We start from the raw sequence: 69887 nt of genomic DNA on the forward strand, positions 1-69887 counted from the left end.
TTTTCTTTTCTTTTCTTTTCTTTTCTTTTCTTTTCTTTTCTTCTTTTCTTTTCTTTCCTTCCTTCCTTCCTTCCTTCCTTCCTTCCTTCCTTCCTTCCTTCCTTCCTTTCTTTCTTTCTTCCTTTTCTTAGAGTATCTTGGTTGTTACAATTTTAAGATAATATACCTAGGTCAATGTTAAGCTTGGCCACAATAAAATTAACTAACTCCATTAATCTTATTCCTGTATTGCTTACTTTGTTTGCAGCACTGCTTCCCTTATCCTTGGGGCCACATGAGATTTTGGTCACCAAGAATACATATTACTTTTCTCTAATGAAGAAAAATAAGGTGTCCTTGAAATCTTACCATCATATGTCTCACTAAAAATAGGCTGAATTTAAAATATTCTTCTCTTTCACTAGCACTTTGAAGAAAGGAAGTCTTTTTTCATTCTCAAACTGGATCCATAGACAAGTTAATTGAGATTCTCAGCCAAGTGATTTATGCAAACTCTGGCGTATGTTTGTACATGTATATTTTTTCAGGTTTGTTATTTTCCATATATTTACAAGGGAGTCCAAGAAGAAGAACAGCAACAACAAAAGGTTAAGGGCCATATGCATGGAGGAAAGAGTACTAAAATAAGACCTAAGGCAATCACGGTTTGTGCCATTTACTAGCTGTGCCAGCACATCACTTACTACCTCTTAGGGAGTCAATGATTTTCAAGCTCTTGTACCTTGAAAATTCTGTGATTCTAAGGCCAGAAGCTTTTCTCAAATGCTAGTTTTGTCAACAAATCTATAACAGCAATTCACAGATAGCCCTTCCTTGTTATCTTCATTATATGGTGCAATAATCCAATTACGCTATAGTCAGAATTGTGGCAAGCTGAGTGCGAAGCCATAAAATACTCTCAGTCTTAGACCTAAAGGACATTGAAGATCCAACACAGTGCACAGATTACAGCTCTTGATGCCACTATTTTTTATGACATTTAGACTGAGCTTTCAAGGTCAGAGTTAAGAGAGAGAACTTAATTTAGAAGGAAAGCTGCTGTGGACAGCAATACCAAGTTCACACAGAAAAACACTGGTTGCTTTCCTCTGGTTATTTTTATGCTCAGGTTAGAAGTTAAGGTAGTAAGAAATCACTCAAAGGGGATTTCTAACAACCCCACCTCCTTTGCAGCTTATTAAAGACAAAACAAAACCAAACAAAATAAAACAAATTTGGTGTAAGAGATTTGAATCTATAAAAAAGCAAATATTCTATAGGCAACAACATAATATGACTTGAATTACAAAAGAAGACTATCATTCAGAGTAGTGGTGTTAGAAATAAATTCCTTACAACTACCCCAGCAGCCACTTGCTCTGACAAATGAGTATCAAAATAAATGAGACTTAAAGACCCTACTTTAATCAGAATTTTCTTTTTAATCTTTTATGATTGCTTATGAAGTTTTGAATAAAAAAAGTTTCAGCACTAAACAAGTTAAATAATTAATTAATTAATTAATTAAATGGTTTGAAAATTATAACTATAAGACAAAATGAGGTTGGGAAGACCCTGGTGGAGTGGAGTTCTCCATTGAGAAAGTGCTATTGCTTTACTATACATAGTAACTACAGATATAAAAGTCAATTCAGAGAGGCGCCTGGGTGGCTCAGTTGGTTGAGCCTCTGACTTTGGCTCAGGTCATGACCTCATGGTTCAGGAGTTTGAGCCCTACCTCTGTCTGTCAGTACAGAGCCTGCAGCCTGCTTCTGATTCTGTGTCTCCCTCTCTTTCTCTGCCCCTCCCCCGCTCTCACTCAGCCTCTCAGTCTCTCTGTCTATCTCTTAAAAATAAACATTAAAAAAAAAAAAAAAAAGTCTATCCGGAGCATGATCCTCATTTTTCAAGACGGTGAAGGGAAGCGTACTCTTTAAAGGGAAGAGATGCTCTCTTAACCTTCAAATAACTTAATCTATTCATTAATGGACAATACAAAATATACTGACTTGTTAAATGCATTTGGCTAGGAAGCTAATCTCTGCTATGCTGTGCTCTATAGCTTTTATCAATTGAATTATATGCATACCAAAAATCAGTTGCATTTTTCCCAAGACGCATTACATCATTGTAATTATCATTGTAATTATGTGATTTAACTAAATATTGCATAAACAAATGAGTGAGTATATTATAGAGGACAGCTGTTTCTGTGAGTGCTTTTGAAATTCAATAATAATGAGTTTCTAAAAAGTTGCTGCTCAATTAAAGTGGGAAAGGCAACTCTAAAAGTCTGAAAAGTTTGGTAGAATAGAAGGATCTTGAGCTCACCTTGTCCAATGGACACAATGAGGCAATATCTACACCCACGCAACTAACTAAAAATTCCCTGAAAAACAACAGAAGAGATTTTCCACAGCTGGTCATAGAGAGATGGCAAAATCAAGGGTAGGAGGGCCAAAGGTGCAGTCAGGAACCAAATCTCCAGTGTGACTAAACACGAATGAGTACGGAGGAGTGAGGGGATTAAACCCCATACGACACACCCCCAGCCCTGGGGACCCACACTGAGAAGACAAGTCCTCATGACATCTGACTTTGAAAATCAGTGAGGCTTAACTCCAAGAATGATGGAGGATGATAGAAAACTAAGTCCCAGACCTTTAAGAACCAGCAAGCTCAATAACTAGGCAGAAGACACAGCACAGAAGCAGCAGTTTAAAAAGTGCCTGAGTTATACATGATGGGGCTTCAGTGACCAAGAATGTGTGCTGCAGGGGCAGGGATCTACAGGCGATTTCTCTGGGAATAAAACTGCTTGGGAGTGCCATTTTCCCAAGACTGCCCCCAGACTATATAGCTGGATGCTTGTAGGAGCCAGTGCTAACATTCTCCATCTACCTTGTCAGCACTGTACTCTGAAAACTGTAAGACACTGATGAGAGAAATTGAAGATGACACAAACAAATGGAAAGATACATCATGCTCAGGGATCAGAAGAATTAATATTATTACAATGTCCATACCACCCAAAGCAGTCTACAGATTTAATGTGATCCCTATCAAAATATCAACAGCATTTTCACAGAACTAGAACAAGGAATCCTAAAGTTTGTATGGAATCACAAAAGACTCCAAATAGCCAAAACAATCTTGAGAAAAAGGAACAAAGTTGGAAGTATCACAATCACAGATTTCAAGATATACAACACAGCTGTAGTAATCAAAACAGTGTGGTACTGGCACAAAAATAGACACATCAATGCAACAGGATACAGAGCCTAGAAATAAACCCAGATCTAGATGGTCAATTAATCTATGGCAAGGGAGGAAAGAATATACAATGGGAAAAAGACAGTCTTCAATAAATGGTATTGAGAACACAAAACAGCTATATGCAAAACAATGAAACTGGACCACTTTCTTACATCATACACAAACATAAACTCAAAATGGATTAAACACCTAAATGTGAGACCTGAAATTGTAAAACTCCTAAAATAAAACACAGACAGTAATCTTAGACATGGGCTTAGCAATATATTTATGAATATGTTTTCTTGGGCAAGGGAAACAAAAGCAAAAATAGACCATTGGAACTACACCAAAATAAAAAGCTTTGCATAACAAAAGAGACCAACAACAAAATGAAAAGGCAGCATACTGAATGAGAGAAGATATTTGCAAATGATATATCTGATAAGGAGTTAATATCTAAAATATATAAAGAACTTATATAACTCAATAGACAAAAATTAACAATCTGATTAAAAATGGGCAGGGGAACTAAATAGGCATTTTTCCAAAGGAGACATACAGATGATTGACAGGCACATGAAAAGATGCTCAATCTCACTAGTCATCAGGGGTATGCAAATCAAAACCATAATGAGATATTACTTGATAGCTGTAGAATGGCTAAAATAAAAAACACAAGAAATAATAAGTTTTGGCAAGAATATGGAGAAAAGGGAATCCTTGTGCACTGTTGGTAGGAACGTAAATTGGTACAACTACTGTGGAAAACACTTTGGAAGTTCCTCAAAAAATTAAAAAGAAATATCATATGATCTGGTAATTCCACTACTGGTATTTAACAAAGAAAATGAAAACACCAATTTGAAAAGATATATACACTCCTATGTTTACTGCAGCATTATTTACAATAGCCAAGACATGGAAGTAACCCAAATATCCATCAATAGATGAATGAATAAAGAAGATGTTGTATATATATGCAATGGAATATTATTCAGCCATAAAAAAGAATTAAATCTTGCCATTTGCAACAATTTGCATGGACCTAAAGTGTATCAGGCTAACTGAAATAAATCAGAGAACAATAAATATTATATTATTTCATTTATATGTGGAATCTAATAGAACAGTTTATTTTTTTTTTTCAAAAAAATTTGAATGTTTATTTGTGTGAGAGAGAGAGAGACAGAGAGAGAGAATGAGAGAGAGAGAGAGAGAGAGAGAGAGAGCATGAGTGGAGAAGGGGCAGAGAGAGAAGGAAACACTGAATCCGAAGTAGACTCCAGGCTGAGCTGTCAGCACAGAGCCCAATGTGGGGCTCAAACTCATGAACTGTAAGATCATGACTTGAGCCAAAGCTGGACACCCAACTGACTAAGCAACCTAGGCGCCCCCGAACAGGTTCTTATATATAGAGAACTAATGAGTGGTTTCCAGGGGTGAGACAGGTGGGAAGATTGCTGAAACAAGTGAAAGTGATTAAGAGGTACAAGTTTACAGTCATGAAATAAATAACTCATGGAGATGAAAAGTATAGCATGGGGTATATAGTCAATCATATTTTAATAATATTGTGTGGTGACTACACTTACCATGGTGAGCACTGAGTAATGTATAGAATTGTCCAAACACTATGTTGTACACCTGAAATTAATATAACATTGTATGTGAACTATCCTTTAACTTTAAAAATGGACTTTAAACTGACTTCAATTTTGGATATGTCCACCAACTCACACAGATAAATTGGCACAGGATGGAAGCCTCTGCAATCATTGTCTGATCATTAAGGTATGAAGACACAGGATCAACCTCTAGGAGCCCAGGTTAAACAATAAAAACAAAAATAAGAAAAACTGAGCAGATATACTGGTGGCCAAGGTGGAATAGAAAAGTAGATAAGATGACTTGGCCAGTTCATGTCAGTCAGCGTTTGTTCCTGACCACCCCATTTCTTTTAACAGCTCATGAACAGATACGCAGGTAGGGATGGATGCCATTCATGGGCCCAACAGTATTGGCTTCCTCTCATGAAAGCTGATCCTTGCACCACCACTGCTGAATGTCTGATCCACCAGAAATAGAGATCAACGCTGATCCCTTGTAATTGTATCATATCTCAAGAAGACCAACCAGTCAGTTGCTGGCAATTTGATTATAAATCAAACTCCTATTCTGAAGAGGCAAAGATTCATACTGACCAAATTTCACACTTATTCTGCATATGGATTTGCTTCCCCTGCTTAGTTTTTCAACAAGCACTATTTCTCAAGGGCTCTCAAAATCTTATCCACCAACAGATCCTATAAAACATTGCTGAGGCCCACCTTACAACAAAGGTGAACGATGGGTCCCACTGATTTTACCATAAGCCACACCCTCTAGAAGTTACCAAACTCTTGAAGGTATAGTGGAGGCAACGGTTTGGAGATAACATATTTTAATAATTAGAGTGTAATCTTCAGAATGAGGCATATAAATTTTAAAAGATGGCCATTATGTGGTGCTATGTTCCCAGCTGATGAAGACACAGGTTCAGAACTGCTGTGTTAAAACTTACCACAAACTTAGGAGCTTCAAACAACACACATTTATTATCTCACAGTTTCTGTGGCCAAGAGTCTGGGCACATCTCAGCTGGATCCTCTACTTAGAGTTTTATGGGGCTCCAGTCAAGGCATCTAGTTTGCATCTGCAGTTAGAGGCTTTACTGAGGAAGAATCTGTTTCCAAGCTCACTATATTCATTTCCTAAAGCCTCCATAACAAAATATAGAAACTAGGTGGCTTAAAACAACAGAAACTGTCTCATTATTCTGGATGCTAAAAGTCTGAAATCAAGGTGTCAGCAGAACCATCCTCCCTCTGAAACCTGTAAAAAGAAATATTTCCTTGCCTGTTCTACCTACTGATGTTTTCTGGCAATCTTTGGCCTTCCTTGATTTGTAGATCCATCACTCCAATTTCTACCTGTGTCCTCACATGACTACCTTCTCCCTGTGTGTTTTTCTTCTTACCTTGTAATCAGACATAATGAATTATGTCTACTATACTCCAGTATAACCTTACCTTAACTAATTACAACTGCAATCACCCCATTTCCAAATTACATCATATTCTGAAGTACTGGGGATTAGGACTTCAACATATCCTTTTGAGAGGACAATTCAACCAGTAACACTCACTCAGGTTGTTAGAATTCATTTCCTTGTGGTTGTAGGATTCAGGTCCCTAGCTTCTTGCTGACTGTCAGCCATCTCCCACAGTTCTAGAGGCTGCTCACAGTTTTCCTGACATTTGGGCTTTTCCAAAATGGCTGTTTATTTCATCAAGCCATCAAGAAGAATCTCTCTAGTATAATCCTGGAAGTGATACCTGTGCTAGGTTGCCTGGAACTTAAAGGTAGTCTTTTGTCTTGATGCCTTACCTCTCTACCCAAAGGTGGAGCTTGAAGGGTCTCAAGTCCCATGGACTTGTCTCTAACACTTTTTCACCACATACTAAGGCACAAGCTTGGTGCTGAGCCACCTATTTGGCTTCAAAAATTTGCTGTGTTCTCAGCTTCTCTTCCACCAAAGTTAATTGCATTATGTGAGAAATTTAAGAAGGCATTCAAGTTAATTTTTCCCCCAATTTTTATTTAAAGATCCTGGCAATAGTCCTTTCAACTATACTGATTTTCTGGTTAAGTTCTGTGGTCCCTTCTGCATTGTAAACATTTTTTATAAACCCCTTACTTAATTTAAAATCTTTAGGCCCTCTACCAGAATGAGTGATTAAAAACTTGGCATTTGTGTCCTTACTGCATTCTACTCTTCCAAAAACGTACTTGAAAACTGGTTACAAAGCATGCACCAAGATTGACACACCCTTGACTTTGAACTCACAGACAACTCTAAGAGAAATGTCTTGGGAATTCCCTAAAATTCTAAGGGTAGCAGACTATGTCACCTCAGCATATGGTTATAGAAGATCAGGACATGCCACCCCAAAATATGCCACTTTTGTATATTATTTTGAGCTGTAATCACTTGAAAAACAGCAGATGCAGGAAGAGGTTTCCCTTAAATTTCCCTTATCTGCCTAAAGACAGATCTTCAGATTCTCCAAAAGAAATGTAATTTTCATAAATTTCTTCCTTGGCTATTCCATCAACCAGAGAATATTGACCCTTATCAAGGAGAGGGGACTAGAAGTCAACACATCCCCCAAACTTTGTCACAAACCATCATACCTCCCATTGATTCTTCTAAGGGGCCATTCATCTTTCTCAAGTTCATTTATTCTCCCTTAAGAGGACCCTTTCCTTTCCCTGTGAAGATGGTATTTAAGCCTGATTACTAAGCCACCATGAGTTTGAATTACTCATTTTCCCTGGGCATCTCCCATGTATACATGAAGTAGACATGTTAATAAGCTTCTGTTTGTTTTTTCTCTTGTCAGTCTGTCTTTTATTACAGGGGTCTCAGCCAAGAACTCAGAAGGGAGGGAAAATTATTTTTCCTTCCCTGTAAACTTATGTTTTATTTTTCAATATTCATACTTAAAACATTTGCCTGATACATTTTTCATGGTTCAAAATTATTATCCCCAGACTTTTGCCTCTCCTTAAAAACTCAAAAACACTTTGGATTTTAGTACGTAGGATAACAAAGAACACAGAGTTTTCAAACTAATTTATGACTGGTGGTTTCAAGTGATCTTCCTAAGGCATAAAATGGTGGCCTTCTAACCACAACTGGTCTGGCTTATTTATCTCTCCGCCATATCACTCGTGGATATGCCTTTTATTTTTAACAAAAGCAATTTATCTTGCAAGAATTCTTAAGAATCCTTGCCAAACAACTTGTACTTCCAAAAACACTGTACAGGTGACATGTCCTATGGGAGGTTTTGGAAGAAAACCAAGGTAAATTTCCAGTATAGCATACTTCTGTTTCTCTGGTTAAAGAATTTATCTCAATTGTTACTATCCATACTGTGTACTTTACTTGAAGGGATTTTGTAAACTAAATTATAATGTGTGCTAAGTCCATTTTTCCTCATTGGCACATTCTGTTAACAGTTTAAACAATATAATGAAACATTCTTTCTTTCAGAATAATGGATACTTTGATTTAGATATAAATTTAGATTTATACATATGCCATGTTCAACTATCTTGATAGTAGTATCATCTGCTTCCCTGCTAATGTCATTCTAGCATTTTTGCTTCTACTAAGGAAAGAAGAGAACTGAAATCCATAATTGCAGGAATCAAATCAGCCAGGAAAACAGACACATATACATAGGCCTTTACTTTGTATTAGTTTCCATAAAGTGGTAGAAATGTGGAAGAGGTTTTTCTATTCTATTAAATTATATTCAAAATATATATAGTTTTAGTTTATTTTTATTATTTATATTTTAGTTAACATGCTGTGCAATATTAGTTTTAGGAGAATTCAGTGATTTATCACTTACATACAATACCCAGTGCTCATTACAGTAAGTGTCCTCCTTGGTGCCCATCCCCCATCTAGCCCATCCCCCCACCTCCCTCCCTCCATCAACCCTCTTTAATTTGATTTTTTTAACATTTATTTATTTTTGAGAGACAGAGCGTGAGCGGGAGAGGGGCAGAGAAAGAGGGAGACACAGAATCCAAAGCAGGCTCCAGGCTCTGACCTGTCAGCACAGAGCCCAACAGGGGGCTCGAACTCATGAACCATGAGATCATGACCTGAGCTGAAGTCGGATGCCCAACTGACTGAGCCACCCAGGAGCCCTGTCCCTCTTTAGTTTTAAATGCTTGGAGCATCTCATATGACCACTCACTGCCTGTTAGCAGTCACTTTCATCACAGACTCTCTCCCACAACTCCTCACTCATTTAACCTTTGCTTCTTCCCAGTAGATTTTTTACTTGGTTTGTGTTTTGTGTTTCTGTCTAGTTCTGTTATTGGATAGGGTCCAAAGTGTGTGTGCATGTGCATGTGTGTCAGTGGAAGTTAGGATAGCACCGAGGGAAACAATTACATCCTGTAGTGGAGCTGGGGAGGTGGGGAAAGTCTGATGGTGATCTATCCTCAGGGTCTATATATAAAAGGTATTAATACTTTTTACCCTGGCAAGATTAAATCCTGTATGAATATTTTCTTATGTATTGATGCTAAAATAACTATTCCACATTGTGTTGCAGTATGAAAAGCCATTCTCTGTATCCTATCTGGCCTTGTTTAGCTGTAGTCTTTCACATCACAATGACTATTGCCTATTGAAATGATGAAAGCGCATCCTTGATCTGGCAATTAAGAGTAACCCTCTTTTGGTGACTTTCTTAGAAACAGTGGATGATAAACTCCTGCTTACTCAATCTATTTGCCATCCAGTGAGTCCATCTTTGGTTTCAGGACATCAATCTCCTTGAAGGTACTAGACAGATTTGTTGTACATAGAAAAGCATAGGAAGCATCTGTAGGGCTTCATAGTTACTCCTGTAAGTTAGCTAGTGATTGTTATATAAATCTGCGTTTAAAACCAGGTATATTATCAGGTGCCTGGGTGACGCAGTTGGTTAAGCATCTGACTTTGGCTCAGGTCATGAACTTGTGGTTTGTGGGTTCGAGCCCTGCATTGGGCTCTGTGCTGACAGCTCAGAACCTGATGCCTGTTTTGGGTTCTGTGTCTCCCTCTCCCTCTGCTCATTCTCTGTCTCTCAAAAATAAATAAACATTAAAAGAATTAAAAAAAAACACGTCTATTATTTAAGGCAAAATAATTTGAGGAACATTTTTTTAACCACCCTGAACCTCGATTTCCTAGTCAGTAAACAAGGAATACAAAACAAGAAAAAGATATTAATGCCAACTATGAACTAAGACAGATAACATAAATAAATCATTTGGCACAGTGCCTGAACTCCAACAGCCTTGTTTTCTTGAAGATTTTGATGCCATCTGTGCCTGTCTTGGGCCTATTTGCCTTAAGATCCATTTCTTGTAATTTCCTTGCTCTGCTCTGTGGGGCAGAAGGCTGGCTGACTCTGCAGTCTCCTCTGTCACCCAGTGTCTAGAGGGGTCTGCCCAGTGGAGGATGGGAAGGTGACAAGAAGGAAGACACACACCTTTCCATGCCTCAGGCTAAGTGTCTAGAAGCTACCACAGCTCATGTAATGGCTCAGCGCACCCTGGACAGGCTGCTGTAGTCCACCTTCTGCTGTGTGACTTGCCTCCTGGACTCTGGTAACTCACTTCCCATTGTCCCTCTGATCGGGAGGGTGTGGGGGGGGAAGTAGCTGCCTGCAGCTCTTACTCAGAGTTGCCTCTTGTCTTCCATGTAGTGTCTTTGCTCTTCTATCATTTGGGTAATGAAATGCTTATGTTGAAATTTCCTCTTTCTTAAAATCTCAAATGCTTTCTGCTTTCAGATTTGACCTAGTATTAGTTTTCTGTTGTTATAGACCAAATTACTCAAATTTAACAGCTTTTAAGAAGATTCATTATCTCATAGTTACAGGTAAAATTCCACATGGACTCCACCTGATTTCCTACTTGGGGTCTCACAAGGCTGAAATCAAGGTGCCGGCCAAGGCTGTGCTCTTATCTGGATGCTCTCAGGAAGAATCTGCTTCCAAATTCATTCACATTGTTGGCAGAATTCAGTTACTCACGTTACAGGTCTTCATTTCCTTGCCTGCTGTCAGCTAGGGGCTGCTCTCAGTCTCTACTTCTCACACCACCTAGCTCCTCCAACTCAGCAATAGAGATCATTTGTTCCTCATGTCCAACCCCTCTCATGCTTTGAACATCTCTGATAGCCTCTTCTGACCACAGCAGGAGAGAATTATCTGCCTTCAAAGGGTTCATGTTATTAAGTGAAACCCACCTGGATAATCTCTATTTTAAGGTCAACAGATTAGTAACATTAACTGCACTGCAAGACTTCTTTTGCCTTCGAAGGTAATTCAGTCATAGGAACAACACCAGGGAAGATGGTCATCATAGAATTTTGCCTTCCACAGACCTTAAGTGATCCATTACTCAGGCACTTGCCAGGTTTGAGTCCTTGAGCCAATCGTTTAACCTCCAGATGCCTGAGATTCTTTATGTATAAATTATTTATAAATAAGAGAGATAATCTGATTGCTAATTTTCTAGTTCTGTAATGCTACCATTTTGTGACCAGAGACTAGCATTACCTGCACCAGCAAGGTTTTTCTCTCTTCTCTTGTGGGGTCCCCCTTTCACTGGGGAGCATTTTGATTTCATTTTGAAAAGGGGGAAATTGTGTTTTATTAAAAACATTTCTTAAGTATAAGCATGATAAAAATATTTACATTCAAACTGTATTAACATCTATATTTAGGAATGAATTGGTACTTCTGGTGCTTCCCACTGCCTCAGGTTCTGACCTGAATCAGTAAGTCCCTATGTCAGTGTTCAGGGCAATGCCCTGATGTGATGGTGAGCTGAAGACTATAGAGGGGCCAGTCTGAGAAGGGTAGTTAGAAGAGACCTCAGTCTCAGATGACAGTACCAGACCTGAGAGAGCTCAGACATGCCACAGAACTTCTCTGAACTTCAGTTGTATCATTGGTAGAATGAAGAACTTAGAATAGGGGGCTCATAGTTTCCTTTAAGTTTTAACAATGAACCGTCTTCCTCCATCTTAAACCCTTGACTGTAATAAAGCATAGCACCTATGTGTATATTGATATAAGGTTTATTAAATTCTCAAAAGAAAGCTGAATACTTTATGTAGTATCATTTGAAAATTCATTTCCATTAAATGATTTCAGTGAATAGTGTTTGGATGCTACGATTCATCACTACTCCCCCCCTGCCACCACTAGTCTTTCTAATTTTTAAAAGTGTATAGTAACACGCCATAATATGGCAGTCATGCAATGCCCTCTTCTGGCTGAAGACCAAAGCACAACCTTTCTCCTTGTTCCAGCATTATCTGGAAATTTACATGTTCTTTTCTATACATTTACTTTGTAGTGTATGTTTCAACAATTTTAAACCTAGTTATTTCTTGTCAATTATAAAAATGAATGTGTTTTATTGATTATATAGGCATTCACCGGCCTAACTTAGTTTAATAAACATAGGCAGCCTTTTTTTTTTTTTTTTTTTTTTTTTTAATTTTGGAGCATAATCTATCTAGTTGGGATATTTTTAGTGATAGAATTAATCAATTTACAAGATCCATATTTTACATTGCATTTGTAAAGGACAAAGTGATGAAAGTGATGGATAAGTTCTAAAACAGCTTGGTATTGTTATAATTTTTTTCAGTATATTTGATTTTCTGACTCTATGTGTGCGAACTAGCTAAATGATTGGCGTTGCTCACTAATTGAGACAAACTATACTGAGATACTATTTTGCCATTAATTTTCTTACAGTTTTGACCATCTTAAACAGTAATTATTAGCCCTTAGGACCATGTCAGAATCACTTGGAGGTATGGTGGGATGGCTAAATTTTGTCTAATAATGAAATATATTATTCAGATGTGTTGACACATATTGATAGCCTTATACTTAGGGTTAATGATTTATCACCCAAATCTGTACACTTTGAGGGTGAAGAATCATTATTAACAATTATATCAGGAGACCAGCCTAAATCAGGGCTATTGCAGGCAAAACAGCAGTTGGTCATGATATTTATATTACAAAAATGTATCAACTGGAATAGTGGAAACCTGGGAATTATTCCTAAAATTCTGTATTTTGTATTTCTATTTTCAATTGTGTTCCAATCTTCAGTTTACACTTTCTGTTTATAACAAATAAAAATTGTGTTCAACTTCATATTCTCCTTTGGAGACAGATGGCCTAATTTCAAATCTTGCCAAATTACTTAATTTTTCTGTGCCTCAGTTTTCTTATCTGGTAGATGGTAATAACGATAGTACCTACCATATAGGGTTGTAACAATTAATGAGTAAATATGTGGGTAACATTTAGAACGATACCTGAAGCATAGGAAACCCTATTATTAATAATAAAATTACCGGAGAGTGTTATGCTAAGTGAAATAAGCCATACAGAGAAGACAGATATCATATGGTTTCACTCTTATGTGGATCCTGAGAAACTTAACAGAAACCCATGGGGGAGGGGAAGGAAAAAAAAAAAAAGAGGCTAGAGTGGAAGAGAGCCAGAGCATAAGAGACTCTTAAAAACTGAGAACAGGGGCGCCTGGGTGGCTCAGTCGGTTGAGCCTCCGACTTTGGCTCAGGTCATGATCTCACGGTCTGTGAGTTTGAGCCCCGCATCAGGCTCTGTGCTGACAGCTCAGAGCCTGGAGCCTGTTTCAGATTCTGTGTCTCCCTCTCTCTCTGCCCCTCCCCTGTTCACGCTCTGTCTCTCTCTGTCTCAAAAATAAACGTTAAAAAAAAATTAAAAAAAAAAAAAAGAAAGAAAAGATGATTTGAATTAAAAAAAAACAAAACTGAGAACAAACTGAGGGTTGATGGGGGGTGGGAAGGAGGGGAGGGTGGGTGATGGGTATTGAGGAGGGCACCTGTTGGGATGAGCACTGGGTGTTGTATGGAAACCAATTTGACAATAAACTTCATATATTGAAAAAAAAAAACACTCTTGGGGCGCCTGGGTGGCGCAGTCGGTTAAGCGTCCGACTTTAGCCAGGTCACAATCTCGCGGTCCCTGAGTTCGAGCCCGCGTCGGGCTCTGGGCTGATGGCTCAGAGCCTGGAGCCTGTTTCTGATTCTGTGTCTCCCTCTCTCTCTCTGCCCCTCCCCCGTTCATGCTCTGTCTCTCTCTGTCCCAAAAATAAATAAATAAACGTTGAAAAAAAAATTAAAAAAAAAAAAAAGAAAAAAAACACTCTGTACACCTTAAATCCACACAAGTTTATTTGTCAACTATATTTCAATAAAAAAGAACTTGTTAAGAGAAAAAAAAATAATAAAATTACTAATTTCTGCAAGTGAATGATAATATATTGAAACTTTTATAAAGTATGACCATTTTAGAGGTTGTACATTTATTTCAGGAAAGCAGCCTCTAAGATGGCCACCAGTGATCCTTGCCTCCTGGTGTTTAGGCCGCAGTGCAACCCTCTCCCCTTCAATGTGGGCTGGACTTAGTGACTCATTTATAATGCAAAAAAAAAGTGATAGAATTTCACTTCTGAGATTAGGTCACAGAAAGCCTGTGACTTCCCTTTTGCTCTTTTTTCCTTACTCTTTCCCCTCTCTTAGATCCACTGCTCAAAGAGAGAAGCAAGATGCATGTTGGGAGCAGCCTCACGGAGAGACCCATATGGTAAGAAACTGATGTCTTTGGCAAAAAGTCAGTGCGGACCTGAGGCCTCACAATACCCGTTTCCAGTAGCAAACAGTAATTGAAAGATATTCAAAGAATCAAATTGTAAATAGTAGGGAAAATGTGATTCTTTAGTTTCTATACCAAAAATTTAAGAATAATCCATCTCTGTTCATAAACAAAATCATTGGAGTTTCAAAGTTAAAAGTGTCTGTCTGTGCCTGGAAACAAAGAGATACTTAGTTATAAATACAGCCTTCATAGAAATTCTAGTATGTAAATGAAACTGAAAGCTTCATGTCAATTTTGCCACTTGATGGAGCCATAATGCAAGAGAACACTTCAAAAACCATCATGTTTACCTGGGGGAAATCTTTATGACAAATGTGGATAAAATGTATAATTCTAAGTATTAGTTGGGATCATTCTAGTGATTACCTTCCACTCTCATCAAGAAATTTCTATAACATATCAAAGAAAAAACTGCACATAATAATCCTGAACTGTTCGTGGAGGATAATTTGCTAATTTTTATTTTTAATCTAGAAAATTTAAGAAAGGTTATTCCTTGGGAAACATATATTTATACAGGGAAAGATATAATGTAACAAAATATAAAGATGAATATTAAGGCTTCTAAATATCAATGTTTTGATATTATGAGAAGGAAATGTGAACCTTCCTGGAGAGCTAGGCTTACAGAAAGATACTTGAGTCAAGCAGTGATAGAGGAAAACTGATATTTTTTCAAGGAAAAAAGACCCAAAAGGTGGAAGTGTTGGTCACAGACAAACATAAAAGATTCATAGTCTCATCCTTGTAGCCCCCATTCCTTATTAGAACCATTATATTTGCTAAACACAGGTCCCAGATCCCTTATCTAAAAATTTTGGAGCCAACTGTGCTTTATAATTCACAACTTTTTAGATCTAAAAAAAGAAATATGGTATCTATATCATATAGTACATGACATTTTCAGCAATATCTGAGGTAGCGCCCCTTAAATAAATATGTTGTCTCAGGCTTGTTTCTGTAAGAATCAGACTTTGAGACAGAGGTCCAGGGAAGGATATACACTAGGCTATGCTCTTGGGACCAAAACCTAGAGAAGAGAAGGAGGCAGGACTGGGCAGAGGGGAATGTTAATTCAGTTCCAACACAGGCTTTAGGCAACCATATAGGAAGTTCTTGATTTGATACAGTCCTCTAGAGTTGTCTCAACTTGGAGTAGGGAGGATGAGTCTGCATGACCCCTGTGTTGATCAATCATTGGTTATAGGCTGCTGACGGAAAAAAAGGATAATTTTGGGTGTTGCTGTTTTCTTGAGACCAAAGAAGGCTGACATTTGGAGGCCTTTTTTTCTGGAAACCCCCTAGGAACTGAGAGAATAAATCCTTCATTCCAGTGCTATGGCCCAGACCACCATTGCCAAGATTTCTGAACCCCAGATCACCAAGCCCTTCTCAGGAAAAGGTTTTTGAATTCTTCCACTAACCACCAAAACTTGTCAAGGGGCACCAAGGGTACCCAATGATTATTTGAGTATTAAAAATATTGTTCCCTGCCTTCTTTGTATTACTGCTATTGATGAAAAGTCTTAATTTCTCTTACTAATATACTACCATTTGCATTCTGGTCACTTGCAAGGTAAACATGGAATATCTAGGTGGCAATCATTAGCATATAGTTTATTTTTTTCTTTTTTTAAATTAATCTTTATTTATTTTTGAGAGAGAGAGTGTGAGCAGGGGAGGAGCAGGGAGAGAGGGAGGCACAGAATCAGAAGCAGGCTCCAGGCTCTGAGCTGTCAGCACAGAGCCTGATGTGGGGCTCGAACTCACAGACCTCGAGATCATGACCTGAGCCGAAGTCGGACGCTCAACCGACTGAGCCACCCAGGTGCCCCTCATTAGCATATAGCTTAATAGGGCTCTTGCTGTGTGTCTTGGTGGAAATGTTCTCGCTTTGAGAGAAGATCACACAGACAATGAAGCAACAGAAAAAGAAATCAAGGAATCAATCCCATTTATAATTGCACCAAACCCCATAAAATACCTAGGAATAAATCTAACCAAACAGGTGAAAAATCTATACACTGAAAAGTATAGAAAGCTTATGAAAGAAACTGAAGAAGACACACACACACACACACACACACACAAATGGAAAAAGATTCCATGCTCCTTGATAGGAAGAACAAATATCTTCAAAGCAATCTACATATTCGATACTACCAAAGCAATCTACATATTCAATGCAATCCCTATCAAAATAACACCAGCATTCTTCACAGAGCTAGAACAAATAATCCTAAAATTTGTATGGAATGAGAGAAGAGCATGCAGAATGATAGGGATGAGAAGCACAAATTTGCCAAGGGATTCACTGAGAGTGATAATAAGTGGAGCTAATCCTGTGTCTACACTTTGGTTCATGGACCCAAATATTCTTCTTACTGGGGACACAGCATCATATAAAGGTATTTGAATTAAAGGGACACCATGTCTTGAAGAAAACAGTGTCATTGTAAAGCATCTTCTGGAAGCTAGCACTTTAACTTTGCCTTCAGCAGGTTATTCAACTGCTCTATCTGGCCAGCACCTTCCAAATGGCATGATAGGCTATATGAGTAGTGGACCATATGTTATGGACCAGCTGCAAACCCCCTGTTCTATAAAATGGGTCCTTTGATTTGACCCAATATTATATCTTGTTTTGTAGTGATGGATCATAGGTTTTATAGACCCTGGGACAGAGGTGCTGGCTAGGGTTCCATCCATAGGAAACACAACTACATAACCATAATCTGTATCTATTCTTATCAAAGTGAAGTATTATCTCTTCCAAGGTGGGGTCCAATGTATTCAGCTGACCACCAAGTAGCTAGTTGGTGCCATATAGAGAGCTCAGCTATGGTCTCTCCTGCTGACAGGTTGGACATTCTAGGTCTTTGGCAAGTAGCAGCCCATACTATTGGCCCACGCATAACCTGTATTTCTGTCATCCCCATGGATACTTCTTTTATGTATCCATTTTGTCAACACTGAGATGGTTGATTACTAGCCAATTCAGTTTTTTTTAATCAGGGTGTTTATTAACTCTTCCATAGTGTTAGATTTCTGTTGCCCATTATGGTGTGATATAAAGGATCTCCACAGTGTACAATCATTTTCATATGTCCATCTACATGCCTCTACCCAGAACTCTTTGAAACTGATCTTTCATTTCATTTCTCTTTCCAGGCCCCTGATCAGCCAAGCCATTTCCCATTTCCCATTATTCCATACATATACTAAGCTTGGGCCACCTTTCTATCTACATAAAGCAGATGACCAGGGCACTATCTGAACCTCTGCTCAATCAGATGATCTTCTGTCACCACTATCTTACCCTCAATGAAGATACAGTGTGGTTGTCATCTATTTCTGTCTTGTATCTACATACCAAGAAGACCCATTCAAGAACCCAAACCTTTCCATCACTAGCTATGAGGGATCTCTGTTGCAACCATAGGTATGAACAGAGGAAGAGGCACTAGTACAACAGTGGCAGATGACATGAGGGTCATTATAATCAGTTACGTGCACCAGGCTTCTGACGGCTAACCAATGCCACTGGCCTCTATTCTTTTGGGGATATTCATTTTTATTATTTTTAGTGAGTTCAGTCCTATAGCACCCTCTCCTGCCCCAGTCTGCAGAAGAAATCCATCACCTAAATTCTTAGCAATGTTGGTGCTCCTCTCACCAATCTGATCCTTACTGTGTTGGAAAATCATGTATCATGTGAGATCTTTAATTTTTTGGCTTTATTAATAATAGTTAAACTGAAACAGAATAGAGAGCCTAGAATTAAACCCATACATACATGGTCAACTGATTTATGACAAAGGAGCCAAGACTCTTTCCTGGGGAAGGGCAGTTCCTTCATTAATAGTATTGGGAAAACCTGACAGCAAAGGAGTGAAATTGGATCACTATCTTATACCATACACAAAAATGAACTCAAAATGGATTAAAGACATGAACTTAAGGCCTGAAAACACAAAAATCCTAGAAGAAAACACAGGCAGTATGCTTCTCAATAATTTTTATGATCTGACACTAAAAGCAAAGGCAGCAAAAACAAAAGTTAAAAAGTGGGACTACATTAAATTAAAAATCCTTTGCATGCCAAAGGAAATCATCAGCAAAATGAAAAGGCAATTTATTGAATGGGAGAAAATACTAGCAAATTATATAACTGACAAAGAGTTAATAGTCAAAATATATAAAGACCTCATACAATTCCATAGCAAAAACAAATAATTTGACTTAAAAATGGGGAAAAGAGGGGTGCCTGGATGGCTCAGTTGGAAGAGCATGCAACACTTGACCTCTGGGTCATCAGTTTGATCCCCACGTTGGGTGTAGAGATTACTTAAATAAATAAGTATTTAAAAAATTAAAAATTAAAAATGGGCGGAACATCTGAATAGACATTTTTCCAAAGAAGACATACAGATGGCCAACAGACACATAAAAAGGTGCTCACCATCACTGATCATCAGAGAAGTGAAAATCAAACCACAAGGAGGTATCACCTCAAAATAGGATGAGAAAAAAAAGCTGTTAGAATGGCTATTACCAAAAAGACAAGAAATAACAAGTATTGGCAATGATGTAGAGAAAAGGGAACCCTGTGCACTGTTGCTGGGAATGTAAATTGGTGCAATTATAATGGAAAACAGTATGGAAATTTCTCAAAAACTTGAAAATAGAACTACCAAATGGTCCAGCAATTCCACTTCTGGATATTTATCTGAAGGAAATGGAAGCACTATCTCAAAAAGATATATGCACTCCCATATTCACTGTACTACTATTTCCAATAGCCAAGACATGGAAGCAACCTAAGTGTCCACTGATGAATGAATGGATCAGGAAAATGTGATACACACATACATACTAAAATATTATTCAGCCAAAAAAAAAAAAAAAAATGAATGAGATGCTGCCATTTGCAACAGCATGGATGGGCCTTGAGGGAATTATGCTAAGTTAAGTAAGTCAGCCAGAGAAAGGCATATAACATATAATCCCATATATATGTGAAATCTAAAAACAAAAAAACACATACACAAACAAAAACCTCTACTCACAGATACAGAAAATAGTTCGGTGGGTGCCAGAAGTGGAGGGTAGGAGAGGTGAAATGGATGAAGGGAACCAAAAAGTACAAACTTCCAGCTATAAAATAAATATGTCTTTGGATATAATGTGCAGCATGGGGACTGTGTTAATAATACTATATTTTATATTGAAAAGTTGCTAAGAGAGTAGATTCCAAATGTTCTCATCACAATGAAAAAAACTAATTATGTGTGGTGATGATGTTACCTACAGTTATTGTGATGATCTCTTCATAATATACAAATAGTAAATAATTACATTGTTCACCTAAAAATAATATGCTACAGATCAATTATATATCAACTAAAATACATAATTAAAACTATAAATGTCCTTATGTCAGTTCAAGTAAATTTCTGTTGTCAAATAAATTTGCCAAAAAGAAAAATAACTTGAATTTCAGAGATGTTTATACTTTTGGAATTGTGGATAAGGTATTGTTAGAGAAATCCAGAGAAACCTCTCTATGGGATTCCTATGACAACCTTCAATAAATAGGGTGTCACATTCATATACCCAGAGACAGCAACACATCAGTGGTACTTTTTGTTCTCCACAGTTCATGCCCATCCTCATATGTCTATCAACATGTCTCTATCCCAGACCTCCTCCAACCTCCCTCAAGATCTTTTAATACTTCTCTTTCCAGGCCCCTGATGAGCCAAACCATTTGCCATTTCCCAAGTTGCCACATATGTACTAAACTTTAGTTTAGATATAGTAGTGGGTGACTCTGAAACATAGGGGCAGGGACAGAAGTAGATTGGCTACTGGGGTCTCATGTCATAGCAGATAATTGCAACCACTCACCTATGATCCTGACCAACATGGAATAGGAGGATTAGCACAACCATAGTAGGAAGTTGGAAGACTGAGAAAATCCTCTTTACCTAGTGGCTACTAGCTGACAACACAGATACTGGTTAAATAATTAAACAGAACAAAATAATTGTGTAAGTTATTTCAAAACGCTTATCAAAGATGTAGAAGGAAAAAAAAATTCTAAGAACTCTTCAGTGTTCATTTGGTAGATGTTGTTACCTTAAAGTCAATTTATTTAAAACCAAACAAAACAAACTTTGAGACTCAGAGGTACGGCATGCCCACGTTTATATTTTTAGCACTGGAACATTTTCTCAATCTCAAACTTTGTAATCATCTGTGACTTTTATATCTCTTCAGATCCTACATTCAAGCAATGCTCATCATGTTTCCCTTAAAGAGGCTTCTGACATTTATTCATGATGCTTTCTTTTCATCTCTTGTTTCTGACTGCAGACCCTTATTTAATTTTTTATTATGAACTAATGTTCTAATTAGGCTTTCCCTCTCTAAACAAGCCTGCCTACCCTTGCAAGATTAGTTTTTCTGAAAATCTATTTTCAACAGTAAACTTTTGACCCAAAATTATAAAATACATAAATAAAAATCTTCTCGTCAATTAAACAAGTTTAATTGTTTGTTTAATTTAAACAAGTTTAGAAGGAAATCCCCAAAGTGAGAAAGTTTATTTACAGCATGTTTGAGTGATTACTTTTTAAGCTGGGTACTTCAAAAAGGAGGCTTGTAACTTAGAAGCAAAAGACAAAGTCTCCAAAGAAAAACAGGAAAATGTCAGAAATGGTCATTCGCAAATGAAGAAGTATAAATAGACAATGCACAGAAAAGAAATTATAAGTTGATAATTATGAAAATGTAAATTAAAATACAACTCATGGGGCCTCTGGGAGGCTCAGTCTATTAACCATCCAACTCGATTTTGGCTCAGGTCATGATCTCACGGTCGTAAGATTGAGCCCCAAGTCTTGCATTGGGGTCTGTGCTGCTGGGTGTGGACCTACTTGGGATTCTCATTCTCCATCTCCCTCTGCCCTCTTGCCTCACTCACTTGCCTGCAGATGCGTGCATTCTCTGTCATAAAATGAAATGGAATAATGAAATGAAATGAAACATTAAAAAATAAAATAAAAATAAAATAAAATGAAATAAAATATTAAAAAATAAAATAAAATACTAAAAAAATATTAAAAAATAAAATAATAAAATAAAATAAAATAAAATAAAATAAAGCTCATTACCTTTCTATACTACCCAGAGAGGGGTCCATATGGTGTTTCGGGTTCCTCTCATAAATTAAAGGGAAAGTTTCATAAGTTTGATGTCCCACAAACAAAAAAGGAAGATGTCCTCAAATCCGTTGCAGAAGGAACCCACTAAGATAGCACCAGACTTGACTTCCAAATGGAATAGTACATCTATAAAGGAAAAGAGATAGCATCTATATCATAAACCTGAAAAGAACCTAGGAGAAGATTCTGTTGGCAGCTTGTATCATTGAAAGCTCAGCTGATATTCGTGGCATATTCTCCAGGAATACTGGCTGATGAGATGCACTAAAGTTCGCTCTTTGCCGCTGGAGCCACTTCTATTGCTGGCCACTCCACTCATGGAACCTTTCCCAGCCACATTCAGGCAGCCTTTAGGGAGCTGCGACTTCTAGTGGTTACTGATCCTGGGGCCCACCAGCAGCCTCTCACAGGGGTATGTTGTGTTAATCTGCCTATCATTGCTCTCGGTAACACAGACTTTGCTCTGCACTATGAAGACACTGCCATGCCATTCAACAACAAGGGAGCTCATTCTGCAGGCCTGATATGGTAAATGCTGGCCCAGGGAGCTCTGAGCACATGTTACACCATCTTCCTTGAATATCCACAGGAGGTCATGCCTGTTCTCTACTTATAAAGATCCTGAAGAGAGTGAAAAGGAAAATCAGGTGGAGATTGAACAGGCTGTATCAAGAAGGAATTTAAGGGTGAATGGATTGCTCCAGCTCCCGAAATTTACTGCTAATTCAACCTAAAGTCTCTGACTAGTCTGAAGGTGTACAGGTTCCTTTTGTGCCTATTGAGTAGTTCCCTACTGAAGACTGAAGCACTCAACGGGTCACCAAAGACTGGTCTGCAACTCCCACTGCTCAGGCCACTGAATGGGTAGAAAGAGCCCCTGAAATTTTAAATTCTTCTTCCACAGACTCTTGGCCAGAAATGTAAATAAGGGTATTGAAATGTTTCTTAAAAAAAAAAAAAAAATTCAGCCCATTATTAATTGCTGTCATGTTGGTCAAGATTACAAAGAATGATAATATCCATTATCAGTGAAAGGGAGAAAACAGATCCCCTCATGAACACTACTGAATGGAATGTAAATTGATACAAATTTTCTAGAGAAAAATTCCATAATATGTTCTTAAAACTTTTCAATTTTAAAAGATATGTTCTTTGATCTAGGGTTTACATTTCTAGAAATTTATCCTAAGAAATAATAATGCATTTGCCCAAGGTAGATCTATAAACATGCTTGTCTCAAAAGGATTTATGCCTGAAAAATGAAACAGAAGAGAAAAACAAACAAGCTGGTTTAAAGAGCTGTGTAATCTTTATATGGTACAATACTGTGTGCAATCATCCAAATGATAAAATAGAATATATTATAGACTGGGAAATATATTTAGAGTCTTAGATAACAAAACAAAATAATAACTAATATGTAATTTATGAAATCATATAAAGAAAATATGTATAAATAGAAAAAAGTGTCGAGGTGCCTGCATGGCTCATTCGGTTAAGCGTCTGACTTCAGCTCAGGTCATGATCTTGCAGTTCATGAGTTGGAGCCCCTCATTGGGCTCTGTGCTGACAGCTCAGAGCCTGGGGCCTGCTTCAGATTCTGTGTCTCCTTCTCTCTGCCCCTCCCCCACTTGCACTCTGTCTCTGTCTGTCTCTCTCAAAAATAAATAAACATTGAAAAAAAGAAACGAAAAAAGTCTCAAAATATGTAACCAAAAACGCTAACAGGGTTTTCTCTAGTGATCTTTCTTTTTTAATTAAAAATACATTTTCCAAAATATGTAATATTTTATATCAAATGAGGTTTTTAAATTTTTATTTATTTAGTTTTTTTAGAGACAGCATGTGCTTGCGGGGAGGGGCAGAGAGGGAGAGAGAAACCTAAGCAGGCTCCACACTGTCAGTGCAGAGCCCAATGAAGTGCTCAATCTCACAAACTGAGAGTTCATGACCTGAGCTGAGATCAAGAGTCGGATGCTCAACTGACTAAGCCACCCAGGTGCCCAAGTTTTTAATAGTAAAAATAAATGACTATTATCTGCACGCTAAAGAGAATACCTGAGGACCAGAGTCCCTATAGATCCCGTTATCCTGTCATTTCTCCCTACTTCCTTTCCCTTCCACATAGCCAACCTGGGTCATTGAATTAACACAACCCACTTAGTCTGGAGGCTCTCACAGGGAGGACAGATATCCTGGCTGCATAATAATTCTTCTGTATTTGTGTCCATGGCCCTCTTAAACATTCAGCTTCAGGAGTGACATAAATAATGTCAACCAGATAAGCCAAATGCCAAATCTATCCAGATAATTAACAGGGTGATAGATTTTGAAGTTAAATCAACTGAAGCAGTGATATTTAAGGGTAGTGTATTGTTGTTCAAATGAAGGTTTTTTTGTAATGTCTTCTCCAGCCAGTTGTCTTTAATTAAACTTAAGAAACAGATAAAAATCCATATTTAATCTTTTGAAAAATTAGAAGAATAACTAGTAGTTTCCACTTCTTGCTTCCAGTTATTGCCATTAAATTATATTCTCTTGGTATAACATATACATTTTAAAAAATCCCTAACACACACAAGTAACAAATCTATCAACATATATTTATAAACACAAACATAGCAATACATATACTATATAAGACAGGAATGGTATTTCTGAATGCTTTAATCATAAATGGCAGCAGGTATTATAAGCAAAAAAAGTTCCCAGAAGAAGATCAATCTTCATTTTTAGCACAGGATAACCTTTTGTTTTATGATACACATTTCACAATATTAAAACAACCTGGTTTACCTGATTAAAATCAGGGGTAAAAGGCCAATGTTAATGAGAAGCAACAATGTATGAAAAGCACCCTGGGGCCATGTATTGACCAGTTGGTGGGAGGCCTAGTTTCAAAGTCCTACCCCTGCAGGGACAAGTTATCAAATCTTTTCCTGTGTAGATGTATCAAGAATTTACATAGGGTGCCTGGGTGGCTCAGTCATTAAGCATCTGACTTAGGCTCAGGTCATGATCTCACAATTGGTGAGTTTGAGTCCCATATTGGGTGAGTCAGTGCCCTGCTTTGGGTGAGTTCCGGCCCTGTTTCCTGTAAACACATGAGCCCAAGGTGAGCCCAGCTTCTCTCTCTCTCTTTCTTTCTCTCTCTCTGTCTGCCCCTTGCTCACTTGCACTTTCTCTCTCTCTCTCTCTCTAAAAAAAAAAAAAAAAAAAAAAAAAAAAGGTATTTACATGAAATTTTCAAAATGTGCATTCCCCTGTCTGGGTTTAAGGTACTCTAATGATAACCAATTTGGAGTAGAAGTGCTTCTTCCAAATCAGAATTAGGATTGTTTCCAAATTCAGCGAAACAGCAGTCCTCTTCTGTGTCTTGACTTCAGGTGACTGCTGAACGACAAAATGTTTCCCTCTCTTGGTGCACCTTCTCAGCCTCCTGTTGATTCCACTGTTCAGAACTTTTTCACATGAATGTCAATTGTTTGCTGCCAGCCCTAGCTTCTGATACACTCAATGTCCCATTTTTTGCCTCAAATTTCAAGTGATCTTCAAGGGTTTTATTCATCAGCTTCTGCTTTGTGACAGAATCTTTGAAGCTTCTGAGTTCTCCTGTTTTGACATCATAAAACTGGGGCTTGAGGACTGTCTGCTGGTTCTCCCTAAGTCCTTCCTGCTGTTTTCTCCTCCTGGTGGAGAAGTCTGTTGTTTCCTGACCTTTTCAACCCATTTTTTTTTTTATCATCTGAGATCTTAGAACTTTCTGCCTCACTCAGTTTTCCTTTCAGTTCTTCCTCCTCTTCTTTTTCATAAAATATTTATTGCTCTAGGAGTCTTCTTCCTTCACTAATTTTTTAAACAACTGGATTCAAAAGCTTTAATTCTTTACTCTTTGTGTCTGCTTTGAAGTCAGTGTTCTCAAACAATTTTAAGCCAGTCATTGATGAGAATATTAGAAAGGCTCTTAATTTCTTTTTCCATGTAGATTTTCCTTCTCTTCCTCTCCCTCAATTATTAAGTGCCAGCTCTTTGTTAACTTTTGGCAATTTCCTTAAGTGGACTCTGTGCACATGGTCTATCTTCTGTCAGATCTTACCTTTCCTATATTCTTCATAAGCAAATGGCTTTACCGTCAATTTTACCTGTGACAGTCTTACATCCATGAAAAATCCATGTATATATGCTTCATGAAAAGGTGATCTAATGAGATGTATGAGCCCTAAATTTTCAAAGTCTGTCTTGATGACAAATGTGTAATCATCATCAACTGTGCTTTCAAAATTCTTATAATTCTTCTGTCAAGTTTCCTAAAAAGACACACCACCTGGTAGCAAGACCTAAAACTAGATTACCAGTTTATTATAAAAGGATATAATTCAAGAACAGCCACATGAAAGAGATACATAGGGCATTGTAGAGCAAAAGGGCTCAGATCTTCCATGCCCCCTCCTAGTATGACACTTCTTGAATCTCCACATGTTCCTAACCCAACAGCTCCAAGGATAACGTGTTTTTGTGAACCAAAACATGAAACATGGATGTCATATATAAAAGTATACTTATGGGAAAAAAATTAAAAAAAAAAAACAAACTTATGGGGACGGTGAAGCAGCTTATTTTAAATCTGCATTTCTTCTGATAGTCTGGGACAGATGATTGATTTAGAAGCATCTTCAGAAAATGCTGGGAAAACTGCTTTTCATCTTATGTTTATTACCACCCCCAGGCTTTCAGAAACAATGTGAAAAATTAGGGTAAGCAGTTCTTAAGAATTTGAGAGTATCAGGACAAAAAAAATCAATAGAGTAATGTTTTAAATTAACAAATATTTCAACATTTTCAAAATGAAATAGGACTGAGAAGGAATGTGACTGTTTTAAATGCATACCATACGCTAGGTACTTTCTTATATATTAACTTCTTGAGGATACATATCCACTTCATAGGATATATATAGAAAAGAGTTTAGTCTAGCTAGTTTAGCAGAAATACTAAAGGAAATTAAATATCTCCTAGAATCTCTGGAAGAGTTGGAACAGAACCAGACTTGGAGGCTGCACTGACAGGAATGGTACAGAGAGGAAAAAACTCTCAAATAGGACTTAAAAATGAAAATTATTCTGAGAAGTTTAAAAAGCATAATGGAAATTATTATTAGCATCATTAGAAACTAAAAGTCCATTAGAAAACATAGTGAATAACTTCTCTCAACTTTCACATGATTGATCTTCATCTAATTTCATGGCCATTGTAGGTAACTAAAAGCAATATGTGTCCTTCACACTTGCTGACATTGATTCTAGTTCTAATGATGATTAAGTAAGTGTTACAAATTACAAGACAGTCACCAAAGTGATTATCAGTAGTAGATTGCATTATTTGCTCAGAATTATTTGTCCCCTCCCCAACTTTGTCATGCTTCCCCATTGGCAAGGAATATATCCTCTTGCCATACTGACATTGGTTTAGTAACATGACTTGCTTTGGTCTATGGAGTGTGAGGGGATGTGATATACATCTGTTCAAGTAAAAGTTTTATTTTTTTACTGTTTTTGTTTGTTTTGTTTTGTTTTTTAAGTAGAACCCAATGCAGAGTTTGAACTCAGGACCCTGAGATCAAGACTTGAGCTGAGATCAAGAGTCTGAGCTCAAGCCACAGCCACCCAAGTACTCCCAAGTAGAAGTTTTAAATGTTTTGTCTGGATTGGCTCTGTCCCACCTGAGAAGCTGTTCTTTGCCATGAGAACATCATGTCACAGATGGTGGCTCCTCATTCAGAAGGGATCCAGGAACGAGAGGACTCATGGACCTGGGCCGAACCCAGTAGAACCCAGCAGAGAACAACCTTCAAATTATACCCACAACAATAAAAAAATGTGCATTGTGGAAAGTGGCACAATTTTGTTGCTGACATTCACAAAAGTTGGCTAATATACAGGTAAGCACAACTTTTTTAAGTGGGATCAAATTTAGAAGTCACAAATTTAAAGGGAAAATCCCTAAGATTAAATTAGTACTGAATTTTGCTTCCAGATACCAACCCAAGTAATTTGTTTCTCCCAGGAAAAAGATCTTTTAGCAAAAGGAGAAATATATTCCACAGAGACTTCAATCTCGTAAAAGAAAGTATATAGTGTGTATTTCACTTTTTATATAATACATGAACACCTTTGGAAAATTTACTAAGTTGTATAATATTTTATTAATCATAATCAGTTTCAGATACAAATAAAAATAAAATTGAATGTAGAATTCAGAAGAAATGATAATTAGTATGAATTTGCTTTAAAACAATTTCTATGAACTAAACATCATTATTTCTGGGTATGTTCAAATATAAGACAAAGGGTTTTTTTTTTTCCTCTTAAAATATTAACCCTCAGACAACAGCATATAGTTACTTTACATCCAAGTCTCACAAAGTCTACTTATTGCTGGTCCTCTCTCAGTTCCCTAAATTCTGACTAACCAAGTACTATTTAGGAAAAAGACACATTAGTCTGAAACCACACAGGTCAGTACTAGTATGCAGTGATTAATTAGTTGGTGAGAAAGCAAGAAACAATTTTGATACTACAGATTTCTTCATTATTCTAGTGTGTATGACTTCACAACTGCAAGGATTTGATTGTAAATAAACCTTTTAAAATTTACTTAAAAAGCAAAGCAGAAAATGGTTGTGTTGGAGAAATCATGAATGCATATACACATAGGACAATATAAAAACCAAATGTACTCATATTTTTTGATTGTATACTTTTAGGATAAATTTTCCAGTGAGAACATCATATACAGATCCAAAAGGGGTCTTAGCTAAAAAAAAAAAACATGTGGACCAATAAAATAATGTGCTCTCAACAAATGCATTAGAGGATTCAACAAGGAACTCTAATGACAATTAAGACTTTTAGAAGATGCACATGGAAAGCTTGACTAAACTATTTTCAAGAAATGTGAAAAAGTGTATTTCTATATTAAAATGTAATTATATAACTTGTGATTTGACTATACTTCATAACTTACTTAACAAATTAAATATTAAAAGTTGATATTTAATCATTTTATATACATAATTTAAAAACTCCTTTCGAATCATCCCCTCGGGAAAATGGGGGTTAATTCATAGTAGGAATGTATGGTATCTAACTCCATTCTGACCCATTTCCCTTTAATATTGACTAACTACTGTTATTAAATCTCTCATACTTTTCCCATCCAAGATAATTTCACTCATTCACTAATCAATTAAAAAGTCTAGAATGCAGTTTACAAGAAAAAAATGTCCATTTTTTTCTAACACCAGAAGCCTAAAGATTCAACGGAAAGGCAGAGGTCTTATTTAATCATTCTAACTTTTGTGATTATTTTTACTTTTGATTAATGAAGAAGCAGCTAGAATTCAAGAGCCAAAGGGTAAGCTGTCACCTCAGGCTCAGATCAACCCTTTGCTAATTAGGACATTGCTGAGCTCAGTTAGACAAGTAATGATTTGACTACTATCATTAGTAAAAGGGGGCAGCTAAGTTGGTTTCTTCAACCACATTTTAAACTGAATTTTCATTAAATCCATAAAGGCACATTTATTTGAAAAATGGCAAAAACAACAAAAGGAAGACTACATAATTCCCTTTAGGGATCTTTTTCCCCATGGTTTTAAAATTCCAAAATTAGAGGTTGACTTTTACTAATAGGACACACAAATGGAAATTAACTTTCCCATTAACATGTGACTGGATTGATATGAGCCCATGTAGGTTAATCCTTCCAGAATAATAGTTAATAGGACTGTCAAAGTTATATCAGAAAATTACACTCTTGTCCTCTCCAGAAAAACATGGCAGAAATAAGAAAATCCAGGGGCACGAAGGTGGCTCAGTCTGTTAAGTGTTTGACTCTTGATTTTAGTTCAGGTCATGATCTCATGGTCATTAGATGGAGCCCCACGTTGGGTTCTGCACTAGGTGTGGAGCCTGCTTGAGATTCTCTCTCTCCCTCTTCCTTTGCCCCTCTCCCACTCATGCTCTCTTTCTCTCTAAAAGAAAAGAAAAGAAAAGAAAAGAAAAGAAAAGAAAAGAAAAGAAAAAATTAGGAATAAGATAATCCAAGATAATCCAATGAGTCTCTTGGAGCCTACCTGCAAAAATTTAACTTTGACCCCTTCAGGTTAGCTTTGTCCAATATTTTAATTTAAAGGATTAGTCTTTTAAAGAAGCACTTGTGCTTTTGGACAACTTGATCTAAAAGTAATTTAAAAATTAAGTATGTGTATAAATTTGATTGGTTCCTACTCTCACCTTCAATCTCTTTTCTTGAGCAACCAATTCCCAGGCCAGACAAATCATCCTCAGCTACTAATCCCTTGTTTTTTCATATCTGTAGGAGAGGTATCATACATGCCTGATGACTGTGCTCTGGTGCTTTGTTCTTTGAAGTGTGGTCTGTGGTCAAGCTCACAGAAAAGCTGACTAGAAATGTACTTACAGGCTGCACTCAGACCCACTGTATTAGATTCTACATTTTGAAGATGATTGGTTTGCACTTTTAAAGTCTGAGAAACATTCCTCTTGGTATTTATTTATTGTTACTCTTTAGAAATATAGATTTTAGCCCAAGCTGCACAGTAGAATCACCTGAGAGACTTTCAAAATCTCCAGCCCTTTGCCCAGGCCTTACATCTGACTATATCAGAATTACTAAAGGTGGTCCAAGGCATCAGAACATTTTAAAGATCCCCAGATGGTCCCAATGTGAAACCAAGGTTCAAATCCTTTAGTGTGAATCAAAATCACGTGGTGGGATTCTTAAAACAGATTCTGGCCTCCAGATGCCCAGCATTTCTGACTTAATAGTAATGGGTGGGGTCTAAGATGTTGTATCTTGAATAAGTTCCACATTGCCAGTGTTTGCTGCCCTAGTGGCCAAGATTTGAGAAATATGAACTTAGAGGATATGACTCAAAGGTAGAAATTTCAAAAATCATTGCCTAGGAAAAAGTTTCCAGCCTATCTCCTGCTATCATCTTATAAATAAATTCATGAACTCAATATTTATGATGCATTTGACACCCTGAACTTTTTTTCTGAAAACGTGTATCACTACCATTCTCCAGAAACCCAAACACAGAGACACAACATGAACTTTTACCAACACCCAGAACAACTTCACTTTTAAAAAGTCAAACTTCATGTTAGATATACTTGAACACAGCACAAAAACACTTGCCAATGTGTTCTTCCCTCTGGATTTTTCATACCACTAAATGACATCGCCGCTTACCTCAGCTGTCTAATCTATCAGGCATAAGAGCCATCTTTGATTATTTTTTCCCTTTTACCTTATGTACAATATGCCAACAAGTTCTACTGATCATTTTCCTGTAACACCTTTAATCATATCTTCACCTTACCCTATTATCCAGGAGCAATTAGTTTAGTCTCTATCTCCTCACAGATGATTGTACTTCTCTCTAGCCTCACCCAGTCAGGCACTGACTGCATTCCTAAAATATCAACTGCTTTGCACACACAAATCTTGCTCTCACAATCAAGAGGTGACGATAGTTCTCATAAAATAAAGTCCAAAATAAATATGGCATTCAGAAGAATACTTCCACAAATCCATCTTCTCCTTCAGTCCATCTTTCCATTCTGTCTCCCACAACTTTTCTTCATAAGTCTGCTGAATTTCCAAGCCCACTGAATCTCTTATGAGTCCACAAACATGCTACTTATTTCACTTATATATATATGTATATATATGTATATACATATAAATACAAACATGTATAACCAGAATAAATATATAGAATATGTTATACATATTCTATACAGTATTAGAATATACACAGTATTACATATTTATGCAACTAGAATACGTAATCTATATGCTATGTAGTTCTATATACTTCTGTTATGTATAAGTAGAAACCCTCTATTCATTGTTCTTTAAAAATCCAACTCAGTCTTCAAGACTCAGATCTCTTATTGCTTCAAATGTAAAGTCTTCTTTAATACTCTCAAGTAGAATTAATAACTCATCCCATTTTGCCATTTTACATTTTTCAATTATAAGTTTTACATCAATATGTCTTTCTTCATTCATAATAGTAACCCTCACAGCATTTAGAAATATGTGGCTCTCAATAAAAATTGTTGAATTTATTATTATATAAGTGACATAATTATCATCAAATAATAATTCCTGTCCTTCAAGAGTATTACTATGCCTCACTTTAAGCACATACAAAAAAGAAAGCATCAGGGAAAATTCACTGTCTAGTGAATGTGGGCAATTCTTTTCCATTAGAAGTTCATGTGGATTAGATAATCTAGATAATCTACTGCCATATCAGTTGCTCCAATTTTGCAATAAAAGAATAAGTTCCAAGTCACCAATTGGGATTCTGAAGCCATTTTGACCTATTTATATTATGAGAAAAAATTGGATAGGATAAGCATGGAGAAGACTTGTTTTTTCTTTAGGTAACAACTATCCTGTGATCATTGAAAATAATTTTTTTAATGATCTGTTTTTTGTCAGTTTCAAATACAGTTCTTTCATATACATTTTCACATCAGCATTGAAATTAAGGGAGAAAAATTTCCTATTCTTTCAGTTGAAGAGACTGCGGTATGGGAAAGCTAAATAATTTCCACGTCAGGTAATTAGTGACAAGATTAAGATAGCTAGTAGTCTGCTTCTTGACACACCAGAATACTTTACAGCCAATAGCTGATTTTCATTTCAATTATGTGTCTAATTTACAGCATGCTGAGAGAATGACAGGCAATAGGACAGGTTTGTTATGCCACTGAAGTTCAGAACTGGAGGACTCCACTACAGAATTAAAGTAAAACCAACTTGATAGAAATATATTAAACTAGCAAAAATGTACAAATTACCAATAATAATTTAGTAATTTTATTATTTAAGTAAATGTTTAGTAATTACTAAATAGTAACTTAATAGACATATTTCAAGAAAAACAAGTGAATCTTACTGTCATTTGTTATACACCACAATTAAATGTCGGCATGAGCCACAGAAGAAAAAAACGCTTTGAGTTCAGAAGTTACTAGGATAATATTGTGAAGTAATCACATAAATTAATTTAGAAACCAAATTTATACATGACAACTAAATACAGTGAGTGATTTCAGATTTATGTATGAATCAGTAAAAAGGGCATTTGTGGAATTCCACTAATCCAAATCCAAATTCAAATTCAATTTGGAAACATTTGAGTGAAATTTCTTGATGGGTTGTTGGTATTATATTGATTTAATTTCCTAATTATGATTATTGTACTATGGTTGTGTAAGATGCTAAAATTTATGGAAGCTTTGTAAATTTGATTAATCTGATATTATTTCAAAATTAAAAGTTAAAAACTATAAAATATTAAAATCAACTTAAATGTACATTAAAAAAAGAAACAACCAAATTATGCATAATTTAGGTAATAGGTAAGAATATGTATGTGTGTGTATGTGTGTGCATATATCCTCATAAAGTTTATTATATCCTTCCTTGCCTTAATAAAGACGATATATTAAATGTATTGAGCCTTTACTTGATAACTTGGGACAATCATTTTACAACATTTGTGGACTACAGTATGGAACCATTTCTTCTCCTCCTACCCCTTCCTTGACTTAATACTATGTGTAAGGCATATCTTGCCTTTTTACCAAAATTTCTGCCAGAAATCTATGTTGTTCTAATTGCTCCTATGTCATTTTTTCTTATGACCTGGCACCCGTTATTACTATCAGACTTTTTATTTCTTTGTTAGCCCATGGCTTTTTTCTACTTTCCTGCTGTAAATTTGAATGAACTTGAGGATTACAAGATTTCAGAAAACCAAGCCATAGAATTATCATAAAAATATTGTCAAATACAGAGATCTGCTTTATTCGTTTTCACCTGAGAAACTAGTGGGAGAAGAAAACCCAATGAAAGAACTGGATACACCCCAAGGATGGTCAGCCAGGCCAGAGAGACTCTGATTTGGCCTAACAAACCCATCCTGGACTATTCTGAGTATCTTGGATTTGGGGCAAAGATGTGACCTTGTGGGAGATTACAACATGGGGGTTCCCTATTTTGGGAAGAATATATGAGGCAAGTCCTGAGTTTAGGGGTGAAGGTTTAAAGGAGCCACTCTCTGAGAGGATGAGATGAGGACTGTACTTGAGCTGGAAATAAGACTAACAAGATAGTCACCCCATGCAGGATCTTTTAGAGGTTATAAAGCTTTATCTTGAACATCAGCATCCGGTCTTGGCTTTCTTGTCCATCCCCATATCATTATTCCAGATTACAATTCCCTCTGGTTATCATAAAACCTTCAGTGAATCCGTAACCTGTTGTTCTTGGTAGAGTTATGAGAAATTATGGGAGGGCAGTAAAGATAAGTGGGACTTTCCCTATATGACAACTGCAGTATGATAAAAGGAGGATAGTGGCACTAGTGTTCTGGGGGCAATTATAGGAAAGTGAGTGGTGGCCCTAGGCAGTGCTGAGAGTGGTAAGGAACAAAAGGCTATGTGGAGAAGCAACTGCTGCTTGTTTTAACTCAGGAAATACATGGAATATACCCTTTTTACTGACAACTATACCATATAAAGATGACCCTTATAGATGAGGTTACATGTTATAATCTGAACTATAATAAATAGACTTTATGACCACACTTTATTTTATTAACTTCACTTAAATGTTTTACTGATTTGTTCAATATTACTTCAGAAGTCTGAGGTTGTTGTAAAGCTCCCCCTTTTTTTTAGTGGCCACTTTACATTCATATAGCTTTACCAAAAACTAGACAAAAGACAACAATCTGGGGTACTCTGGAAAGTGTCTACTGCTTGAGATTTACACAGTTAACCACACACATGCATGTACACACACACACACACACACACACACACAAGGACTTCATAAAGAATATTCAGGCTGTGCTCTAAATCACTGCCCTATTTTTATAATATGCACATTTAGATATTTTGCTGGTCTAAATTATCCTTATCTGTTAAAGGCATTCATTGTGCTCTTACTAAGCAAATTGTTGTAATAAATATTTAAATGTCTAAGGTAGGTTACAGTACATTAGAGTTACATTTTGAGATCATATTATTTCTCTCTGGGAGCTTTTACAATCTATTAGAGAAGTGCAGTCTAGGTATTATTAATCATTAACTAGAATAAATTGAAGGACCGTACTAAAATTGCAACACAAGGATTAGTTCTCTCCCAGGAATTAGAAACTAGAATAAGATTTTGAAATTCTTGGTATCTTTGAGTATGTCTCTATTTGGAACTGAACCTGTTATTTTTGTGTCTATTGCTGTACTAACTGTCTAATATGGCAGCCACTAACCATATATGGCTATTTGAATATAAATTTAAATTAATTATGATTAAATAAAATTAAAATGTTCCTTAGTCACATGAGCCATATTTCAAATTCTCAACAGCTGCATTTGACCAGGGGCTAACATATTTAACAGTGCAGATTTAGAACATTTCCAACATCTCAGGAAATTCTATTGAATAGTGCTAGTGTATAGTATGATTTTCCTTTTTTTCCTTTTCTTTTACATTGTCCAGGTACACATTAAAATGTAAGCCATTATTGCAACATTTGGGAATGGCATATCCCAGTATTCTGGCTAGCTAAAATGGAAAACAGTTTAGTAATATAAACACATTTTTTCCTCATTTTCTTTCTTGGACTTAAGACACAATAAAGTTTAAATGCCTTCTGAGTTCATTCAGTCCTCATGTATAGCCAGGTTATGACCGTGCTCCTGAGAAAAGGAAATCCACTTGTTTATTCTTTACATATGTTGTACATGCTTATGTGGTATATTGTTCTTGGATTCACAGAGTCTTTGGGAATGATAATGTCCAATTTGGGAAATAAAACACAGTTATAACAAAAGTACATCCCCATCGCCTTCTAGGGAACAGGAGTGCATAGATATCTATACTTGCTCATGGAAGCATCAAATAGTTCCATGAATTAGAGATCCTTGTACTAACCTTCAGTCCTCTTCTGTGAATTCACAATGGGTATCAAATTTAAATAGCTCCCAGCTTCTCACCATGTCATCATTAGGACAAATATAAGGTCTTTGTTTGTATTATTTCCTTCCTCTTCCCCAGGTAATTACATTTTGAATATGCAATCAAGATTAGAAATTACCTTCATTCAGAGATGTGATTTAGTTAAATAGGAAAACTTAGTACAACCAAGTAAGAAATACTCTATTTGGAGATGAGAACTCTGTTAATCGAGTTGAGGCATTATCACTAATGTAATGAACAGTGGATGTACAGATTCTAGTTTGAGCTCTAACTCTAGTTGGAGTCCTAGAATAAATAAAACACAACCAAGATTTTGCAAGATTCTAGGGAGCTGCTGAAAAAAAGAAATACATCAGAGGTTTAGCTGTGGATTATTTGTGCCTAGAGTACTCAGCAACCAGGTTTTCCAACAAGATTGGAAAACAATGCCATCTGAGAATCACTAATTTGAACTATAAGTATGTCTTTTTTTTTTTTTTAATTTTTTTTTTAACGTTTATTTATTTTTGAGACAGAGAGAGACAGAGCGTGAACAGGGGAGGGGCAGAGAGAGAGGGAGACACAGAATCTGAAACAGGCTCCAGGCTCCGAGCTGTCAGCACAGAGCCCGACGCGGGGCTTGAACCCACGGACCGTGAGATCATGACCTGAGCCGAAGTCGGATGCCTAACCGACCAAGCCACCCAGGCGCCCCTATCAGTATGTCTTGAAGGCAGCGGCCAAGCTATTGAACTTTCCAGTGACCACGTGTCCCTGATCCAGTCCTCGGCCTTCATGTGTGTTTCCTCATTAGTCATCTTATGTTACATTAATTATTTTCAGAAGTCTGGTTGGCCCAAAACCACAACTTCAGTGTCTCACATAAAGATCCTAGGACTATCATTGAATAAATGTCATGTTGCACTCACCTTGAATACTGAGCAGTTAAGATTTGATGTTGTATGAATGAGTTCCTTATATGTGGCCAAGAACATATAAGGAACCCATCCATACAAATCCCAATTTTTCCTGCTGATAGATTATTGGGGAGGAAAAAATTAGCTTAGGGAAGCTACCTCAGGCAAATTTGTGGCAGTAACGCTGCCTCAAATTACCTCTCACTGCCTTATATATTCACATCACTTCATGACAATGCTTGAGATACTACCAATAGAACGTTAGTGGGCAAAAGAAACTTTTCTTGGGGCACCTGGGTGGCTCAGTTGGTTGAACGTCCGACTTTGGCTCAGGTCATGATCTCACAGCTTGTGAGTTTGAGCGCCGCGTCAGGTTCTGTGCTGACAGCTCGGAGTCTGCAGCCTGCTTCAGATTCTGTGCCTCCCTCTCCCTCTGCCCCAACCCACCCGCATTCTGTCTCTCTCTCAAAAATAAATAAACATCAAAAAAAAATTAAAAAAAAAGAAACTTTTCTTTTTCATCATAGGAAATCTTCTCAGAAGGCTAAAATGATCAGTACAAGAAGTGTAGAAATTATTTTAACTAAATTGTCCTTTTACAAAGACCTTGCACATATCATCTAAACCATGGGAGCACTGGGATTGTTAAACATAAGGGTGGGAAATCAAATCAGTTGGAAAACTAGTTTGCTTCAGGAGCATTTTATTTATTCTGCAGTCCAGAATAGGGATGTTCAGTGGTATAACAGAAGACAGTGACTAGGAGTTGCTGTAGGATTGTTCCTTATATACCTTATCTGTGATTTGGCAGGCCCAAAGACCCTGTGAGTAGCTACGGGAATCAAGGAATACTGATGAACAAATTGTCTTGGTCCTCTATGACAGTCCCACACATGCAAATATTAGTAAGCACCTGAATCACTTAAGCCTAACAATAACAAAAAAAAAGAAAGACTTATTAACTGGGAAAAGAGTAGGCTCATCCTTATATACCATATACGGTGTATATAAGGCCATCTCATATACAATATATTTAAACATGTAAAAGTTATACATTAGAATAATGAACTATTAATACAAATATTTCCCTCTAGATAAATATATCTTCTTAATTAAAAAATTAAAATATGTGTAAAATCCTTGTTTTTTTTTAATGTTTAGTTATTTGAGAGAGAGAGAGAGAGAGAGAGAGAGAGAGAGCATGAGTGGGGGAGGGGCAGAGAGGGGGAGACAGAATCTGAAGCAGGTTCCAAGCTCTAAGCTGTCAGCACAGAGCCTGACAAGAAGCTCAAACTCGTGAACCGCGAGATCATGACCCGAGCCAAAGTTGGATGCTTAACTGACTGAGCCACCTAGGCACCAATAAAATTCTTGCTTTTATGTTACTGAAAGTTGGCACACAAAAAAATCAAAGATAACTAAATCAATTATTATTTCTCACTGTTGTTCTATTGACGAGACAGCAATGTTTGAGTAATAAATGAAATGTTAATAATTTGTAAGTGATGTTATGTTTTTCCCATAATATTTATTTCTTGTCTTACATACAGCAAAATCACTATTCTGTAATAATCAAGATATTCATGTAACATTTTTGTCCCTGTGGTAGGCAGAATTCTAAGTCCCCTAAATTCTTAGCCCCTGGTGTAGGTACCAGTGGCTTCCAGTTATTGCATTCAAACAAACACTAATTGAAATATTGCTGGGAAGGGATTTTGCAAATGTAATTAAGACCCAAAATCAGCTGACAGATAATAGGCAGATTATATGCATGGACCTGATATAATCATATGATTCCTTTAAAAGCTGAGGGCTGGTGAAAGAGGAAGTCAGAAAGAATCAAAGCATGAGAAGAATTTTTTGTATCATTATCAACTTCTAGATGGATGAGGCCACATAACAAGGAATGAAGGCTGCTCTGGAGTGAGAACAGCCCCCAACTGACAGAAAACAAGAAGATGAGGACCTCCATCCAATAACCCCCACCTCCAAGAAAATGAAATTGGAAGCAATTTTTCCTCAGTCTCCAGGTGAGAACTCAATTCTGCCAACATCTTGATATCAGCCTTGTGATACTCTGAGTGAAGAACTCAGCCACACTGTGCTGGACTTCTGACCTACACAACTGAATGCTAACACATGAGTGTTGTTTGAAGCCATTAAAATTGTGGTAATTTGCTGTGTATCAATAGATAACTAATACATTTTCATTAAGAAACTATATTGATGACATTTTTAGAACAATGTGATTGAATGCCACTTTATTTTTTAAAACTTGATTTCACATTTGTCCTTTAAAGATTAGAAGATCTGGTTGAGTTTAGTTTATTTTGAAACTTGCCTTTAATAGATAATAAAGATATCTCACAAAGATACATAAGTTCCGGCTGAACTTGCTAAATAATTATACTTACTTTTTGCTCCAATTCATCCATTATGCAAAGGCTTTTGCTGAAATTCAGGTAGCAAGTTTTATATTTCCTAATGTTAATCAGTTATCCTTGAATTAATGACTAGACATCATATTTCTTGTATTTGTAATAATCTGTTCAAAATTAACTAAAATTCTTCATTTATAATATTTTTAAACAGCTTAGAAAATTCTCTTGCCAAGTTTTTTACATTTTTAAAATCTGTGACATTTTTAATAGCAAAAATTATATAATGTTAAGTATTTCTTAATATGCATATCCGTTTGCTATCTCTGTACTTTTGCTTGAAGAGCATTTGCTTAGTCTGCTCTGTTTAAATTCATCTTAATTTTGAAGGGAAATTTTAAGTTTTTATTGTTTGTAATTGAAAGTAATTTCTTAGAGTATACCACTTCTAGTCAGTGATTCTCTCTCTCTCTCTCTCTCTCTCTCTCTCTCTCTCTCTCTCTCCCACACACACACACACACACACACAGAGAAGAAAGAAAGAAAGAAAGAAAGAAAGAAAGAAAGAAAGAAAGAAAGAAAGAAAGAAAGAAAAGAGAGAAAGTAAAAGAAATTTGCAACTCATCTTTTTTTGTAAAATAAGTCGATTTGGCTCGTCTTTAAGTCCTTTGACATGAAATAGTAAACTTCTATAAATACCAAAGATCTTCCTGATCATCTACATCTTAGGATGAAATATTGCACTATCCTACTCTTTAAAAAATGAATCCATAAATTCTTTTTATTGGGAACATGTAAACTGTAGTGAAAGCAAATCCACAAAAAAGAAAATCCCTTGGGAACATGAATGATCTTTTCAATCAATGATGCTGGGTCTACCAGATAGCCCCATGAAAAAAGACAAAGTATGACCATACATAAAATTAATTTCAAGTAGATATAAATCTGAAAATAAAATCATAAATATTTTAGATGATAACATGAGAGTATCTTCACCATCATGAAAATAGGCAAAAATTTATTAAACAGATTTGCACAAAAAGCACTAACCATAAAAGAAAAAACTGATAAATTGGACTTGACTAATATTAAGAACTTGTTTATCAAAAGATTCCAGTAAGAAAGTGAAAAAGTCAAGTCACAGAGTGGGAGAAGGTATTTATAATATATTTATCTGAAAAAGGACTGACGAAGACCTCATATCAAGAATAAATAAGGAATGATTAAAAAGTGAGAAAAAAAGATAATCTAAATGGGAAAAAGACCTAAAAGATGTTTAAAAAAAAATGGTTCCCAAATGGTCAACACATATATGAAGAAATTATCAATTTCATTTGTAATCAAAGAAATACAATTTAAAATCACAGTTATATATTGCTGAATATCCATCAAAATGGCTAAAATAAAAGAAAATAACAATGATTTTGTTGAGAATATGAAGCAACTTATGATCTGCAGGCAGGAGTGAAAGTTGCAACGATCACTTTGGAAAACAAAAGAACATGTCCTATAAACCAGCAATCCCATCTCTTGATATACACTTACCAGAAATATGTACATATATTCACCAAAAGATACTTACAAAAGTGTTTAGAACAGCATCATTCTAAAAAACCCAAAATTGAAATATTATAAATTTCCATTAGCATTACAATAAATTAATAAATTGCAATACATGAAAACAAATGACATATTTATACAATGGAGTAATACACAGTCACTAAAGTGAACAAAGTCTTTTGAATAACTTGGAAGAAATCTCACAAACATAATGTTGAGCAAAAGAAATTAGACACAAAGAAGTATGGACTGCATGATCCCATGTGTATAAAATTCAAAAGCAGGCAAAACTAAGCTATGGTAATCAAAGTCGGAATTAGTGTTTTAAAGGAGGGGAAAGATGAATGAGAAGGCACCTGAAGAGGTTTCTGACCTGCCGGTGATATTCCATTATCAATCTGCATGTGTTCACTCTGTAAAAATTCACCAATCTGTATGCTTATGATTTGTGCTTATGCTTATGATTTTATCTCCACAAAGAGTTACTTTTAAAAAAAAAAAAAAAGGAGAAGAAAAACACCACCACTGTTCACTCCCACTGTTCCCTCAGTACCCTCAAACACTAAACATGGCAGAAAAGTATCTGAACCAGATGAGGATTCCAGGTTTAACTGAGTATGAAATATCAAGAGAGCTTAATTCCTTTCTATCTCATATCCAAATATACATGCACATAAAACATAATGAGAATTTCTTCTTTTACCTCAATGGATTGCTTCGCATACTTCCTGGGAAGTGCACACTCCACTGTGGAGACCATTAGGATATATAAAGCATCTGTGGAACTGAGCACGCATATTATACTGGTTATAGGTTGCCAGGAGGTGAGAATAGGGGGCAGTCTTCTCACTAAATTCATTTCTCAATTCTTGTGCTCCTCTCTGATCCATCTGTCTCAGAGGTGTTATATCAGAAGCAGAGGTCTACATTTATTTACTCAACCATTTTATCATACTAATCAGAGTTTCATATTAATCAGCGTTTCACAACAACAACAAAAAAAACCCTGAAATATTCTTAGAGGGTGCTTTCTTATGTTTTATTTATTATTTTAAATAGAGAGTTTCTATTAAATATTTGTGTTAAATTGAATCTTTCTCCTCCACGTTAGCTTTTCTGAATCACTAATGACTTGTTTTGAAGAGTGGGAACTTATGGTAATATTACAAGTACTGTACTTCAGCCTTCATTATGGATTTTTAAGGTTTTATGACTGGCCTGGGAACCTAAACTCTGTTTTTAACTTTGTTTATAAGGATTAATTACTTGTTCCAAGTGTCTAACTGACCTACAAATTAACTTTTTAGAACAAAATCAATTTGTGTATCAGGGATTTCTTGTGTAATTGAATTGTGGAAAACGTAAAGGATAAAAATACATTTTTGCTATTTAAATATACTTGAAATCTGTTCAAATATGTTACATTTAAAAAATAAAATATATTTTTTTAAATATTCAGGAATGGATAGGTAGGGATCATCTTCTGAGATTAAGGCAAATTAATGGTCTTCAATCTGGGATGGAGATGACTAACAAAATCAGGATTAGAATAGTAAATAAAAATCGAGAATTTTTACCAATCTAAGAATAATATAAGGTCAACACAGGATTATATATAAGTAAATCTCCATTATTATAGTTGGAGAGTAGTTTTAGATTCAGTAAAATATCAAAATGAATGAAAAAATCCTTTTTAAAGTAGAAGCTAGAGATGAAGCCAGGCAGATAAGAATGTTCCTTCTGACTGTTTCATTTTATACAACTTAGTAGGATTTTGTGACATTTAGAATTTCCTCAACTACTTTATTGAAAATAATTAAATGCAGCTGTTGAGAGCAAACATTCTGAAATAGACCTTTATTCAAATCTCAGTTCCACCACTTTCCAGTGGTTGACTTTTGACAAGTTCTTTAACTTTGCTGGGTGTCAGTCTCCCCACCTGTGAAATGGAGGCAAGGACATCTCTCTCTTGTGGACAATGTGAGGATTAAATAAGATAGCCCATTTAAATCACTTGGCACAGTACCTGAAATATCCTAAGTGTTCAACAGATAGTGCTCTGGGTAAATCTGCATATTTAGTGTGGGTTTAATATCATTTACTTTTGTTTATGGTAAGGAAACATGAAAGGTTTACCTTGGATCATGTTTTCTCTTTATTCATATTTATATTATTGTATTCAGCAGCAGGGAAATAAGAACACTTGGTACAAGCACAATGAAAATCATGATTTCATTCAAAAAAGTGGAAGAAGTGGATGTTTTATTCAGCAAACAGAAATTGCTGTAAAACCAAGGTAACCCTTAAGTATGTCTTCCATGCAGGTGATATAGTTGATAAAAATGCACCCTGGAGAAACTGGCTTTACCATATTTTTCCAAAAATTTGTTATGCCTACTTACAAGGTGATAGTTCATATGGGAACCATTGACACTGCTTCTTTTGCTTCAGTTGCTTTCTGAGAAAGATATAAATTATATACCTTAAAATATACACTATTGGGGCGCCTGAGTGGCTCCGTTGGTTAAGCGTCTGACTTCAGCTCAGGTCATGATCTCGTGGTTTGTGAGTTCAAGCCCCACGTCAGGCTCTGTGATGATGGCTCAGAGTCTGGAGCCTGGTTCGGATTCTGTTTCCCTTTCTCTCTGCCCTTCCCTTGCTCACGCTCTGTCTCTCTGTCTCTCTCTCTGAAAAGGAAATAAATATTAAAAATTTTTTTTAACTCTGCATTATTCATAGATTTCAAATTAAAAGCGGAAGGGAAAGGAAAGCATCTGTGTGAGAGCTCAGCTTGCGAATAGGAATTGAGGAAAAACAGAGGTGAAAAGGGCAAAGATCAGATATAAGGACAACTTTGCTCTGTTCTATAACATTAAAAAGCCAGATGACAATTGGTAGAGGATAAGCCCAGGTTTTCAAACAGTGCCAAGAGTGATAGTTTTAACTTCAAAGAGACTGATTGTTTTCTCAGGACTGGGGGGATTATTTCACATCTGAGCATCCCTGCATGTCTATTGTCCTTCTGGGCAACTCAGCTCTCCCTGCCAGATGCTCCATTTCCTCACCTTCCTCCAAGCTTCTTCTGGCCACTGAAACCACCGAACACTACACCTCTCCATGCCCTTCACTTTTACTTCAGTCATCAGGAAAGTTCTTCATTCCTGATACTCATTGGAAAACAAAACAATTCCATGGGTTATTTTGTTTTGATTTTCAAAATTAGGAGGATTAAAAGACTACCGAGGTAAAGTAAGCAAAAGAAAAGAATGAAAACAGACTGTGTTGTTGACCTGTGATGGTAGCACATAACATGCAGAGAATGATTTCTTTATCCTCATACAAGCCATCTGTGGTTGCAAGGAGAGAAGCCTTTTGAAAATGTTAAAAGAAGTTTCTTCCTTTGTCTTGCGTGATGTCATTGAAGCCGAGATATGTTTCTTCCAAACATATGAAATAGTTTGAAATGGTGTCGACCCAGAAGAATAATTTCTTTTTCTTTTCCAAGAAGAATAATTTCTTGTAATCAGGTTAACATTCCATCATCCCTTTCTTCAAATAGTTCAGAACCACTTAAAACGGCTGGATCGGTAACTTAGTTTTGGAAAATTTGCTGAATTTATCATTATGCTTACAACAAAAGATTCATTATGGAAGAAAATGGGGTAGTAAATACCTGTGTTCTGTTCCCCCACTCACCTTCCTTTTTGTTTTTCACAATCAAAGTATTTGGCAAAGACAAGCATTTTCCTCAATTTGAAGCCAACTCTTCAAGTCCAGTCTTCCTGAAAATTTTCAACGGTATTATTTACCAACTAGTTATGTTCCATACATCATACTTGTATCATCTGCCAATCTGCAGATTGCAGGACATTGTGGGGATGCACCAAAATGTTTACACATGAAAAGGATTCTCTACCCTACCTGATGCAACTACAAAATACCATTTCCATCTGGAATGAGTCTAGTGATGCTACTCCATTAGAGAGGAGATCAGAAAAGTGAATTCAGAATGTGCTACAAGTTAGCAAAAATGTCTCAAATATAGAGACAGAATAAGGTACTAATTACAGGAAACCATAATGCATTCTTGCTTATACAGCTTTGCTTGGATTAGCTCCTGATGAAGATAAGATGGAAAGGATGGGGATGTGTCTTTCACAATTGGAACTTTTAGAGATTTTTCAACAGCACTTTCTTATAGGTCTCCAAAGAACTTATGAAATATATTCATCTACTAGATATATAAATATATGTTTATTCCTGCCTGGTAAATAGTGGGGACTCATAGACTTTTGGAAACAACAAAATGTCACTGGGTTATTCAAATGATTTATATTCTTCTGATTCAACAGATGTCTATGTTTATATTCCAGAAGCACCCACTGATATTTATGTGAAGTGAGCTTAAAATGAGTCATTATGTATATAACATGTTGGGATGCTTGCTTCTTTGTGCATAGGATGAGACACATATTTTGCCCAACAGTAAGGATTTGTTCCTAGTTAGTGCTAACATGCTTTCTAAATCTTTCTCTACAGGTAAATTATATACAGCCTAAGATGAATGTATATATGCAAGCATACATGAGAGACACACTAACAATTACTTACATCAGTATCTGTAGCTAAATAAGTATTGGCAATTGCATTGGACAGTTTAAGACAAAATATTCATATTGAAACAGAGATGTCTCTTTTATGTTTGATTTCATTTGTTGCTATAGAAGGGCTTGCTCATAATTTTAACAGAGAATTTATGTTATTTATTCTACATGTTAAAGCTTTATTTAACCCTCATTCTTAATCCATTTAAAACTATTTTCTAACCCTATCTCCAAAAAGAATGCTTCATTTAAAAAAAGATCATATTTCCATGTTCTTGGACATTTCTGACATACTTGGTTATTTGTGCAGAGAGCCAGCAACTTGAAACTTCTTTCTTAAATTTCTCTTCCTTTTCAGTAGCAAAGAAATCTCAGATACATCCACATAATTATTTTACCATGCTTCTTTTAGGGAAAAATTGGTATCCCCTCTTCTATAAATATTACTTCACAGAATTTTGGACAGGCTATCGTGGTGGTTCTAACATTAGGTTCTTTCATATTTAAAAGAAAAATATTTTCCTTCAATTGCCCTCAGTTGGATTACTTTGTAAAACTGGCTCTCTTCACTTTGTGAAAATGTTCAGGTAAAATCTTATACACGTTCCAAAAAAAGGGAAATGATTTCTGACACGGTGATTTAATTTGATTTGTGCATTGACTTACAAAGCATTATATTCATTTATGTAAACTTTATATATATATGGAGTTAGAGAAACTAGTAAACTAATGATTTCAGGGCACAACATAGGATTTTCATTTTTTTACCTTCTTAGAGATTCTTAACCTTCATAATTTTTGGAGGTTAACTTTTACATTTTTGATACAAGTTTCTCTTACAAGCCATGGAGGTCTTTTCATAAAGAAAACCTCTAAATTATTGTTTTGTCTTTTGCCTTCCCAATAGCCAGTAACCATTTGACAATGTCTTCTCCATTACTGCTGCTTAATTCCTAATCTATACCTCACTGTGTACTCAACATTTCCTCTTAGATATTAAAAAAGCATCTCAAACCTGATAAGCTCAAATCTGAATTCTGATCCCCAATTCTACCCCTAAAGCCCAATCCTCCTTTTCTTAGTGAAAGACTACTTCTTCCAATTTGGAGGCAAAAAATCTCAGACTCATCTTTGATTCCTTCTCTCACATCCCACATTTAATCTATCAGCAAATCCTGTCAGCTCACCCTTCAAAATCCATTCAGTATTTTATCACTTATCACCTCCACTGCTACAACCACCTGGTAGAACAAGTGATCTTCCTCCTGCCCCTGAGGCAAGTCTCCTCACCTCCCTTTAATCTTTGTGCAATTGTAGTTTATTTTCAACACAGTAAGTACAGCAATTCTCCTAAGAAGTGATGACTTCACTCTCCTGTTCAAAACCATCCAATGATTACCTTTTAATGTCTCATGCATGGTAAAAGCTAAGGTCCCTGCAAAGGCCCACATTCACTCCTCCTGGATCTGCCCACCCTTCCCCCACTGCTCTATCTCACCTACTGTACTGTCTCCTCACTCACTCGACCCCGGCCCCACTGAACTTCTCATGGTTTCTCCAACAGGCCAAGTATGCTGTTTCAGGTTCTTTGCTTCTCTTCCCCTCTGTGTGCAATCCCTACCCCACATAGCCACTGGCTCCCTTAGTCATTTCCTTTGATTTCTTCTCAAATGTCATCTTATCAGAGAGATCTTCCCTGACTATATAAAATACCACCCCATCACTACCACCAATCTCTAATCATTTATCCTGCCTCATTTTTCTTTATATTTGCACTTATTACTACTATCTGACATGCTATGTATTTCTTTTTAAAAAAAATTTTTAAATTTTATTTTTTGAGAGAGAGAGAGAGTGAGAGAGAGAGAGAGAGCACAAGTGTGGGTAGGAGCAGAGAGAGGGAGAGAGAATCCCAAGCAGGCTCTGCTCCGTCAGCATAGAGCCAGACGTGGGTCTCTAACTCACAAACTGTGAGATCATGACCTGAGCCAAAATCAGACCTGAGTCAGACACTTAACTGACTGAGCCACCCAGGCACCTCGAACATGTTATGTATTTCTTAAGATTTATTTTGAGTTTGTGAACTTCCACTGGACTGTAAAGTCCATGAGAAAAGGACTTTGTTTTGCTCACTTTGTATTGCAGTGACTGGCATATAGCAGGCTCTCAACAAGTATTAATTGAAAGGATGCATGAACGAACCGCACAGTGCTCTTCACAAGTAAATGCCACCTGGGCATTATAACACATGTTTGGCATTGAAACAGTCATGAAAATAGTATTAACCACAGCCTAGTTTTTCTTTAGAATAATCCCTTTTTCACAGACTATTTTAAAGCAGCTTGGGTACATGTGGAGTCATCAACTCTTGGTTAAATGGTTTTTACTTTAATTTCTAAAATAAAACAAACAAAAACCTATGTTCATCATTATTTTGCTAAGAGCTTTCTTTATATTCCCTATCAGCAGCACCATCAACTAATATTTTTTGTTCACTTGCTGTGTTTCAATCTTAGTTTGTCACTATTACTGCTCTAGTAGCTTGCACTCTGTCTCTAGAGAAAAAACCCTGAAAATTGGGAGATTAAAAGAGAAAAAAATATATAACATAAAATAAGAAATTATCAGAATTATTGCCAAATAACTATAATTTTATTGATTTAGAGCAGACTGAAATATTTCTGGGGAGCTGTGTCACTTACTAGGATGTCATCCATTAAGATTTTAATAGTTCTTCATTTTCATAATTACTTTGTTCATTTCTTACTAATTTCCAGCTGGTAGGATTGTGGTTATAAAATTGGTTGCACATTTGATTGAATGAATCAGTGAAAGAACTCTCTGCTTTATTTTTTACAGTGAAAATACTTTTACTACTTGTTTTTATTGTTTTCTTGGCTGCTATTGAGGAATGTTCTCGTCCCCAGTCACCTCAGTTGACTGAGGTGACCTAGTATTCCCTAGTATTCTGACCACTCAAATATTTAATCTCATAATAATAATCTACAATTCGAAAATTTACATGAACATTCACAAAAGAACAGTGATTTTTCTGTTTTTCATTTCCCAGTCTCCAGGTTGTCCAAATTGAGCAAAGTAGTTTCTAGAGTTAACACCATGCATGCACATAAGTGCCTGGTTTTCACTCAAGTTAAAAAAAAAAAAAAAAAAAAAAAACCAAAAAAGAAAACAAACAAAAACTATGCTTAAAAGAGTGGTCCACCAGAAAAATACCAAAGGTAAAATAATAAGTCTAAAACCTAATCTATGATTAGTCATAATCATATGAGTTATTTATAATACAACAACTAATAGGCCTATTTAATTTTCTTTTTGTACTTTACTCAAAACTTCCTCTTCTACATTTATGTTTAAATATAGTATCTAAGAATAAAGCGCTTATATTAACTAAACGAATTTTAGGCTTGTATAAACTTTAGGTTTTAAAAGTTCTTTATTTAAAAAGTGCATACATGAGAGAATGCAAAATATTCCATCATAAGCAAAACATTCCATTACCTGGAATAAGACTTTTCCTACTTGAGTAAGCAAATATAAAAGGCCTACCTTTTGCACTATAAGGATTTCAAACACACTAGGCAAGCTTTAATTCCCAAACACAGAAGACTCTTTCATTTATTACATCTATTATCTATGTGATCAATTATAAAATAGCATTGGAACTTGACAAGTTAAAGAATAGGCACTCTTCTTTAGGCGTAATTATTTTTACCCAGAACTGTCTAGTTGGGTGTATAATTATTCATTTACAAATGAGATTTTTTGGGGTTCATCTACAAAATGATTTGTCAATGTCTGGCAAAATTTAACACTGTACTTTGTTCTTACTGGTATTGTATGATCTGTTCCAAAGCTAGAAACAAATGTATTTATGATGCATTTAAGAACCTAAAGTTGCTTGAAGCAGTGATAGGAATACTTTTACATTACTGGGTGCTTTCTAATCTTGCAGACTAAAAATATTTTTTCTGTCCTTAAGCTCCCCTTAGATCATCAAATGCTAACAAGTTTTATTTCTCTGGCTCAGCTGTGCATCAGTTCACCAAAGGATTAATGATTATTTTTAAAAATGGTCCTTTGAGATCAGTCTGGGATGGAGAAAAATATTTTACTAAACCTTCTCTGCTTTTGTATATGCTTGAGAGCCAATAGAGAACATATTCCTTGGAGGCAAGACATTTAACTAGCATCAGCAAGCCACTCCAGATGAATTTTTAACAAGTCAAGACCTTGACCTGCAGATCACATTTTGTAGGTGAAGAATGATGAGCTGTTTTTAATAACAAAGGGAGTTTTGAGACCTAATTGGAACTTGGAATTAAATAAGAATAGGGTTTTGGCTAGTTATGAAAGGTAGACTTGGTTGCAGAAGCTTAAGGAAGATGTGAGGAAAGGTGAACCAACCAGACATTTCAGTTTCTTTGAGAAGATGTATGATATGGAGAAAAGAACAAAAGCTTTGAAGAGAGACAAAGGGGGCGCCTGGGTGGCGCAGTCGGTTAAGCGTCCAACTTCAGCCAGGTCATGATCTCGCGGTCCGTGAGTTCAAGCCCCGCGTCAGGCTCTGGGCTGATGGCTCAGAGCCTGGAGCCTGTTTCCGGTTCTGTGTCTCCCTCTCTCTCTGCCCCTCCCCCATTCATGCTCTGTCTCTCTCTGTCCCAAAAATAAATAAACGTTGAAAAAAAAAATTATAAAAAAGAAGAGAGACAAGGAACTATGTATCTAACCTTGAACATTTAGCAGCTTAGCACCTTTGTTATTGTGGACAAGCCACACATTGCCACAACTATATTACTACTATTACTGCTATCATTACTACTAATTATACCTTAAATAACTTTTCTTAGAAATCAACTTTTCTAAGTCTCTAATTCATTTTAGTATTTGTCATCTCATTTAACCCTACCCTTTGTGTTGTTGTAAGAATTAAAAGTTAATTTCTATAAGGATGTTGGTTGGCATTTAGTAGAACTTTAAAAATTGAGTACTCTTCTATTAGTGGTCAAGTATTAGGACACTTATGGGTAGATCTCAAATCTGAACTTACTTAATTAATTAAATTAGCCAGAATTTAATTGTAATAGTGACAGAAAGCAAGACTCACCACCCCCCCCACCCCCGCCATAATCTTAAAACTTTTTGAAACCCAAGGAACTCACCTGGAGTTTAAGGCTACTTTACTTTCTAAAGACTATCAAATGGGGCCATGTGTACATACTTGACTCTTAAAATATATTTGGTTTTTTAAATTTTTTTTTAACATTTATTTATTTTTGAGAGACAGAGACAGAGCATGAACGGGGGAGGGGCAGAGAGAGAGAGAAGGAGACACAGAATCTGAAGCAGGCTTCAGGCTCTAAGCAAGCTGTCAGAGGATAGCCTAACGCAGATCTCGAACCCACAAACTGTGAGATCATGACCTGAGCCAAAGTCAGATGCTCGAGGGACTGAGCCACCCAGGCACCTCTCAAAATATATTTGTTGAAGAGAATTTATTTGATCCATACATAGAAGTAAAAATGTTGAAGACTATTGATACCTATTTTTTAATGAACATATTGAATTTACAAAGTTGCACCTGAAACTTTGATTTGTAAAATCTCTTGGAGAATTGGCAGTGGTTTGGGAGAGAAGAAGATATTGTTTATCATCATCTTTTATGTCCCAGGGAACTAACTAAACACTAGAGTAGCATCAAGGCTAATTAAGAACATGAATATATATATATCTATATATCTATATATATATCTATATATATCTATATATCTATATATCTATATATATATCTATATATATATATATATAAAGAACATATATATATGTTTTTTTTTTTTCTCCACAGCCGCCTCAAGTGTGCTGTGTTGTACACTTCCACCCACAGTTGACAGGTTAATCACTGACCATCTCTAGGGAACACATTAATCTTGAAATCCTCTCCCATGACTTTATCTCAATCCACATACACAATTTATTTTCAAGAATTTTCTATTATTAAACAATCACTATGGTTTTTCTACTCAACCCATCCCCAGGAGGTTAAACTCTAGCAGCTTGGAGGTTTAGAAGTGTGTGTGTGGCGGGGGCGGGAAGGGATGTTCTGGTTTCCAAGTCTCTGCCCCACATTTTTTCTATTCTGTGCCTTTCTATAAAAGTTAGAGTTGGGTAAATGGGTAGGAAGGCAGTCTCCTTGTTTGACTTCCTATTACAAAACTATGGTCCTCTCTTTAATCAGCGCAAATTCCTCAAATTGCTTATTGTCTGTGGGCTTAATGTTGATCTGTTCACCCTGTAGGTGAAAAGCTCACTTCTATGCAACTCACAGGGGCATTGGTAGTCTCTCACAAAATTAAGCCACACACTTTCATCCTTCCAGCAGCTTCATACTTCATTCCTCCGGAAAGTACACACATTTGACCCATATTCTTACAATCCCCTGTAAAAAACTATGGCTCCATGTATTATCTAGTCTCTTGTGAGTTCTCAGACTAGAGACACCTGTGGGATCAGACACTGAGATACACTGTTTTTCTTTCTTTCTTCTCTCAAAATCCCAGCAAAACCTCATCTCTAACGTTTCCACCCATGCATTTGTAGAACAAAGAAGCAGAAAATCTGATGGCTAAGTAGATATGCAACCAGAAAACAAAATGTAGGTCGCTCATTTCACAGGTATCCTGAACTATTTATAAGGGATTTTCTTTGGGCCTCCCACACTGGTTTTCAGAAGAAAAAACATGTCACCTATTCAAAAGGAAGATGGACAGATGGAAAGGCTTATTTTTATAAAATGTTCTATGGTTTTTTTGCTCTTAATATTTGTTTTGTATCAATAAGAAATGGTGGTGGTAATTGCACCAGGAAGGAGGTGGCCTTAACAGCTGGAGAGTCTCTGAACTTAAGACATAAAATTCTCAGTTGTCAGTTTTCCTCATTAATTCTGATGCATATTCTATTACCCTGGATGTATTTTTACATGTTTAGTATTCACAATTCTGTATGCTTTAAAAGAAAGAGTATATGTGGTTTTATAGTTAATTGGACCTGGATTTCAAGATGTACTATCTACTAGCTGTATTAATTTAGGGCAAGCGTATTACTCATTCTGTGCTTCAACTTACATTTACAACTGTAAGATGTAAATAATAACTTCCTCCTATGTTGTCAAAATAACTTGACAATATATATCTTATATAAGCAAGATATATGGAAGATGTATGAAAAACAATATTTATTTTCTCCATTTAAAGGTTAGGAAACCGTTGCTCCATAGAAATTGCAAAAAGCTGTCAAGATTATTGAAAGCAGTAGTGCCAGTATTTGAACTCAGATCTGTCTGATGCTAAAACCTACATATTTTCTGCCACCACGTCAGTACTACATTTGAAATTTAGTGAGAAAAATTAATCAGTTGACTTATTTTCCTTGACTGTACAAAAGCAACTTCTGGGGTGCCTGGGTGGTTCAGCTGGTTAAGCATCGGACTTCAGCTCAGGTCATGATCTTGCCATTAGTGAGTTGGAGCCTGCTTCAGATTCTGTTTCCCTCCCTCTCTGCCCCTCCCCTGCTTGTGCTCTCTCTCAAAATTAAGTAAATACTAAAAATAAATTTCTTTAATGTACAAAAGCATCTTCTAATTAAAAATGATTTTTTTTTATTTTTAGGAAAGATCTAGTATATTGTTTAAATATACAGTGCTATAACTCAATTTAGAAGCAGTGAGAAAAACATAACAAAGGAAAAACAAGAATCAAAGTAAAATGAAGTCAGCAATGAAGCAAATTCACAAAATAAATGCTGTTAAGGCTTATCTATTTGATAATAGTTGGCTGCTGATAAAAACTCCCAGAGAAAATCATAATTACACAACTCAGATTCCAAAAGATAAGTACCTACTGTTTAGAGGAAACACAACACTGGATTTCTCCTTAGATCAGAAAGTACTGCCCTGGCTATTTATGAAGAGGATGATGAGCAAAGGATTGATTGCATGTCCCTAAGTGCATCCTTACTGAAATAAACAGAATACCTGAATATAGGCTAATGACTTTCACCAAATGGAAATTATGGGGAACTAAAAATATTCATGTGTAGCTCTGATAAATTAGCAGTATATTTGAAAGTTCCTTGAGTAGGAAGTATCCTTGCCTGGAATTCCTGGGCCAGCCTTAGGTTTTAGGAGAGTCCATGAATCCCTGAAATTATGGCAATATTTCATATGTGAATTCATATCTGTAATCTCCTTAGGTATTCAAACTGTTTTCATTAGAAAATTAAAGCAAAACAAAGCAAAAAAATCCAGCAAAAACTCCATAAAAATCCTTTGTTCCATAACACTGGATGCATATTCTATGAGAAATTCTCTTATAAAGTTTCTTTTTTTAGGGGCACTGGGTGGCTCAGTCGGTTGAGCAACCAACTTGGGCTCAGGTCATGATCTCACAGCTCGTGAGTTCGAGCCCCGCATCGGGCTCTGTGCTGACAGCTCAGAGACTGGAGCCTGCTTCAGATTCTGTGTCTCCCTCTCTCTCTGCCCTTAACCCACTCATATTCTGTCTCTGTCTCTTTCAAAAATAATAAACATTAAAAAAAAAGTTTATTTTTTATTCTACTATAGATATTGTGTAACACTGACTTTAAGATTAAGATTTATGCTGGAAATAAAATGCAGAACTTTGTGGCTAAATAGTCAGAGGGACTTGGGCTAGCATCCTTTACAAAGGATAGGTGTCTCCTGGGAGGTCACCTCACCTCAGCTTGAAGCTAAATGCAACTAGAAATATCTCCCAGGATTTGAATAAATTCTTATGTCAGAAGAATACATCATCTCTAAAACCTGGATTTGTGCACATCAATTTGATCATTATTGGCCATTGCAAATTTGAGGATAGATTCACGGTTCAGGGCCAAAAACTGCCGAAAGTGGCTTGTGTCACAAACCTAATTACACAGAAAAGGATAAAAAGACTTTAACAACTATTCATCCTTATTCCCATGGTAGATTTCTAACAAGCATCTATAGAAAATATTTAGGTTGTTGTCTTATATGAGCTACTCTTTTATATACCTAAAATCTTTAAAAGTTTTCAGTAGTAAAGCCTTAAAATTTGTTTGTTCATATAAAAATATATAATTATTATGGAGATTATCATTTGGCTTGTATCTTACATTGTTTAAACCCAAACTCATTTACAGATACCAATTAATTTTTTGCATGAATCAAATTTCCTTTTTCATCTACAATTTAGTAGATGTATAGTATTAGATTTAAAAATCAAGAAGCTTCAGCAAGGCATTTTTAGCCCATCTCTTAATCTCATAATGGCATTCTTTTCTAAATAACCTAGGATAATTAAATATTTTTTTAAAGCTAACAGCTAACTAATTCATTCAGCAATGACATTAAGTCTCAGAAATACCAGAACTATTTTAAAATTTGTTAAGTCAGGGTGCTTCCCTTGACTATTTTCTCTTTTTACTTTATCAGATGTAAAATATTATTTAAATTCACTTTAGTTTTAAGGAGTAATCAGCCATCCTACTCATCTCTGAGGAAAAATACATTGAAAGCTATAAAAATCTTGAAAAAAAGTAATAGAATCATACTATCCATCAATGGATGACATATAACTCAATGCTAATACTGTAAAGATGAGAAGAAACAATTAACATTTAATTGAAATCAATATATCGACCAAATTATTACCTAAAGGGGTGGTGGAATATTTTTGATATGCCATTGTATAAAATGAAACAACTTAAAAAAAAAACCTTTTAACGTTTGTTTATTTTTGAAAGAAGGAGATCTAAAATTTAGATCTATAGAATCCATAATTATAATTTATATTATAATCATAATTTATAGATATAACAACAGACCCAAGGAGAGGGTAAGCCATTTCTATTAGGTTTTAAGATAGGATTTAGGATGGGATCTATTTATCTCAGTTAAATTATGTTGTCTATTTATATATATTTAGATCCAATAGTAAAAGTGTAATTCCTAAATTAGTTTGTATTTGGATGGTGAATGGCTAAAACGGCATAAGCCACTGATGATGGAGATAAGAAAGATATTAAGAAACATATTTATAAAATGTTGTTTTTATTCTCCCTCTGTTATCTTTGCCTAATTATTGCCTGCTTTTTATTAATGGAAATTGGCAGCAACATTCTACACTGCTGACGTTGATTCTGATAGAATAATAACCACAGAGGGAAAATTCCCTGCTGAGGTGATGGAAATACATACAGATTGTCTAGGCTTTTGCTTTTTTACTAGTTCCCATTCCAGACCTCAAAGTTGGGATTTATTTCTCTCTACAGCTTACAGATGAAACTGTGATCAGAAACTTTGCCTAATAATGAGCAAAGACATTATATGGTAATTGAGACTTTCAGATTGGATTCAGAAACAGAATCCACTAATATGTTCTGTACAAGTGATCTAATTAAAAGTACCCAAACATGGTGAAAATAAAAGGATGGAAAGATATATACCAGGTAAATATAACTAAAAAGAAATCTAGGGAAACAGTACAAATATCTGACAAAAAAAAAACTTTAATAGAAAAAGATATGCTAAGGGTATTGTTCCTGTAAAAGATATAATGGAACAAGGCGACATATCTATCGTAAACATATGCCCATGTAATAATATGAACTCTAAATATATCAAAGCAATAGCTAAACAGCAGGAAGACAGGTATAAATCAACATTACAGTTGTTGGTTTTTGGAACACCTTTCTCAGAAACTGACAGAATAGGTGGGCCAAAAATAAACATAGATATTAAAGATTTAAAGAACATAATGAAAAATTTTGAGTTCGTATGCATCTGTACCTGTCATCGAACTGTCTACCCTGCTTTACTCAACACACATTAAATACAGATTGTTTCCTAGAACACATAGAGCATTAAAAAAAATACATAATGTATCAGGCCATAAAATAAGCTTAAATAAATTCCAGAGAGACAATATTTTATAGACCTTTTTGTTTTACCAAAATGAATATTAGAAATAAAAAAGAAAAGCTAAGAAAAACCTGTTTGTTTCTAAGCTAAATAACGTGTTGCTTAGTAGTTTTTGGCAAAGCTAGAAAACTGTAAAGGAAATGTAAAGATATTTAAATCTTGATAAAGCAAAAATTATAGATACATAGATAAGTAGGTGTAGTATACCTACTACTATAGGTACACTATCATTATAGAAAAAGATACATGAAGTTAGTATTTTTAGGAAAAAGCTAAAGCCATACTTTTAAGAATACTGACATGCTTAAATACTTTTATCAGGAGTTAAGAAAGACTAATGCACTAAATATTCAACTGAAGAAGTTGCAAATAGAATAAAAAAGTGAACTCCAGGAAAGAAGAGGGTGGGAAATAAAGACAAGGGCAGAAATAAATGAAATAAAGAATAATAGAAAATACTAACAAATTCAAAATCACAGTCCTTAAAATAGGATTGATGGAGCTTAAAGTGGTCCCATCTCTTTTTTCATTGCTTGATGAATATGAAGCAATACCTGGCATTTTCCCAGAATAGTGTGTCTATCTCAGTAATTGACTTAAGACTCTATCTGTGCTAGTAAGAGGCAAGTGGAGGCATGCTGAGGATTTGGGGAAAGAGTTTTCTCATTCTCATTCACTTGGTTGCCAGAAATCAGTCTACTCTCCCAGTTTGGGATGATGTAGTATATAGAATGTGAACCCTAGAAGTACTACACCCAATTTTTTCTTTCCATTGGGAAATTGACTCTAGCAGAGAATGCTATATGATCACCAAAATCTGTTTCCTATTCCTCCCTGGAGCTATGACACATTTTCTACACCCTCTAACTTAAGGATATCACATATCCATGTGACTACATTCTGGTCACCGCAATATATACTGAAGTGTTTGTGTTGCTTCTGAGAAAGGTCATAAGAAGTAAGTATGCCTCCCCCATGTTTTCTTCTGACTGACTGTAGAGAACCCCGAGGATTTGGAAAAAAGTGGAACCACAAAATTCGGAGCAGTCTGGGTCCCCAAATGGCAATATAGAAGGCAGCTCAACCAGAAACACTCACATTAGATAATGATGTGAGCAGAAAGTTAATTTTTATTGTGTAAAGCCACTAAGAAGTCAAGATTTATCTACTGCAGCAGCTAACTAAATTACTTGCCTTGGAATTAAGCTGACACAAGGAAGATAGAAAAGATGGCAAAGCAACTAGGTCCATGATGGTATCTTTGAGCTGCTGAAGCACACAATTCCTGAAACTCAAATTATCCTGAATCTTTCAGTAACAGGAACAAATAAATCTCCATTACTGCTTAAATAGTGTCAGTTGGATTTTCTGTTACTTGTAGCTGAAAGCTAATTTCATGAACAGTAAGACCAAAACCAATCAGTGAACAAAGGTTACAAGGCTAAGCCAAGCCACAAAGAGCAAGGCAAAGAGATATACTGAACAGAACTGGGATGCAAAATGAGCTAGGTTCTAGCAATAAAGCAATATAGTCCATTTGACACTGAATTGTCAAGCTATGAATCCATGGATCTTTATATTTTTTTATGCCCATGCGCTCAAATCATCTAATAGGTTGGGTTAGAACTGAACCTGTAGGTAGAGGTTAAGTAGCCCCAGGTACAGAGGAGGCTATACCTGAATGGTGTAAGTAGGAAGCCACCTTCCTATTACACCAGAAATATAAATCAGAGACTGGCCGGCCTACAGCTAATAGACGTCTACTTCAAGTAACTGATAGTGATAGAATATCTTTTCTTTTTTTTTTTTTTAAATTCAAGTTAGTTAACATATAGTGTAGCATTGGTTTCGGGAGTAGAATTTAATGACCCATCACTCACATATAAAGTCTGTTCTGCTCTAGCAAAGGACTAACTTGTAGATTCCTGCCAGTCCACCTTCTTTATCTTTCCTACTTACCCTTTATATATCCTTTCTTGTGGTTGTGAACATTTCACTATCTCTGATATTCCATACATATTTTCTGATATATTTTATTTTTTCATTACTACAGTCTATATTTTACTACATAAGCCCTTTACAGTGTGTACGGCATATCACTGTTTCCACTATCATTTTGGCCTCTGGTAATATTACTTATGAGAAACTATGTCCCTGTAATACATCCTTTTAATTGTTAAAATGTAATGTTAATGTTATAGATGTATCTTTCATTAATAATTACTGGATTATTTCAAGTAATCCTTAAAGATAATGTTTTTTGCCTGTTCAAGCAGAATGGGTCAAAGGTAATGAAGATCATTGTATCAATAAACAACATAATTTAACTGAGATAATTAGATCACATTCTAAATCCTATCCTAAAACCTAATAGAAATGGCTTACTCTCTCCTTGGGTCTGTTGTTATATCTATAAATTATGATGAATTTTAGGGTTCTTAATTTTTTAAAATTGTGTCATCTGTGACTCTAGTAGCTCAGCATGTCTTTATAATTGCAGCTGCAAGTGATCAAGATCGTATCATTCTATTATGGTTCTAAGGAAAAACTGGAAAGTATCCAAATGTAAACTTTCCACAGTTAATCATGAATAGAATGAGATAAAATTACTCCCAAGTCTGGAAAATACTTGAAGCTCACTAAAGCTGAAGTTCACACACAATCATCTGAATTTGTTAAATGCAAGTGTAGAAATAGAAATAGCACAAACTACCTATGAGAAACTTAAAAGATTCATTTTGATGATATACCAGTGAGTGAATAGTTCTGTTTTCAGACCACTAGCAAATTAGCAGATATTAGGTATACTCTCTCCCTTTGGGCAACTTAAAACTCAATAGTTTTATTAAGTATTTAGTGTTCCTATTGGGGGAAAAATACTATATAATCAAGTGAAACATAAAGTAAAATGAAATGTTTCAGAAAAAGCTCAGGCTCTCTAGGAACCTGAAGAATTCATTTTCCTTACACAAATCATTTATTTTTCTGTATCTGCAGAATCTGGACTCTGTAAATCCACTAGGTTAGCATGAATCAGATAATGATTCTACCTACTACCATGCAAAGAGATTAACTATAATTAGAAGAAAAATTTTAACACAGTGAAATGATTACATGATAGTAGTCAGAGTTTTCCAAATCATGTTGTGAAATAGACTATTGCTAAGAAACCATTTATATTACTTTTATAAATAATGGGAAAGAATATTTTGTTTTTTAGATTGAAGGACTAGTATCAGAGATGGATATCTAAACAAATTTTCAGTGGAAGAACAAGGTATTCTGGTGTACTACAATGGAGTTGACCAACTTGAATGAAACCTTGCTTAAAAGTTGTTAAAATAGGGGCTCCTGGATGGCTCAGTCGGTTAAGTGTCTGACTTCAGCTCAGGTCATAATCTCACGGTTTGTGAATTGGAGCCCATGTCTTCCAGCCCCTTGTCAGGCTGTGTGCTGACAGCTCAGAGCCTGGGGCCTGCTTCAGATTCTGTGTGTCTCTCTCTCTGACCCTCCCCCACTCATATCTCTCTCTTTTTCTCAAAAATGAACATTAAAAAAAATTTTGAAGTTGTTAAAATAAAGGGGTTGGGGTGAAGGAAATCTTAAAAAAAATCTTAATTTTTTTTTTAATGTTTATTTATTTTTGAGAGACAGAGAGACAGAGAGACAGACCACGAGCGGGGAAAGGGAAGAGAGACAGAGGAAGACATAGAATCCGAGGCAGATTCCAGGCTCTGAGCTGTCAGCACAGAGCCTGATGCAGGGCTTGAACCCACAAACCACAAGATCATGACCTGAGCAAAATCGGATGCTTAACCAACTGAACCACCCAGGAGCCCCTTAAAAAAAGGAATCTGAAGTCACAAAGAACAGTCCACTATTCAGCTCAACCAAATACAGGAAAATACCATTTCATTTTGTATTAGTCTTTTTTTTTTTTTAATGTTTTTATTTATTTTTGAGAGAGAGAGAGAGAGAGAGACAGGCAGACAGACAGACATCATGAGTAGGGAAGGGGCAGAGAGAGAGAGGGAGACACGGAATCAGAAGCAGGCTCCAGGCTCCAAGCTGTCAGCACAGAGCCCTATGTGGGGCTTGAAACCACGAACTGTGAAATCATGACCTGAGCTGAAGTTGGATTTGTAACCGACTGAGCCACCCACGTGCCCCTATTTTTTATTATTCTTGAATTTCTAGCTAAAGGTTTTAAAAACTAAAAAAAAAAAAAAAAAAAAAAATTAGAATACTTTTCAAATAGCCTGAAAAATGGAATTTTGACAGAAAAAACTGGTCCTTAAACTAAATAAAACCTTGATCTACATGGATTCATGAGCTTGTATCAAACTAATACAAAGAGCAGAAGGCATTGTAAAACACACTGTATGTGACAAAACTGATTTCATTCTTACAGTTTTAGAGATTTAAAAATAAACTGCAAAAAAAATCTACTAAGATTTGGGAATATTAGTGTATTACATTACTGAGTCCACAGTACCTTAATGAGATGGAGTATTTTTACATGTTTCAGAAGACCTCTATTATATCCATTATTTTCCTTAGACAATGATCTTACGGTTTGTGAACACTGCCTGGTCTAAGGAGTAGAAAAAAGTGATTATAAAGGTAGTTTCACAAAAAAGAGGAGGGATTCCACAGAAAACAGCCTTTTCTATTGAGAACCTGGTTAAATTGAATTCATGGCAGCTCTTTTCCCACTTTGAAAGAGAACATTTATTTTCCTGTAACTTGAGCTGGAGAAACAGCAAACTTCAGTATATTTTTCTTAGAAGGAAATAGTAGTTATCCCTATTTGGACTCCTGTTCTACTCTATCCTTTGAATGAAGGTACAAAGGACTGAATGTTTGCATCCCTCCAAAATTCCTATGTTAAAATCCCAATCCCAGGTTGCCTGGGTGGCTTAGTTGGTTAAGCATCCACCTCTTGATTTTGGCTCAGGTCATGATTCCAAGGTTGTGGGTGATATCAGCCCCTTCATCATGCTCTGGGCTGAGCACGGAGTCTGCTTAAGATTCTCTCTCTCTCCCCCTCTGCCCCTACCTCCACTCATGCACTCACCGTGTGTGCCTGCACTGTCTCTGTCTCAAATAAAACAAAACAATAACAACAACAAAATCCTAATCCCAATATAATGGTATTTGGAAATAGAGCCTGTGGGAGGGAACTAGGTTATAAAGGTGGAGCCCTCATGAATGAGATTAAAGCCCTTATAAGAGAAGGTCCAAGAGCTAGCTCTCTCTCTGCCATGTGAGGATACACTAAATTGTCAGTCTATAACTCAGACGAGGGCCCTCACCTGAGCACTGACACTCTGATCTCAAGCTTCAAGCCATAAGAAGTATGAAAAAAAATCTCTTATGTATAAGCTACCAGTGTACAGGTTTTTGTTACAACAGCCTGAGCTGACTAAGGCAAAAGGCTATCCAAAGCTGACCTGCTACTTATGAGGCCACAATGTTCTCCTGTTGAACAGAATCCCACAGATGACCAACATCCAACAAGTCCACTCTGTGACCACAGCAAAGCAAGACACAGCCAAACCAGTTTATAATCATGTTTGAGCACAGATATATACTAGGTCACTGTGAAAACCTAAAAATGACCAAATACCCTCCCTTTCTCAGCTAACATGAGTGACTGTGACTTTTTGAATGTGAAACTAATTACAGCTTTAGCCTCATTCTTTTGGTTTTTGAGATAAAATTCATTAACATATCAGTGATATGGGGGGCACCGGGGTGGCTCAGTCCATTAAGTGTCAGACTCTTGATTTCGGCCCAGAGTTTGATGATAAACAAATGTAACTATTCACATTCTATTGCAAATCTTTAATAAAGTCTTGATTAATATTAAGCAAGTTAATAGCATAGAAATCAAGTAATGTTTTCATACCATTTGATGGTATTAACTCTAAACAACATAGAGAGCTCAAATCCTGCCCTGACAATCACTCATCTCATGGTTTGTGGGTTCCAGCCCTGAATCCGGCTGTGTGCTGACAGCGTGGAGTCTGCTTGAGATTCTATCTCACTCCCTCACTCTCTCTCTCTCTGCCCCTCCCCTGCTCATGAATGCACACATGCGCACGCATGCTCTCTCTCTCTCTCTAAATAAATGTTAGAAAGTTAAAAAAAAAAAAAAAAAGATATCCAATCATAGAATTACTTCTTCCTGACTGTCTGAACCCTCCCCTAAATCACCTACCATAAGCCCAAATACTATAAAAAGTCCTTCCTATTACTTTCTTACTGAGGCACCCCATGGTTCTCATGGTATGTCTCCTGTGCTGTAGCAAACATTAATAAACCCACATTTGACTACAGTTGTGTTACAGGTAGTCTTTGACCAATGGACACCAACTTTATGCCATTAGTTTCAGTAACGTAGCATATTTCATTTTTTAAGGATAATATAGCCTGGTTAATTGTGTACAATCTAAAACGTTTGAAACCCAGGTTCTACATGCAGATTCAAGAAGTCCCAATCTCTAAAGGCTGTAATTACCTGGTTTACTTTTCCACTTAGCATTTACTATATCTCTGGCCCATTACATATAAACTGTTCTTTGAGCCACTAATAGGCACCCTTCTCTCTGAGCATTAGACAGCATTTTTTTTTTTTATTAAGAGGTATATTTTGGATTTGCATCAATTAACAAGTAAAGCACAGCTGCAAGAGAATGGAAAATGATCAAAAATTCCTTCATTGTGCCACTCTAAAATATGCATATACTCAAGCACAAGAACTACTTTAAGATATTTTACATACTCAACTGGGGTCCAGAGTCTGATGATAAACAAATGTAACTATTCACATTCTGTTGCAAATCTTTAATAAAGTCTTGATTAATATTAAGCAAGTTAATAGCATAGAAATTAAGTAATGTTTTCATACCATTTGATGGTATTAACTCTAAACAACATAGGGAGCTCAAATCCTGCCCTGACAATCACTCATGATCAATCCATCTGATTTCCAAATAGTTATTCACAAAGAACAAGAGCTGAATGGGGATCTATAGAATTAATATTCTGAGGATCATACTGTGGAAAATACTGGCAAGTTACAGTTGCAAGATTAAAAAATCTCTCTTATACCAAAAGGTCCAGCAATGATTTGTTTTCATCTTTTTCCATGTTCTCATAATGTCCTATACTATTAATAGCAACACAGGTTTGAGACGTGCCTTTATATACTTTGTAAATATGAAGAGCTGGTTCTGGAGTCTTTCTTTGTTCCTCTGTTCACAATGTGTGTATTATGTTTGCTAGAGCTGCCATAACAAAATATCACAGACTGGGTGACTTAAACAAAAGTAATGTATTTCTCATAGTTCTAGAAGTTAGAAGTCCAAGATCAAGGTGTAGGCAGGTTGATTTCTTTTGAGGTCTCTCTCCTTGGCTTGCAGATGGCCAACTTCTTGCTATGTCCTTGTATGGTCTTTCCTCTAGGTGCATGCCCTCTGTGTCCAAGTTTCCTCTTCTTACAAAGACACCAGTCAGATTTCATTAGGGCCCACCTATGTGACCTCGTTTAATTTTAATTACCTCTTTAAAGGCCCTAATTCCAAATACAGTCATATTCTTAGGCATTGGGGGTTATATCTTTGTCATATGAATTTGGTGGTGGTGGGGGGGAGTACATAATCTTCCTATAACAATGTGTAATGTACTCCCTCTCCCAGCCCATCCCCTGGTTACTTTTATGTTTTCTCCTCATCGTTAATTTTCAGAAATTTGTATAATGGACTTTGGTGTGGTTTTCTTTGTGTTGTGCCTTTCTTGGGCTTTATTGTGCTTCTTGGATATGTGGTTTTGTAATTTTTATAAAATTCAGAATATTTGTGGCCATTTTTACCTTTAAAAATATTTTAGGTCCTCCCTTTACTTCAAGGAGTTCAATTGTACATATTCTAGGCTTTTGTATCTCTGTAAATTATCTATTTGAGTATTTTGTCCCTTTTTCTAGTGTTTATATTTAGTCTTTTTAGCATCAATTTTGTCAAGTTTATTGTTAATAATATTAGTCCTTTTCTATGACATGTATTGCATATATTTCTTCCCAGTTTATCATTTGTCTTTTGAATTCTTTTGTTGTTGTTTGGAGCGGCAGAGGGCATGCAGAGGTATTTTTTTAAAGGTAGTTGAATTTACCTATCTTTTCTTCCTTTGCTTCTGATTTTGCATAATAAAAAGATATTCCTTATATCCAGAATATAAAGGCATTTGCATGTTTTCTTCCAGTACATCTGTATTAGTTTTCTGGTTTATTTGCAGTTCATTTTTTTAAACACTGTGAAGTAGAGTTTCAAGCTTAATCTTTTTCCCACTGACTATCATTTGTACCAACAGTTTTTTAACACTGTCTAAAGTTCCATTGTTTATCATATATTAAATTTCCATGTAATGTGAGTGTATGTCTAACTTTGATATTCTTTTCCTTTAGTCTTCTGTTTATTAATGGGTCAGTATCACACTGTTTTAAGTATGGGAAAATTGTAGTACATTTAAATAACTATAAATCTAACCAACTGCAATTGGTCTTCTGCTTCAGGATTTTATAAATAAATATTGTATCTTTATTATCCAAATGTATCCACAGTAGAGTTAACGTGTCTAGTTCTAGGTAAAAAATAACTTGGTGGCATTTTTATCGAGATCAGACATTTATAAATTATAAATTATCTAAAGCAGAAAATTATTCAGGGCATCTTTATAATGTTGAATTAGAACAACAGATTTTTTTTTTCATTTGATGTAGGCTACTTTTTGTTTTTCATGAGGGTTTTAAAGTTTTCCTCATATAGGTTTCATATATTTCTTAAGTTTATTCATAAGTAGTAAATCTTTTATTTTGCAGCTTTTGTAAATATGGTTTTCTTTTCCATTATATCTTCTCATTATTGTTGTATATTCATGGACTATTGATTTTGTATGTTAACTTTTTTTTCTGCTATTGTACTTACTTCACTTATTGTTTGAGTTCACAGTTTCACTGGTAGATATTGGGAGGTATAATCTGAATGAGTGTTCTGGAAGATAAGCACAGAAAGCATAGTGTTAGTAGACACGAGAATGTATATTACTTCTTTTTCTGGATCCAGTACCAGATGATAGGTCTAGAATCATAAAACACTAGCTAAGATTGATATCACTTGTGAAAGCACAGTGGGCTGAATTATAAATACAAGGCAGTTACTATGCCTCTCTCTTCCAAGATTTCAGATATTCTCTGCCTAAAAGAAGAGATATTTATAGACGTATTCATATTGTTTTGCCTTGCCAGGGCCATTGCCTTTACAGAGACACATGAGTCCTGAAGAAACTATCAAATTATTATGAGTATTCATCTGTACTCATCTCAATCTTCAAGGGATAAGGATAGCCTGGGCAGAGCCTTCTTTGAGAAATAAAAATAACCTGGGTAAGATGCAATTAATACACAGAAACACAATTCGATGAGCAATGAGCCAACCAAGAGGTAGTTAAGAATGCTTCCAGGATGATGCTTCACCACAACCACCCTTCTGTATAAGGTCCAATCTGGATTAGAGAGAGCAAAAGCAATATGGCGAGAGATATCTATATGCAAGGCAGTTGTGCTGTTTGTTCCAGGCATCTCTCTACCCTCTGACTGCTGGGTCACTAACCTTGGATGGCTCTCCTCAGGGCATGTATAGGATTAGGGAGGAAGTCCAGCTCACCTGTCAGTAAGCAGTGATTCATTTTGGCTGGTGCAATAGTATTTGTTCCCCCATTGTTCTGTAGGTTGCATAGTATTGATCACATGTGACATATATCTTATCAATACAGATTCAGTGATGATTATCGGCAGATTAATTCTTGCTGCAAAAAAATAGCAAAAGGAAACTAAACGAGATGACACCAACGTCAAGGCTACAACAGTGTCTTTTGTCCTATTTTCTATCCTTGGTTTTGGATGCCTTCTTCTACCAAATGGTAGGAATGGGAAGGAAGAAAGGTAGGGAAAGAGAGAAGGGAAGGGTAGAAAAAAGACCAGACCAATGACTAAACCGTGGAACCGACATAACTGATTATTCACCCTCTCTACCACCCATTTTCATTTATTAAAAAACATTAATGAAAAAATTAAGTGAAATAATGAAAAAGGAGCTCACTACACAGGTTATAGCTATAAAGCAAAGTTGATGTATTTTTCCAAGTAAATAAGACATTAATGGGATAATCTCATCTTCACATTCTTCTCAACAATCTTTGAAGATTGTTGAACTTTATTTTTGAAGAAAATGAACCTTAATATAATAATATGTAACCTAGCATTTACTACTTATATTTAATTTTTTTGAGTATAGTTGACACACAATGTTCATTAGTTTCAGGTGTACAACATAGTTCAACTTCTCCATACATTATGATATGCTCACCACAAGTGTGACTACTACCTGTCAGCATACAACCCTATTACAATATCATTGACTATGTTCCTTATGCTATGGCTTTTATTCTCATGACTTATTTATTCCATAACTGGAAGCCTGTACCTCTCATTCCCTTTGCCCATTTTGCCTGCATCCTCCACTCTCTTCTCCTCTGGCAACTATCAGTTTGTTCTATTTATAGGTCTGATTCTGCTTTTTGTGTGTTTGTTTATTCATTTGTTTTGTTTTTTAGATTCCACATGAGTGAAATCATATGGTATTTTTCTTTCTGAGTCTGATTTATTTCAGTTAGCATAATACACCCCTATTTATTCCAGAAACAGAAGAGCCCATGATACTAAGCTCTTTAAATCAATGTTTAACTCTCAGATGATTATGTTTAAAGCAAATATATCACTTAATATAAAACAGTAATTCAAACTTAATGTCCCTCATTTTCCAACACACACTCTTTTTAAAATGAGTAACAGCCCAAGAATTTCAGAAACATGATTCTTCATGAATCTAAGTCAGGAAGTGCCTGAAAATCTGTGTGTGGTTTTGATACATATTTATGTCTATTATATATGCAGCTTAAATCAGATATTTCCTGATTACATTGTATCTGCTTCACTTAGCTTGGTTTTATGCTTGTTACACAAACATATTTTAAAATTAACACTTTATAAAACTCCAGGATGCAATTCTAACTAATGATTTGGCTATGTGTGGTTTTGTACAAATTCCAGTAAATTTTCTGCTTGAGTCCTAATAAACATCAACATAAGAATTAAACCATATTACAACACATCATAGTACAAAACAATTTATGCTGGTGATAAATAGCATGCCATCCCTGGAAACTGTTTAGCACACTATTGTGCAGTGTGACCTTCCTCTAAGATCAGTCAGAAACAGCTGGTCTACCTGATTCCCAGTGTAAGCATTCTATTAAGGCAATGCAAACTCTCCTTAGATTGCACCTAATACTTGGCAAGATATCAGAAGAGGGTGTGAGAGAAGGCAAACACTCAGTAATCAAGATAAATAATACATTTCTTAAAATTCAAATTATTTTTTAATGTGAAAAACAAACATCAAATTTTTTTTAATTTTTTTTTTTCAACGTTTATTTTTGGGACAGAGAGAGACAGAGCATGAACGGGGGAGGGGCAGAAAGAGAGGGAGACACAGAATCGGAAACAGGCTCCAGGCTCTGAGCCATTAGCCCAGAGCTCTATGCGGGGCTCGAACTCACGGACCGCGAGATCGTGACCTGGCTGAAGTCGGACACTTAACCGACTGTGCCACCCAGGCACCCCAAAACATCAAAATTTTAAATGAAGACAAGATCCAACTGAAGTTGCAGGACCCTATCTCACTCAACTCACCCTACTCCAAGTTCTGGTTTCAATACAACGTTGCTTACAAAATGGATAGCCCATAGGTCATAGATTGTCAACTGATTTTTTAAAATATTATTTATCTTGATAAATGTGTGTTTTGGTGCTCCCTTAAATAATGCATCCAAGATGAGTGCCTCACTCACCTCTCTCTAGATTTAAGTATACAACCAGCCCTTATGTATACATGTGTCAAGACCTATTAAACTGTATACTTTAAATATATGCATTGATTTGACATAAAGTATAGCTCAAAGGAATTGTTAAAAATAAAATTAAAAAACCCTTCAGTTGTGAAGCTGTAGATATTCTTGTTTACTGTCACCAATTCACTAATCTATTCACAGGGCATAGATTTTACTGGCTTGAGGATAATGTATCTCCTTTATTTCCATGTTCTTCTGTGTACAGATGTAGATATGGTAGAGTATACAATGAAGAGATTTATGATTACTTCCTGACAATGCAGTTGCATACTAGTTGGAATTAGGTGTCTCTGTGAGTTATAGAAAAATAGCAGCAGTTTAAGTAAGGTAAAGTTTGTTTCCTTTTCTCCTCTCTTTCTGAGATACAAGCTTCATTTGGCCTAAGTGAGTGACCTATAAGCTCCTGTAGTAAAATAGGAAAAAATAAAGAAGAGGGCAAAGGAGACATGCCAGCTGTCTCTTTGGGAAAGTTTTTGGAAGCTATCATAATATACTTCAGTTTTCATCCCTTCCAAAGACTGGAGTCATATGACACATAACTTAGCTACAAGGAGCCCCAGAAATTATTCTGAGTGACCATAAGCACATGTAAACATTTTATCATTGTGGAATCGGGACTTTCCTTTCTCACCTCTAAAAAAAGGAGATTTGTTTCATGACCTTGATGTTATCCCAAGATTTAATATTCTGTGTTTTTAACTCAATCAGAAACAAAAGTACATTAAAGATGATGGAGCAGCATGGAGACCCTGAGCTTATCTCATCCCTGAAGCACAGCTAGATCAGCACCAAATCATTTTGAACACCTAGGAAATTGATCTAAGGATTAACACAACAATTTGCATTACCTGAGCCACAGAACACAGCAGGTACATGGTAGGGAGAGGTGAACTGGGGAAGAGAAAAGCGGCGGAGGGCAGGGAGCCGTTTTCACAGAGAGAAGACAGAGAGAGAAAGGGAAAGGGGAAGAGTGTGTTGTACTGCGATCATGTAAGAAAAGCAGTCCTCCCTAAAGTAGCTGGAGAGAAAGATAGAGAAAGAGTGAAAACACTCGCAGTGGACTAACAAGAAATCTGCTCCCCAAAACCATTGATGGGGAGAAGGCAAAGGAAAGAAAAGCAGAAGTGAACTACTGGAACCTCATCAAGATAAAAAGCTTTCCCCCTAAGGTCAGGAACAAGACAGGGATGTCCACTCTCACCAGTTATTCAACATAGTATTGGAAGTCTTAGCCTCTGCAATCAGACAAGACAAAGAAATAAAAGGCATCCAAATCGGCCAAGAGGAGGTCAAACTTTCACTCTTTGCAGATGACATGATACTCTATATGGAAAACCCAAAATATTCCACCAAAAAACTGCTAGAATTGATTCACGAATTCAGCAAAGTTGCAGGATATAAAATCAACGCACAGGAATTGGTTGCATTCCTATACACCAACAATGAAGCGACAGAAAGAGAAATCAAGGAATCGATCCCATTTACAGTTGCACAAAAAAACCATAAAATACCTAGGAATAA

At 36.0% G+C, this 69887-nt stretch overlaps 2 pseudogenes; one reads left to right on the top strand and one right to left on the bottom strand.

The window, feature by feature from the left end:
- Positions 1-11207: 11207 nt before the first annotated feature.
- On the top strand, positions 11208-22741 carry LOC123596416 (annotated as a pseudogene).
- A 1725-nt stretch (positions 22742-24466) lies between these two features.
- On the bottom strand, positions 24467-43885 carry LOC123596417 (annotated as a pseudogene).
- Positions 43886-69887: the final 26002 nt, after the last annotated feature.

Source organism: Leopardus geoffroyi, chromosome B1 (assembly GCF_018350155.1).
Source record: "Leopardus geoffroyi isolate Oge1 chromosome B1, O.geoffroyi_Oge1_pat1.0, whole genome shotgun sequence".
NCBI classification, from domain to species: Eukaryota; Metazoa; Chordata; class Mammalia; order Carnivora; family Felidae; genus Leopardus; species Leopardus geoffroyi.